General features: G+C 38.6%; 1 protein-coding gene and 1 non-coding gene across 2 annotated transcripts; both read right to left on the bottom strand.

Annotated features, from left to right (window-relative positions):
• Positions 1–10353: 10353 nt before the first annotated feature.
• LOC126033108 (U6 spliceosomal RNA) lies at positions 10354–10457 on the bottom strand. The gene has a single exon (XR_007504262.1). It is a non-coding gene; the product is annotated as a U6 spliceosomal RNA (small nuclear RNA).
• Positions 10458–22593: 12136 nt separating this feature from the next.
• TMCO5A (transmembrane and coiled-coil domains 5A) lies at positions 22594–50440 on the bottom strand. Its single transcript, XM_049790043.1, has 11 exons — positions 50391–50440; positions 48980–49129; positions 48404–48527; positions 46027–46077; positions 44906–44977; positions 41744–41800; positions 41025–41084; positions 40522–40586; positions 39202–39262; positions 30656–30696; positions 22594–22792 (listed from the first exon to the last, which is right to left on the bottom strand). The coding sequence occupies exons 1-11, from the start codon at positions 50420–50422 to the stop codon at positions 22594–22596; spliced, it is 912 nt and encodes a 303-aa protein (XP_049646000.1). The 5' UTR covers positions 50423–50440.
• Between the last annotated feature and the right edge of the window lie 21649 nt (positions 50441–72089).

Genomic DNA, 72089 nt, shown 5'->3' on the forward strand with positions numbered 1-72089 from the left:
GATCCCCTGGTGTCCAATATGGTCCCCCCAAGCCAGGAGCAATTTCTAAGTGCATAGCCAGGAGTAACCCCTGAGCATCAAACGGGTATGGCCCCCTCAAATAAAAGACCTGAAACCATAAGGTACAGAGAAGAAAATGTAGGCAGAACATTCTATGTCACTGAAGTTAAAGTTATCTTCAAGGAAGAAACACCACTGACCAAGCAGGTAGAAGGAAAGATAAACAAAGGTGCTACATTAAACTGAGAAGCTCTGTTAACTCAAAGAAAATAATACCCACGATACAAAGACTGTCCACAAAATGGGAGAAACTAGTCATCTATTACCCATTTAATAAAGTTATTACATCTAAGATATATAAGGCACTGGTGGAGTTTATCAAGAAAAAATCTTATCTCATCAAAAAATGGGAAGAAGAGATGAAAAGGAACTTTCTCAAAGAAAAATGCAGACAAATTGTGTAGAACAAATGTTAGTGAATTATGGCTCATGAAAAAGTCAGTCTTCTGCCTTTTTTAAACTTGATTTTGCAAGTTAAGCTAGTTATTATTCTTTTAAATAGTTGAAAAATTAATGTTTTTAATTTAAACCTCAAATTGATGACTTTTCAATTTCAATATTTTAAAGTTTAATTGAATACAGACACTCATGTATTATCAATGACTACTTTAGTTCAACACTGTAGAGTTAAGTATTTATGACAGAGAATGTATAACCCAAGACCAAGATGTTGATCTCTGCCTTAGATTCTCAACATATGATAAGATATTGCATAGGTCAATAGATATGTCAATATTAAGTAAATAGAGTATGGCAGAGAAGTCAGAGTTAGGAACAGTATATGTAAATTCTGTCCCTTGCACTAATACTAAGCTTTACTGAATTTTGACAAATGGAACTTATCTTTTTTTAAAATAGTATGTGGCCAATTTTGTTGATTTTTAACAAAGATGCCATTAAAATAAAATAAACCAGTGCTTCATTTCAGTTGGCAAAATTACAAGAAAAGGCCATATAACGTGTGATCATCCATAAATATCTGTTATTTTATTTACTATTAAATTATTCTTAGCCTCTGATATATGTATTTGAGAGAGACAGCTACCAATTTTCTTCCTTATCTTTCAATATTAGTGCCATTCCTAAAAAAATTAAGAATTGAGCTTCCATTATATCCAGGAACTTTACTTCTTTCAATATGCCCTAAGAGCTGAAAAACAAAATCGAGAGGAGACATTTGTACCCCATGTTCCTTGTAGCACTATTCACAGAGCCAAAAATCTGGAAACAAACGAAGAATCCACGAATACATGCCTGGACACACTATGGGACATATACACCCGAGAATATTACTCACTCATAACACAAGATAAAGCCATGCAATTTGATACAACATGGAGGGAACTGGACAGTATCGTGCTGGAGTGAACTTAGAGGGACAGAGAACAACACAGAATGATCTCTCTTATATGTGGGATATAAAGAAATACAGTGGTGGAATAATAAATACCCAAAAACATTGGGAGCAAAGAACATGATGAATGGGTTCATGAGAAAACACATCACGAGAGGTCTGGTGAGGGCAATGTCTAAGGTGGAGGGAGCATTCATCTGGGAGGGGAGGTGGTGCTGAAAGGTGGTCAAGTGTTATGTATGAAAGCTTATCAGCAAGTTTAAAGCCAAAAAAGAGTAACTCTCGCTTTTTTTTTTTTGGCTCTTTGCCCGGCTCGGCTCCCTGGCGCTTGGATCTTGGGGCCGCATGGAGCCCAAAGGAAAGATGGCTGAAAGGAGTTTAGATGCAGGGCCAAGAATAACTAGTGCTTAAATGGTTATGAGATAGGCCACACACACGTGGTGGCTAGGGCTTGAATAAAGATGATTCTTCCTGAAGCCTGCCTGTGAGTGAGTCTTGATTACGCCGATTACCTGGGCATGGAATTCGCCAGCTGGATGGGGATGAAGCCACGTGGCTGGGGCCTAAGCACAAAGGCCTCCATCCATCGCCATCCAGCCCCATCGTTATTTATTTTATGCAACATCTGGCGGGCCCGGAGAGATAGCACAGCGGTGTTTGCCTTGCAAGCAGCCAATCCAGGACCTAAGGTGGTTGGTTCGAATCCTGATGTCCCATATGGTCCCCCGTGCCTGCCAGGAGCTATTTCTGAGCAGACAGCCAGGAGTCACCCTTCAGCACTGCCGGGTGTGGACCAAAAACCAAAAAAAAAAAAAAAAAAAAAACTATTGAAAATGGACTGATTTTCTGAAAATGACCTTTGGCTTAAATTTGAATTTCGACTTTGGAAATTTCGAACTGAACTTTTAGTTTAAATCACTTGGAACTCTGAACGGCCATAAGCTGCTTCCAAAGTGCTCCCAGAGGGGAAAAAAGGCAGTGATGAAGCCCCTGCGGCGAAAAGCTCCAAGCGGCTTGGCTCGGCTGGGATCTCGGCTGGAATCTCGGCTGGAATCGGCTTGGCTGGGCTCAGTTTGGCCCGGAAAAGCGAAAAACCTGGAATCCACCCTCCAGCGAACCGGCAGCGGGCAGCGAAACCGGCAACCTCATGGTCTACAAAACCGTCTACGGGGCCTGAAACTATAAAAGAGAGCCACGTGGTGAGATCAGCGTGGAACAAACCAACATCTGAACTTTAAAAGTTTACAAAAGCCACGTGGTGAGATCAGCGTGGGACAAATTAATCTAAACTATGGTTTTAGGTGTAGAAAATTAGTGGGTAGTAATATTTTACTCATAGTTGGTGATGGGATAAGTTTTAATTAGTTAGTGGTTAAAAAATAAAAATATAAGGGAGGTAATACAGATTAGCCCATTTTAACATCTAATTTCTAACCACCTGCATCTTTGTCTTAGTCATTTTCTTTATGATTTAAATGTGTTTTGTTGTCTTTCAAAGTTAATATTTTCAATTGCAAAATGTTTTACTGTGTATTTTAATGTACTTAGCCTGTTTTTAAAATGTATGTTATGCATGTATGCTGCAGTACTTGTGTATAGAAAAGATATAGGAACAATGAAGTTCCCCCAATATAGTTTAAAAGTATAGGAACATGAAAGTTCCAAAATAATGCTTGGTAAAAAAGCATTAATAGAGTTTTAGGTTACAGGTGTAAAGTATATTTTGCAAAAATATGTTTTTGAAAAGGGCTGGTATATTAATTTTCACTCTATTACGTTGGTGCATAAAAATATTAAGAAAAGGAGGAAATGTGGGTGTACCCATTTGAGACCCTAGACCCTCCCATTTCTGGGAGGGGTCTTGGGAACCGGATAGTAGGTGTAACTTTACCTGCAAGCCCCTCCCATTCCTGGGAGGGGTTTGGAAAAAGGTAGATAAGGCTGGGACCAAGGGAATTCGGGCTTTTTGGCTCTTTGCCCGGCTCGGCTCCCTGGCTTTTGGATCTTGGGGCCGCATGGAGCCCCCCAAAGGAAAGATGGCTAACAGGAGATAAGATGCAGGGCTAGCAAAATATTGCTGTGCTTAAAAGGTTATGAATAGGCCACACACACGTGGTGGCTAGGGCTTGAATAAAAATGATTCTTCCTGAAAAAAAAAAAAAAAAAAAAGAGTAACTCTCATAGAAGCAAACCTGTGAGTGGGAGGCAAATAGGGAGGGGGACAGGGGAGTTGGAGGGAGGGATACTGATGAAGGGATTGGTGTTGAAACATTTTCTGCCTAAAATCCACTATTAATAACTTTGTAATTTCATGGTGACTATAATAATAATAATGATAATGATAATGATAATAATGTCCTCAGTTTCAAAATGGACAAATTGGACCAAAGACTTCTTAAATTGTCTTATCCATCTATATTTCCTTGGTTCTGTATTGTCTTGACTATTAAACATCCATGGACAAAGAGGTCAAATGTTCCAAGCTGTTTATAGTTCTGAGATCCAGTTTTCACAGTATGCAAAAAGTTACAAATTCTACTAGAAACCTCCAATTAAGCCTGAGTTAACTGCCACCACGTTCTTTACCTCTCATATCAAGCCAGACAACTAGAGACGACCTGTATAGCTTAGGGTTTGCCAGCCTTTTTCAGACTAGCCAGCCCTAAACTGTTTTTCCTTCCTTCTTTCCCGTTTCCACCAAAAACACAGTAGTGGCTCTGCACATGCAGTTCCCTCCTTCCTGTTTCTAGCTCCTGATGACCACGAGGGATTCCCCATGTGGCCCTACATTGGGTGCCTATTATTTCTATGGCTTCTCTAAGCCTTGGTAGACTGGTCTTTCAGTAGCCTTAACCACTTCTTGTCGTCATCACGTTTGTAAATTAAGAGTCAGGCACAAATCACTTAAGCCAAAGTAATTTATAGTTTGTGCAATTATGTTAGAATGTAATGTATGTCGACCTATGAGCCATTGGTTCCGAATCCACACTCCTTTGTTGGAGTTTACCCTTCCTTTGTGAGCTGGAGGAAAGTCTGCACAGAGGATGCATCCTAGCTGCTCAGGGAGCCTTTGGCTATTTCTAAAGTTCATATGATTTGTTCATAAGTCTTGTGGTTTGCCGCCTCATAAATCAAAAGCTGAAATTCAGGAAAACTTTCTCAACGCATCATATGGTTTTGTAGTTGTCTCTCTTCCTCATCCTGCTCTGTGCTTTCTGGAATTTCTTGCTTTTTCTTTCTACTGGAGTGTGAGCTGTTGTAGTATGAACTTTTCTCCAGGTGTTTTCCTTTCATTCTATCTATAAGGCTGTTCTTTATAGAAAACTGTTTAATTTTTGATACCCGCACATGAACACCATCATCTTCCTTTTGAGGAACATCTCTTTTGGTGATTATTAGATCTCAGGATGGAGTAGGCCTTAAAGGGTACATATGGGTATTTTAGACAGTATGATACAGTCAGTTGGTGGGGAATGAACTGTCAAATACTTTGTTCACTTAGCTGCTATTTCTCAGCTTCCAGCAATTGTATAAGAATTCTCTTAGTAGTGACAATCTGTTTTCATTTCCAAAGAAAGAGTAAACTCCTAAGTCTAGAATATAAAATGATATCCCCCAAATTCCAAATAATTGCAAGAAATGCAAACTACAAACAAGACAATGAAAAATAAAGTCATATGAATTGACCACAATGCAACTGTGAATGTGATTAAACCTATGAAAATATACCTCGCTATGTTTGATTTGTGATAGGTGGGAAAATTCTTTCAGACTTATTCTTGCTTGTACTCTTACCCACTGAGTTTGAAACACTTAAATGGAATATTTAGATTCTAGAAAAATTAAGTGGTAGCTGGTGGTAGCTTGGTTCTATGACAGGTAGAGAACATATTTTGGGGTTTAGCAGCCTAAAGCAGATTTCAAAGGCTTCTCATCAGTTGACCCAAAAGGCATTCAAATGGAACCCACTTTCTTTAATTCAGTGACCCACTGAAATTCCTGTTGCTCCCATCCCCTTGGGCTGCCAGTGGTACTCACAAAGAACTAACAAAGCACCGAGGGTGGCTAGTTGCCCAGCTCTCCCCAAGCCACCCCAGCTCCCTGTCAGGAATAATAAGACTCTGGACTAGCACTGGACAGACCCCCAGCCAGGATATGTCACGTTTTGCTCCAGGGCAGGGTAAGATCTGGAATATCTCATGTTAAGTGAAGTAAGTCATAAAAAGAATAAATATCAGATGATCTTACTTATTGAAGTACATAAAATAACATGACAAGGCAGTAAAGGTAGATAAATCCTGGGACCTACGTTATTGAACAGAGAGAAATGAATGAAAGAAAAGGCACAAAGGCATTAATAACAGGGGCCAGGGGAAGAGGTCTTAGACACATCAGTGAATAGAGGTAAGGTACATGTATATTTCTAAGCCACAGAGCCATCGGTACTGAATCATGGGAACCACACTACAATGATTAATCTTAAAAATATGCTTGTTGAGGAGGCAGCCCCTGGAGGGTGGGGGTATCTGGGGACATTAGCAGAGGGAAATTGATACTGGTGGTAGGATTGATGTTGGAAAATATATGCCTAAAAAACCTAGTATTGCAGAGTTGTAAATCATGGGCTTCTAAATAAAAACATTGACTTAGAAATAAAGATTGGGGGCCGGAGAGATAGCATGGAGGTAAGGCGTTTGCCTTTCATGCAGAAAGTCATCAGTTCGAATCCCGGTGTCCCATATGGTCCCCCGTGCCTGCCAGGAGCAATTTCTGAGCAAAGAGCCAGGAGTATCCCCTGAGCACTGCCGGGTGTGACCCAAAAACCACCAAAAAAAAAAAATAAATAAATAAAAAATAAAGATTCACTAAGTTGAAAAGAATGGTGATTTGTTTTCGTCAGTTACCCCTGGGAAGAAGTGCAGGGATGAAAAGTTAGGACCAACTCTTCTTCTTCTTTTTTTTTTATTCTTATAAGGCTGCTGGAGTTCTGTGAAGCTGTAATTTTTTTTTTTTTAATATTTTTTTTTGAGGCTAGCACCACCACGTGGAGAAAGCGGGCTCAGCATTTTCTTCCACTTGCATAACAGCTGTAGTCGTGATTTTTGGTGTGTTGCCTATTATATCTTCTCTGAGTCATCACAGAGCAATATATTGGTTAAAAAAATATGTTTTTTTGAAGAAATGTCATACACTTCTGGGTTCTCAAGAAGTGTGTGCTTCTACCACTTGACTGCACTGCTTGCAAAAAGATGCCAGTGGGAGACTGAGCCTCCTGGCAGCACCAGAAGAGTGCCAGTTAGAGAGATGCCTAGGCTGGGATTAGCCAAGTCCTTGAGGTGATTTTTACCGAGTTGGCTTGGTGAGAATGCCAAAACCTGACACTGAGAGTACTTCCTGACTTTTTAAGTTCAAGTGATATAGGTAAATCAAAGGAGAGTTCAAGAAATGGAGTCTAGGTAGAATGCAAAGGAATTGGATCAAACCACAAAGTTCACTTCCTGTGGAGTTGGAAGGGGAGTCTTTTTGCATTGATTGGGGAAAAGAAGCTGAGTGCAGAAAGCAATATTAACTGACGCCTTTAAATCCCCACAGCCTAGGGGAGATACTGGCAAAGATGGGCTTGTTTCTCTGTAGTGATTTTCTGTTGGAGGATTCAGAGTCCCCGAGATTATGGTAAGGACTGGCTTTCCTTCATTGACTCATTTCCAGATATATTGGCATTCTATCTGGAATTCTATTATGTGAATATAATAAAATTTATTGCTCATGAAGAACTAGCAACATTTAATACTCCACAGGCTGTAGTTCCTGTCTTTTTCCTTATGAAGTCTAACTCCAAAGGGAAAGCATTTTATCAGTACTTAAAACAGGAAACTTATTGTAGAAATTTTGGGGAATCAAAACCAAACCAGGATGTGCTAACATTTCCTTTTTGATAAGCTTCTAAAGCCAGGAAAATGTGCAAAGTAATCCTTGTCACTTACCATTCACAATAACCTACACCAATTGTGGATAGTGTGTGTTTGATATGGACTGATGTCAGTCTTGAGGGAGTTTCTAGATATTTATGGAGGAGTTTTGTTTTCCTGCAGAAGGCCATGGATCAAATTTAAGTGTATCAAGAAGCTGTGATTGCAGGAAGTGCTGATTTAGGACCCCAAAGATTTTTCAAGTAACTGGAATAAGAAGGTGAAATAAACAAAAGGCAGTTAACCAATGGCCGCCAATTCCTATATTAATATCTCCTTAGCATCATCCTTTCAAAACTGTCCCTCTATATTTAAACATAAATTCTTTAGATGAATCATGGTGAGAGACACAGTTACAAAGTTGTTCATAATTGAGTTTTGGTCATACAATGTCCAACACCCATCCCTTCACCAATGCATATCTTCTACAACAAATGTCCCTAGTTTCCCTCCCATCCTCCTTGCTGCCTCCCTACTGCCGCCCACCTGCTTCTACGTTAGGCATTTTTTCTTCTTTCTTCTTTCTTTCTTCTTCTTCTTCTTCTTCTTCTTCTTCTTCTTCTTCTTCTTCTTCTTCTTCTTCTTCTTCTTCTTCTTCTTCTTCTTTTTCTTCTTCTTTTTTTTTGTTTAAGTTTTATATTTTAGTTTTTTACTTTTTTTTTCATATTTTTTTTAATTTTAATTATGACAACAAAGATGTAAAGAAGAGGACAGGGTAAAGTTACAGTGGAAGCCCAATCACCCATAAACAGCATTCTCGGTAGTCCCATCGATGATGTCCCAGCCTTGAACTTTCAGCCAAAGAGCATTTAGAAAAACAAAACTGAACCCATGTACAGTACAATTACTTGTCCCTCAGATCCCCAGTTGTAGTACATACTATTTCTTAGCAGCACACAATATAATCTAAAGACATTATACTTATGTATCTCCTTAAACATTGAGGGCAAAGTACATTTCTCTAGTTCCATGTACATACTACCTAGTTTAAGTTAACCTCAAAAGTTTTAGTGGCTTGTTTTTCTTAAGGGTTGGAGTCAAGGGAACATAGTAAAAAATGGTATTCAAGTGGCATTTGTTTGCATAGGCCCACCAAAACATAAGGGACATGGAAAGACAAATTATGGTCTAAATACAAGGAGACCCTAACCCTGAAGTTTCCTGGCACAGGATTGACTCTAGGCTCCAGGCAAATTAGTTTGTTCAATTCAAGTCATCCTCTGTAGTGGCAATACACCTCCATTCCTCACATAGTCTCTGTTGTTGGTATCATGCTTCTGTATTAAAGATCCTGGAGTCTGCATGTCCCATATTGCAGTCAGGATGGTGCATAGCATCCTCTCGTTTCACCTCCCACTTAAGGGGCACTAGAGAGAACCATGTCCTGTAGAGCAGGTCATTGTTGCTATCAAGTCTTCTCGGTGGAAACGGAAGTCTCTTTATAAGAGGTCGATGTCAGACCCTTGGTAGTGTCTTTCCTGGTAGAGGACTGCTTCCCGCTGTTGTTCTAAAAGACCTTGGATGTTTCGTAGATAGCTTGCCTGGTTCCGGCGTGTATGGAGGATGCCCATTCTTCTGAAGCCTGTGCCAGTTCATTATATCAATGTTCAGGGTGTAAGGTACATTGTACTGAGATTTATTAGATAAGAACTTATCTGTATGTATTTTTTTTCCCATTTTAATGTGTCTATGCAAACAAGGATCAATGCCATGGGGCATTATTGGTGCATCTAAAGGCAATAGGGACAAGACCAGAAATTTCCATGACATAGTTCAATCATAGGCATCAAACTGAGGGACAGTTCCACCAACAATCCTTACTTAACAGCTTACAAAGAAAAGATAAGATGAAAAGTGAATAGAAACATCATGGTAGAAGAATATATACAGAGTTACATCAGTTAAAGAAAATACCCATAAAATATTCAAAAGATATGTGTTCAATTTGTGTCCTTCTAAATAGTTCTGGGATTTGTTAGATATACTGTATGTCTTAGATTAGAGATAAGAACTATGTGTTACTGAAGTTAAAGAAGGGTAAATCGGGGGTACTGAAGGTTGGAAGGAGCAAATGTTCGCGCGCGGTTTGCAAAATGTAGACTGGTATGAGATTACCAGTGACAAACTGATATAGCTGAGCCCCTCTCTGCCACCCACCAGATCCAGCTCCACCCCCTAAGCCCAACCCTAGGCCAGTGTCCCGGTCCGGCCTGGGGGTGGGGAAAAACCCAGAGTGCCCCGTCAGCTCCTCCCAGAAACCCACCTGGAGATCCGGAGGAATGGGGGAGAGGGAGGTCGTGTGACCCAATTGAAGACCCCCCTGATCCTGGGCTGGACTTAAAGGCTGCTGGCCCATGAGGGGTCTGCCAGCTGGCCGTCCATGCCGGCTAAAATCTTGCTCCGGGAAGCTTCTTCTTCTTCTTCTTCTTCTTCTTCTTCTTCTTCTTCTTCTTCTTCTTCTTCTTCTTCTTCTTCTTCTTCTTCTTCTTCTTCTTCTTCTTCTTCTTCTTCTTCTTCTTCTTCTTCTTCTTCTTCTTCTTCTTCTTCTTCTTCTTCTTCTTCTTCTTCTTCTTCTTCTTTTCTTCTTCTTCTTCTTTTCTTCTTCTTTCTTCTTCTTCTTCTTCTTCTTCTTCTTCTTCTTCTTCTTCTTCTTCTTCTTCTTCTCCTTCTTCTCCTCCTCCTCCTTATTCTCCTCCTCCTCCTCTTCTTCTTCTTCTTCTTCTTCTTTTTCTTCTCCTCCTCCTCTTCCTCCTTCTCCTCCTCCTTCTTATTCTCCTCCTCCTCTTCTTTTTCTTTCTTCTTCTTCTTCTTCTTCTTCTTCTTCTTCTTCTTCTTCTTCTTCTTCTTCTTCTCCTCCTCCTTCTCCTCCTCCTTCTCCTTCTCCTCCTCCTTATTTTCCTCCTCCTCTTCTTCTTCTTTTTCTTCCTCTCCTTCTTCCTCTTCTTCTTTTCTTCCTCTTCTTTTTTTTTTTTTAATATGGAATGCTTCACGATGCGTGTCATCCTTATGCAGGGGCCATGTTAATCTTCTCTGTATCGTTCCAATTTTAGTATATGTGCTGCCGAAGCGAGCTCTTCTTCCTCCTCCTCCTCCTCTTCTTCTTTTCTCCTCCTCCTCCTCCTTCTCCTCTTTCTCCTCCTTTTCCTTATTCTCCTCCTCCTACCACTTCCTCTTCTTCCTTTTTCTTTTCTTCTACTTCTTCCTTTTTCTGTCTTCTCTTCCCTTTTCTTCTCTTCCTTTTCGTCTTTGTTCATTTTTTCTCATTTCTTCTTCACTTTTCTTTCTTATCTTCTTCATTCTTCTTTCTCTTCTTTTCTTCCTTATCTTCTTCCTCTTTCCTCTTCTTCTACTCCTTCACCTCCACCTCCTCCTCTTCTTTTTTTTTTCCTTTTTCCCTTTTTGACACTGTTTTGCAATATTGTTACTGAAGGGGCATTATGCATATCACTTTACTTTCTTTCAGCATGCAGCTCTTGTCCAGAGTGATCATTTCAACCTATTATTTATTTTATTTTATTTTTTATTTTATGTTTATTGTGACCAATGTGAATGACAAGTCTTTCACAGTTATATTTAAGGTCCATAAATAGTGACAGTGAATTAGGGCCATTCCCACCACCTGTGCCCCTGTCCCCAGCATGCATCCCAGACATCCATCCTTAGCATCCAGGACTGCTAGTGTAGCCAGTTCCCTTGGTATAGAACTTGTTGTAGATCTTGATTCTGTTGTCATTGTCTTTGGGTTTGGTATTTAGGCCTGATCATTATTTATTTTACTCATTTATTTCACTCAATGTTCATGTGACTATTTGCTCCTGGTATCATCTACTTTTTTCTTTCCCTCACTTTTTTTCTTTCCCTTTATGAGGAAGAACATGATTATTCAAGTTCTATGGTTCTGTTTGGAGAAAAAGAAAAAGAAAACTGAGAGGAGTCCATCTAGAAGCTATCAATATCAATTTAAAAGAAGGGAAAAGAAGAAGATGATGAAGAAGAGAAGAAGCAGCAGCAATGATAAAATATACAATAGCCACAATAAACAACTACTACTACTACACAACAACAACAACAACAACAAAACAAAAAGGGAAGGAGGGCTGGTGTGGCAAGGTTTTGTCTTTTTCTTTTTTCTTTTCTTTCTTTTTTTTGCATAGGCACAGTAAAGTATTGGAGGAATTAGAAAGGAAATTCTCTTGGCTAAGAAATAGCAGGTTTCTCCACCCTTGAAACATACTGTTATGGTAACAGCTACAGGCTCCAGAAATGCTCATTATCGAACCCAAAGGTCTTTTTATGGTGCCAGGAATTGTTCTGCTCAGTTGTGGCTGACAAAATCAGTCCTCCTTAATTGGAGATTTTGGTATTTGCACAGATCATAGGACAAAGTCTAGGATAGAGTCTTTCTTTATGGTTCTAGAAGTTTTGCTCTGTCACGGTTGTTGTAGTTAGTTTTCTGTAATTAGTGATCTTGGTTTTTGCACAAAAACTTAAGAAACTTACCAATTTTGGGGTGAGGGTTGAGAAATAATAAGGTGGACTAAAAGGAACATAAGGACATAGCTGAAAGACAATGGGTAGTTTGGTGGTGATAAGGTATAAAAACTGCATATCAGAACTACAAATACTAGCATCATTAACATATTATAAATATAATAATGGCCCATGATTAATTATTATATAATATATCATATAAATATAATAATTAATTAATAATATTATAACTAATAATAGTACGGTAACATGTTACCGTAACATGTTACCTTAACTATAACACTAATCACAGAAATTAGTCTAAAGTCTGCTATTAAATTCACCCTTTTCCTATATAACCTAATAGATTATAAAATATAATGATTACTATCTTGGTTTTGGATATTTAATATATTAATATAAAGATATAGTTATGCAACTGACATAGTTATGTAACTGAATAAAATGAGGACGGAGCTGTGTAGGAGCCAATAGGTACTTTGTATATTTGTATATTGTATATTGTTGAAGTTAGTATAAATTCAAAATAGAGTAGCATGACTTCAGACTGTTGATGTAATCCCCATGGAAACCACAAAGAAAATAGATAAGGAATATATTCAAACTTAAATGAGAAGGGAGTTAAAAATTTCCAACATAAAAATGAACTAAACATAAAAAAATACAGTAATGCAGAACATGGGGGTCAAGGACAGATTTTAAATCAAGTTTGTGATAATGAAGAACATTATATATAGAATAAAAGGTTCAGCACAGGACTGGACTGCAAGTACAGGGATTGTGCCAATAGCATTGTGTGTAGTTTTCCCCAATTCTATCCTGGCCACTGCATATGGTCTTCTTAATATTGCCAAGAGTGACCTTGGGGCACAGAGGTAGGAATGTAGCCCTAAGTACCACAAGGAATCACCCTAACTACCACCTGAAAATTCAATATAGTAAGAAGATATCACAAATATAAACATATATGTAAGCATATATATATATACATATATATAACATTTTCCAACTTTTATCATACACTAGCTTCCTTCAGTTATGACCAATTTTATTTTAAATATCGTGAGTGTGTGTGATAAAAGGCCAGCATTATTCTGATGACAAAATCAGACAAGGACACTATAAGAAAGGAAAATTAAAGGCTAATATGCCTGGTGAACAAAAAAATTTTCTTAATAAAATACTAAAAAATTTACCATCACATTATAAGGGTCATACACGATGAGCAACTGGGAGGGTTTTTTTGGGTGAGGATATGAGGCTAATTCAGTATATGCAGATCAACCAATGTGACACACCACATTAACAAAACAAAAGCTAAAAAAAATCATCATTTCAATTGGTGCAGAACAGCATTCAACATCCTTCATGATAGCTCTGAAAAATTAAACGCAGGAAGAATGTTCATTCTTCTAACAAAATAAAGGCCAAAGATGACAAGTCTGGAGCTAATATTACTTAATGATGAAAAGCTGAAATGTCTTGTGAAACAAAGAACAAAACAGTTGTGTCCACTTTTGTCACTTGTTTTTCAATATTTACCAAGAGCAATTATGCCAGAAAAAGAAATAAAAGGAATACAAATATAAAGGAAGAAGTAAAATTATTTACAGATAACATGATTTCATATATAGAAGAACCCAAACTGCAAGGATGCTAAATAAATAAATACACAGAAAATACTAATATAAAATCAATTTGCCAAGATCAGTTGTCTTTATATAAACTAACAATGAATTACCTGAAAAAGAAATGAATGAAGCAATCCTTTTTGCAGTAACATAAAACAGAATACTTACAAATTAAACTACAAAGCTAAATATTTAGGAACTGAAAGCTATAAAGCATTGATGTAAGACACTAAAAGAAACATACATGTTTATATCCCATCTTATGAAGCAGTGGTCCTCAAACTTTTTAAACAGGGGGCCAGTTCACTGTCCCTCAGACCGTTGAAGGACCGGACTATAGTGAAAATAAAAACTATGAACAAATTCCTATGCACACTGCATATATCTTATTTTGAAGTGAAGAAACAAAACGGGAACAAATACAATATGTGGCCCGCGAGCCGTAGTTTGAAGACCCCTGTATGAAGGATGTTTAAAGAACTATACAGATAGTGTAATCTTGTTTAAAATTCCAAGATATTTTTATAGGAATAGAAAAATAATCTTAAGATCTAGAATAAAGTTCCATATGAGATTATTTATACCTAACTTATTACTGAGCCAGAACAACAAAATTGGAGATACTACACTTTTATTTTAAGCTATATTACAAAACTATGTTAAACAAAAACTGGATGGCATTGCATAACAGTGTGCCCACAGGTCAGTGAAATATAATCCAGTTCAGCATCACACGAACATACATACAGACATTTCTTTCTTTCTTTTTTTTTTGTTTTTTTTTTTTTTTTGGGCCACACCCGGCAGTGCTCAGGGGTCACTCCTGGCTGTCTGCTCAGCAATAGCTCCTGGCAGGCACGGGGGACCATATGGGACACCGGGATTCGAACCAACCATCTTTGGTCCTGGATCGGCTGCTCGCAAGGCAAACGCCACTGTGCTATCTCTCTGGGCCCAGACAATTCTTTTAATTTGGAGATGTCATACCCAGCTGAGCTTTGTGTTCAGAACTCCTGATGGAGTTTTGGGAACCACATATGGTGCTGGGAATTGAACCCAACTCAAACACATGCAAGGCAAGTGGTTCATTACATTGGTCCATCAACTAATTCTTTACAAAGGACAGGGATGCAAAACTAAAATTATTCTATTGAATAAATGGCATTGAAAAACTAGACAGTCACACACCCAAGAAAGATTGAAGTTGAAACCATATCTTTCACTATAACCAAAAATTAATCGTAATAGATTAAGGACTTAATTTTAAGGTCTGAAACCACTGAATTTCTGGAAAATAATAAAATAATATAAAAAATCTTTTTGACATTGACTTCACTCTGGGAAAAAATAAATTTCCTACCATATTTTACTTTCTACGTGCTATTTTGTCTTTCCTGAGAATTATGCGAATACTTTTTCTGGAGCTGGTTCCATTCTATAACTTTCAGCTCTTTATGTGTTATGTAGCATTGGCTCAAAATTGAGAAATAAGCTCCCCTCCCTCTCCCTATTTCCTTGTAAGAGGCAGCAAAAAGGCAACTCACTGAAACAAGTATCTACAACTGTGTATTGTAGGTTTTACTGCTGATTAAAGTGTGTGGGAGAATACATATCAAGATGCCATTTAGAAAATAGAATATTAGCATTCCCAGTACTCTAAAAATCTCCTCTGCCCATTTCCACCAAGTTGGACTTGAGTGTCTCAAGTTACTCAGCTTTCTTTCCTGCTTCTTTCCCCAGATGTGACAAAAGTTCTTTGTATATAAAGAACATTTCAGCTTTAGCACTTACCACTCCCCCACAATTCACACTTTGCATAACTCAAGGTTTATTAATGTGCTCTGCTAAATAAAGCTCCTGTATTCCAAATCCCATCCTTTATTCTCTCTTTTCTATATGACTAGGAAAAAGAACTATAGGATTTCATTGCCACAGAGGGACTGATTATGACCTTACTTATAATATGAGGGCACAGTTGCTTTGGTTTTAACTGATAATTGCAATAAAATCCCCTTTCAAGTATCGCAAAGGCCTCAGTAAAGGGTTGAGAAATGGAATCAGGGAAATGACTCAAGAAAAAAAAGAGAGAGACGTAGCATAGGACTTGCAAGAAGGAGTCTTGGCTTCAACGCTGGGACTGCACATTCCCTGAAACACTGCTGGGAGTGACCTTGGAGCATTCATTCAGGAGTAGCTCCTGAGCATCATTGGGTGAGCATCCCCCAAACCAAAACAAAATCCAGTTTATAGAGATATCATGAAAAACATTTGTTATCTGGTTAGTAATCTTTAAGAATTTTTATTTGAGGGAACATAATTTACAATGTATTAATGGTTGGGTTTCATGAATACATTCTAGAAGCACACTTACTGTTCCATCTCTTTGGCCCCAAATTGCTCAATTCTGTAGATCAGCTCTCATGCTCTATTACCATGTGCCATTTATTATTTCTTTACTTTGTTTCTTTATATCATATGAATGAGATCATTCTGTGTCTGTCCCTCTCCTGACTTCACTCAGTATGATAATATCCAGATCCATTCGTCATCAGCAAGTAATATGATCTCTTTAGGAGAAGTGACTTTTTGGACTTGAATGATCTATCTGTAAATTATCTTCTATTCTGGGAATCAATGATCATCCTGCTGTGTATTCTTCCAGAAATACAGCCACTGCCTAGATTTCTCTCTTCACAGGTGGAAGGTGGTGACTGTTCCATTTCTTTGGACTTGGTCCCAATTGCTCTCCCAGACCAGCTGGTCTGTTCAGCATCTGCTCTTAGATTTCAAAATTCAATTTTTCCATTTAAATTCAATTTCAATTTATTTCAGTTCAAAACATTGGAGCCAAAAACATTTCAATTCAAAACTTGTTTCATTTGGTCAGATTCAGTTTCCTTACTGTAAACTAGGAATATAATATTTACTTTGGAAGACTAGAAAGAATACCTTACAAAAACAATACAATAGTGCAAGTGACACACTATCATGTGCTTGGGCTTTAAGTGCTTGATAGATGGAGTTTGTCACTCACATCATGCCTGTCGTGAAGGCTCTGGGTTAATAATATGGCAAAACTAAGGAACGTCTTAGTTCATTGGTAAGATAAGTTCAGGTCTCTGTACTGTAACTCTTTTTTTGTTATTGTTTTTTTTGGGGGGGGGGGCTCTGCATTAAAAATCGCTCCTGGCAGGCTCAGGGGACCATGTGGTATGCTGGGGATTGAACCTGGATTTATTCCAGTTCATTTGTGTGCAAGGCAAACACCCAATCGCTGTGCTATCACTCCTGCTCCTGTGCTGTGATTCTTAAACTTTGGTGTTGCTGAGTGGAAAATAATACCTTAGATGTTACTTAGGTGATTCAGGACAGTTTTGTTTTAAACAGTGTGGCATATAAGGAAGGAATATTGATGAAAGAGAAGACGGAAAGAGGACTAATAAAAATCAGTGTGACTAAGGAGAGTGTTTCTGTTTCATGAGTAAAATTCATGTTTTTGCTCTGCTTGGAATAATTTAATGTTTATACATTTATAAAAATATAAATATAAAAAAATAAAAATAAACATGACACTGTCAAGGGAGATCTTTTAAAGTGTGGAGTTAGGATTCAGAGTAGACATTGGTATTGAGAGACTGGATAGAAATTGTGCTCAGTACCTGCATTCTGAAGAGTTTAGGCAGATCATGATGAAGGGAGTGACGTCACCTTTCCTTGAGATAGGAGATACTGCTTATAAAGTTCATTCCAGACTCTGACCTAAGAACCCATTATCTGGAACTGTCCATTTAGTCTGTGGCTATCAAGGAGATTCTGCCTGTGTCATATATAACAGTGCCCTCTACTGTTGTAACTGAGGGTATCGTGCGTGATCAAATGATGATACAACTTGCAAGTGCTTTCAATGAAAGCTACTTTGCTATCTGCAAAGATCAATGGTTTGACGCTAGCTGTGGGTGTTCTCAGTCTCAGAAGAAGCCAGACCAGTAAGATAACTACTACTCAATTCCTAACAAATATCAACATGGGATATCACCCCCTTTTCTATTTTATTGTAGAACACACCATGGACACGTGCTGTTTTTGACTCTGCATCTAATACTTACAGGGGCAGATAAATGATTTTTTTGGTGTGTATTATAATGGTAACATTACCACTAGGAATTTATTTTTAGAAAAATATAGTGTTCTTTTCTCCTCAAATTCTAAGCCTCATGAACCTATCTTGAGTAATAAACATTTTGAAATATTAATGAATAGAGATATGTCCAAAGCAGACCATTGATACCAAGTTAAATGTTTTTGATCAGAGCTATGAATGAAGCTTGAACATGGCTTTTCAGTTAAAATAAGTAAGTAAGTAAATAAATAAATAAATAAAAAAGCTTATGTAAGGCAAGTGGTGCATTTTGGGGCATCTGCTGGAGGTTAATCATGGGGACCTAGTTTTGAGGGTCTACTCTTCAGAAGCATGATCTCTAGAGGCATGTGTCCCCAGAGCAACTGAAGGCCTTTCAGGAAAGACAAGGATGAAGGGGCAGTCTGGAAGTAATCAAACTTCTAGAAACCCTAGCCTGGAGCAGAGGACTGGGAATGTGAATGGTGCATCTTTAACTCTGACACTGGCACCGTAATATTTGTTAGACTCAACATAACAGGGAAGAGGGATCCACCTCGCCCAGCACAATGCCTGGTATAAACAGTACTTTTGAGCAATCTAAGGGGTCTCAAACTCGCGGCCTGCAGGCCATTTGCAGCCCTCTGTACAATATTTTGTGGCCTGCGAACGGCCTTCAAATGTTGCAGTATTCACGATTATTTGCTTACCGAATAATCGCAATAAAAATCGCAGTAGTAAGAAAAAAATCGCATTAAACATTCTCATACCCTGAGTAGTTCCGTTAGGGGTATGCAAAGGTTTAATGCGATATTTTACGATTTTTTTTTTACTAATGCGATTTTTTATTGCGAATATTCGGTAAGCGAATAATCGCGAATACTTTGTGCCTAGCGCAGACGTCATTTCCGCTGCTCCTGCCCACTGTCCCTTGCATTATCGGAGGCCTAAGGGAGAGAAGGGAGATAAGTTTAATACAGAATTAGATTTTGTCATACCTTCATCATGACTTCATCAAAGCCTGCAGTGAAGAGAAAGATTGATGATGAGCAAAGACAATTTCAGGAAAAGTGGGAGACGCAGTATTTCTTTGTTGAGCACAGGGTCATCCCCACATGTCTTATTTGCTCAGAGAAAGTCGCAGTGCACAAGAAATACAACTTAAAACGCCATTATTCAACTAAACATGCTGAGAAATGTGCAAAATATCAAGAAAATGAGAGAGCCAAGTGGGTTGCCAGTCTTAAAGCATGTCTAATGAGGCAATAAGATTTCTTTAAGAAAGCAACCAAAGAGAATGTTGCATCAGTCGAAGCTACTTACATGGTTAGTGAGATGATTGCTAAGGCAGGGAAACCATTCACAGAAGGAGAGTTTGTTTAAAAAAACTGCATGTTACAGGCTGCAAGTATTATCTGTCTGGAAAAGAAAGGTCAGTTTAGCAAAATCAGCCTTTCTGCCAACACTGTGGCAGAGCACATTTCTGACATGTCAAATGACATTTATCATCAACTGTGTGAGAAAGCCAAATGTTTTGATGCATACTCAGTTGCTCTTGACGAGAGCACAGATATAACAAACACTGCACAGCTCACAATTTATGTCTGTGGTGTTGATTGCAATTTTGAATTGACAGAGGAGCTACTCACAATAATTCCAATGCATGGCCAGACCACCGCTAATGAGATATTTCAGCATCTCTGTGATGCCATTGAGAATGTAGGTTTGCCATTGAAAATGCAGGTTTGCCATGGAAGAGGTTTGTTAGAATAATAACCGATGAGTGCCATCGATGATAGAGAGGAAAAATGGACTGGTGGCACTTGTTCAAAAATAACTTGAAGAGGAGGGTGTAGAGAAGGCCATTGCTCATCACTGCATTATCCATCAGCAGGCCCTTTGCAGTAAATGCCTGCCGTGTGACAATGTGATGTCTGTTGTTGTGAAATGCATCAACCAAATCAGATCCAAGGGCTTAAAGCACAGGAGGTTCCGTGCTTTTTTAGAGGAAATGGAGTCAGAATATGGAGATGTGCTCTATTTTACCGAGGTACGTTGGCTCAGCAGGGGAAATGTCCTGAAAAAATTTTTTGAGTTGAGAGAAGTGGTGAAAGCCTTCATGGAGAAGGATGGGAATGCTGTTTCTGAGTTGAGTGATCACAAATGGCTCATGGACTTAGCTTTTCTTGTTGACATCACACATAAGCTGAATGTACTAAACAAGATGTTACGAGGCCCGGGGCAGCGTAGCTTATCAGTGCTGCCTATGATAACGTGAGAGCATTCTCCACAAAATTTGTGTTATGGAAATCCCAGCTTTCTCAGACAAACCTTTGCCATTTCCCCGCATGCAAGGAACTTGTGGATGCAGGCATACCATTCAGTGGTGAGAAATATGTTGATGCTATTTTTAAGCTAGAGAAGGAATTTGATCACAGATTTGCAAACTTCAAAAAGCACAGAGCCACTTTCCCAATTTTTGTGGACCCCTTTTCCTTTGATGTGCAAGATGCCCCTCCTGTGCTTCAAATGGAGCTCATTCACCTGCAATGCAACTCTGATCTCAAAGCCAAGTTCAGGGAGATTAGTGGAAAAGCAGATATGCATGGGATATTTTTGAGAGAATTGCCCCCCAGCTTCCCTGAGCTTTCTCAAATGTTCAAGCGCACCATGTGCCTTTTTGGGAGCACATATTTGTGTGAAAAGTTATTCTTCACATTGAACTTCAATAAGTCAAAGTACAGGTCTAGACTTAATGATGATCATCTTCAAGCCATACTGAGGGTCTCAACTGCTTCCTCTCTAAAGCCAAATATGGTTCAGATTTGTGAGAAGAAGCGCTGTCAAGTCTCTGGCAGCCAGGAATAGGCAAAAGATGCCATGTTCAGAAGAACTGCTCATGATCTTCACTCAATGTTCTATTCATGTTCAGAAGAAATAATGAAAACTGTTAATGACGTTTGAGGACTCTTTTTTTTGGTGAAATCCCTTATGCAGCCCTGCCTCACCCCGACTTTGCCTTCTGTGACCCCCAGGTAAATTGAGTTTGAGACCCCTGATCTAAGGTGATCATTATCCTGATTTGCTGAGTCCAGTACAGTTTCATTCTTAGAATTAGGGAATAATTCTTTTTCTTGGTGCAAGAGATTAAACTAAGGCCTTCAACTTTGGGATATATCTTTTCAGTGAGCTACATCCTTGGCCTCCTGGTATACTTAATTATTAAGTCTTTTTCTCTGATCAGATGTCTCAACTGCTTAAGGAAAGTAACAGACCACCCTCTGTAGGACTGATTTTTCAACAGTGACACCGTGTGGTGTCAAGCAGCAGTGACGGTGAACCAAGGAGTCTTAAAGCTTTTTCATACTGGTGTAAAGGCAGAATGTGAGCCCTCCTGGTTCTAAAATGCAGAACTTTCAAGGCTTCTGACAATTTTGGAAGGAGAGAGATTGGAAGGAATTTGAATATATTACATTAATAAGGCATGTGACTCTTCAGGAAGGAATCGGGAAAATAAGTGGTTCATGATTTAAAGGATACTCAAAAGTGAAGCATTTTATACTACTTGCATGCTATTTACTTTAGAAATCGTTGACTTTGTCCTAAGGAAAAGTTATTTGTTTCCCCATTTATAGTTGATTGTGATCTTCTGCACTCTTTGCAAAAGCTTTATTACATCACAGTCTACGATCTAGAAAAGTTCTCACTAGTACTAAGACATCTGTGAACTATAGTTTTGAGATTATTCATTTCACTCAGAGCTATAGCTGTGAGGTGGGAGCAGATGCTTTGCATATGAGGGGCTAAGTTTTGATCCCTGACATGGCTTAGCCCCCCAAACCCCACCTGGAGTGACCCTTCAATACCACAGGCTACATTCCCAATCAAAATCAAGCATAAATAGAATTTAGGGGCTAGGGAAAATAATTTTAAAGGCCGAGTGCATGCTTTGCATGCAGAATACATAAACTTATTCTCCACACCTCATGTCTCCCAGATCACTACTAGGAATAATCCCTGAACACATATCAAGGAGTAGTTCCTGAGTACCACTGAGTCTAGGCCCCTTCCCACAGAGTTTAGGTAATGATGTATGTGTAAGGCTAAACCTATTATTTAGGCAGTCATCTTTTGCTTATCCACTCAGTAAATGAACCACTTTTTCTGGAGACATATATTTCATAGTGTGGGTGAAACTGATTTCCTTATTTATGTCTTTTGCTCTTACTTTCCCTACTCATTACAATGACTGGAAAAGTGGCTTGTGAATTCATGTTTGGTTTATCAGGACCCACCCCTTTGTCCATATCATATTACAAAGTAGTTCTGGAGCCCCAAGAAGCCAGTTTTACTCTAATTCACTGTCATTACTGGAAAATATTTTGTTCTGCTGTGAGTCTTAGGCATTGGCAGCACTGGAAAAACAGAGTACCTATTCAGAAAGAGGAGAGGGGAATAAAGATGAGGACACTGCTTCTCAAGCTTCCATATTCAGCCATGTCTGAAGCTCCAGAGTTTTATGGCCCTAAGATTCAGTACATTTTGGGGTTATCTTTTGCTATAAATTTATAAATGAATTCAAGCAACAGTTTCTTGTAACCACACAGTTCTAATATAAGCAGTAGCATTGAAGGGGTACAGTCTTAGATTTTAAAGAAGTACTAGAAGAATTAAGCAGCCTTCACTTAGCTTGGCATCTGCAGCATTAATCCAGAAATGGTCTCTGTGATTTTTTTTTTTCAGAATTACTGTGTTCTATTTAGCTTATCCACAGAGCTTCTAAAATCTATTGACAGAGCTCTTTACTGGGTAAGGTCAATTTTGGAAAGAGAACATGGGGAAATTAAATATTCAAGAGGGCTATCCTCAATGGAAAAAACTGATGAAGAGCGTGTCTTCATTAGCTTCACTGTCTCCGATCTGTAGATATCATATATCTCTGGCTTTCTGTTGTTTATAGATATTTCTTGGCTAGTGAGGTAACATGTCTTCTGTATCAAGCGTCAGAGATGGAAATAGGAAGCATCTTAGCTTCCACAACATTTCTCTGTTCAGTATTTTGGGTAGTACGTTGACAAGGAAATCTGGGTTTACAAAACATATGTGGAAAAGCAAGTAGCCAAGCAATCTGATGAAAAAGAGGGCAGTGAAAAGAAAACCTTGAATAGTTCTGAAAAAAGAGAAAGCCAAGGATTTGTTAACCAGACATTTGGAAATTTGGGTCAAAATAGCAAGTTATAACTAAATGCATGTCTAACTACACCTTGTGATGTAAATCTCAAACAATTATGATCTCCCTTTCCTGCAGCCTTCTTTATGAAGGCAACCTAGACACTCTTCAATTTACCCTTTTCCTTCCTCCTTGTGTTCCCCTTTTAGCATCAATTGTCATTGGAGGGTCTAGTTGTTTATTTTATTTTTGAATTTTTCTTCCCAAATTGAGTTGTACCAATTGATACATTGTTCATGTTTCTGTAGGTCCATCTCCTTTGTAGCACTTGATCACGAGATTTTTTTTTTTTTTTTAGAAAAAGATTAGGTTTATAGTATTGATGTAAAAAGTTATTGTACCTCTCCACCACCAAAGTAACCATGATCCTCCACTAATGCCCTGTGTCACCTCTGATCTGGTTTATATTTCTTCCAGTGATCCCCACTGTAGGTTGATTGACAGTTTTGGTCAATTAAGCCACAACAGTTTTGGTCAATCTAACCACAACACCAAAGTTCCCAAGAGCCTCCATCAATGCCTTTGTATTACTTCTGGCTCACTTCAAAACTTACTTTCCTCATCCTGTTATTCTTAGGCTTATAATCTAGTGCTCAATTATCATTTGCTATTATCTATGTCCTTGGTCTGTTTCTCGATAACCTATTGTTATATATACCAGTGCTTTATTTGTTCATCCATTACTGGGCATTTGGTCATTTCCAGATTCTGGCTATAGCATCATATTTTTAAAACTTTACTAGTCAAATAAAAGTGAACTATTATCTTTCGATGGTCTTGGTTTACACTTCCCCCTTAGGGACAGGTTCTGAGTATGTGTTCATAGATTATTATTAGCCTTATGATTTTTCTCTTGTCCATTTATTAGTGTTTTGATTTTCATCAAAGAGACTTTCATCAGAGATCACTCCTGGATAGAGGGTACCAGGGATGAAACCCAAGTGGAACCCAGGTGGCTCTGGCTCCCTCATAATAGTGCTTAAACCAGATGTCCCAGCTAAGTAAGGGCTATACAATCCGGAGGCATTTTTCACACATCTTTGCTAAAAGTCCCTTGCCATTATTTTTATTTTGAATATCTTCCTATTGGTTTTATCACTGATCTAAGGTATTAAAGAATAAAAGTTAATCTTATAATGTCTAGTTTATCTACCATTTATTTAGTTAGAATTAATGCTTTTTGTGTCTTAAAATTAATTCTTTATACCCAAATACCTAAAATATATCCTATCTTCTACTCTGAGTTTATAATAGTTTATAGATATCCTAAAATTCTATACTCTTCCTCCCCTATTGAAACAGGTACCGAGTTTGTTGACTTGTTGATATAGCATAGAACATCATAGAAGTGACAGTGACTTCATGGACTACACTCTAAAGACAGTGCAGCACCCCTCTTTTTTCTTAGGAGGTATTATATTTAGAGGACATCTAAATAATCCTATGGAGAAGACTACATATGGAGGAGTTGAGTTCTGCTAATAACCAACAAAAGTTTGTCAAAAATGTGATTCTGCTGTCTTGCAAAAAGGCACTCAAGCCTCAGTCACATCTTTTAAAAGACTGTGGAGTTGGCCAATATTACAACTATAACTTGATACTAGTGCTTTTTTTTTTTTTTTTTTTTTTTGGTTTTTGGTTTTTGGGCCACACCCGGTGACGCTCAGGGGTTACTCCTGGCTATGCGCTCAGAAGTTGCTCCTGGCTTGGGGGACCATATGGGACGCCGGGGGATCGAACCGCGGTCCGTCCTAGGCTAGCGCAGGCAAGGCAGGCACCTTACCTCTAGCGCCACCGCCCGGCCCCGATACTAGTGCTTTTTTGTGTCTGTTCTACATCTGACAGTTTTCAGGGCTTACTTCTGGCTCAAAGTTCAGAGATCACTCCTATCCAGGGATGAAACCCAAGTGGAACTCAGGTGGCTTTGGCCCCCTCATAATAGTGCTTTAACCAGAAGTCCCATCTAAGTAAATGCTATACAAATTTACGACATGAAAATATGAGATGATAAATGTTTGTTACTTGAAACTAATTTATCTTGCCACTTAACTAGAGCCATATTCTATTTATTTTAAGAATTTACTTCACCCCAGCACCCTTCTACCTCCTTCCTCCGGAACTCCAGGGCTTCCCCTGGGCCACATGCCTGGGGAAGCCAGCCAGGTGGGTCCCTTGGAGGAGCTTATTGGTTACCCTAGGCTTTCTCCATTTCCATCCCGGCTCCAGAGGGAGGGTCTGGGGTGGGGTGGGGGTTTCGACCTTCCAACCTTTCAGCTCCTGAAGGATCTCTTTCCTTCCTGGGAGCTGGGAGGTTCTGCCAGCATGGGTTTTGACAGCCCTCCGCCATGCCAAAGGCCTCTTTAACCAGGCCTCCGAAGGGTTGCGGGACATGGGTCACCCCAGCACCCCTCTACCTCCTTCCCCGGGAACTCTAGGGCTTCCCTGGGCCACATGCCTGGGCAAGGTGGGTCCCTTGGAGGAGCTTATTGGTTTCCCTAGGCTTTCCCCATTTCCCTTGTGGCTCCAGAGGGAGGGTCCGGGGTGGGAGTACAATAGGTTCTGGCTTCAGGAATTACCAGAGTAGTTTCCTTACTAAACCTGTCCATTGTCTAGCACCCCCGCGTGGAACATATTGACAAATATTTGGCTATCATTGTGTTTCATAATCTGAAAACTTTCCAGGAGCTCATTTTATTCCTTTACTCCCTCACTCCCACCTCCTGTTACCCCACATTTAACCACTTTTCTGTACTAATGATTTTTGTTTTGGTCAAGGATTATATATCTTTTACAGTAATTTTTTGGGTGGAGTCTGAAGCTTCAGCAGGCAACACGTGGACAGCATGGCTCCACACTGTAGGCTTTTTTTTGCCAAGCTAAGATAGCCTCGGCTGTCCCCTACAGCCTTATCTTTCCTTCCTCCCAGTCTCCAGGGTTATTTCTGGACACCTGCTCAGGGTCCCAGCAAGTGGGTCTGGTGAGGAGCAATTTAAAAGAGACCCCAGGCTTCCTAGTTCCTGCAAGGGGCTGGGAGGGGACTGGTGAACTTCCAACTTCCAGCAATTAGGAAGCAAAGTTTCAGCAGGCAACACGGGGAGGACATGACTCCATGTGCTCTTTGCTTGTCCAAATCACAGACCAAAGTGTTGTCTCAGAAACAACACCCTCCCTTTTGACTATTTCTAAAACATAAAAGGAACATGTGTATCTCCTTTGTATATCTCAGATGCATTCCCTTAACATCTATAACTCTTTTCGAACATCCTCATATAATGACAATTTTGCCCACTGGTTTTGTTATTTGATTGTTTGATTTTCCCCCTTTGAGATCTGTTTTATAAACATACTGGTAGAAGAGTATCTCTGTATAGATTTCATGTTTGAACCAAGTTATGGGGAATGTTGGACTTTATTTGTCGGCCACCAGATGCAGATGTGGCATTTCTTCTCTTTTGCATAGGCACATTAAAATGGGAAAATAATACATATGCAAACAAGTTCTTATCTAATAGAGATGGGAACACAAATTTGGTAATGCAATTCGGCCTTATACCCTGATCATTGGCATAATGATTTGGCTTAGGCCTCAGAAGAATGGGCATCGCCCACACACACACCTAAACAATGGATACCATCTATGGAAACAACCACAATTGTCTATAACATTACCAGGATTCAAGCCTCTACCAGGGAAGACCTAGCACTGCTTTGGCATTGACTTACTCCAAAGAGTGCTCTCAACACCCAGACAACTTAGCAACAGCCTGCTTGCAGGGCAGATTGATCCACATTTAATGATATGCTGAACTAGAGGATTCTCCACATCAGCCTGACATCGAGGGAAAAAATGCACAGAATCCAGAATTCTTAAATATATGAATCTGATACCAACAATAGCTAAAGTATGAAAAAGTTTCACCGGGACCATGGAGAATGACTCGGGTTGGACAGACTGGTATGCCTGGAACCCAGAGTCAGTCTTATGCCAATAAACTTCTGGGGTGAGGCCTTTTTGTAATCAGGTCAAGGATTTTTTTCCATTTTCCTCAGTTTTTGGACCTATGCAAACAACGGCGATTGCCACTATTATACCTTTACTATATTTTTTTACCCTTATCCTTTAAGAAAAAAATTACAATTTACTGAACTTAAAAACAAATAACTGTAGTAGATTGTCTGTCTCAAGGCAGGGGATGGGAAGAGGGGAGGGGGGAATGTTACACTGGTGAAGGGGGGGTGTTTTATTTGTGACTGTAACCCAACTATGATCATGTTACTAAAATAAAAAATATATTTAAAAAAAAGAATTTGTTTCAGGGGCTGGAGAGATAGCACAGCGGTAGGGCATTTTCCTGGCACACCACTGATTTAGGACGGATGGTGGTTCAAATCCCAGCATTCCATGTGGTTCCCCATCCCTGCCAGGAGTGATTTCTGAATGCAGAGTTCATAGTAACCCCTGAGCGCCACTGGGTGTGACCCAAAAACCAAAATAAAAAGAAAACAAACAAAAAAAAAGAATTTATTTCTGGGGTTGGAGGTATAGAAAAAAGGGTTGAGTGCTTGCATTATATGTAGCTGACTGGGGTTTGATTCTTGCATATGGGTAAATCTTATATGGTCCCTCTAGCACTGCCATGGTAATCCCTGAGTGCAGAGACAGGAGGAACACCCGAACATTGCCAGGCATGACCTCCCAAAAAAAAAAAAAAGATTTATTTCCTCAATACAAATGACCTTATTACATTTTGCTTCTAATTTCTGCACTATCTAGTAGGGTCAAACTTTTTTCTTCCTACATTTGTATGTTAATTTACACTTTGTTTTAACTGAAACATAGATTATCCCTGGTTTCTTTGCATCTGTGTACACTTGCTTTTACCCAAAACAAAGGCAGTGCCCAACTTCCTCTTTCTTTTTACCAAGCCCTTTGACTTATAAAAGTCCACCTGGTTGAATTTGAATGAGTTAAAAAAGATCCCTTTCTTGGACCCAGAGAGATCATGAGGCAAGAAGCCACCTGACTTTGTGATTTTCTCCTTACTGGCATGGTTTATTAATTCATGTACAAACCTGCTTCAGATCAGCTCATCTGGGATTGGAAATATGGCATGTGGATTCATTTCACACATAATCACTTTCTCCATCACTATTTATCAAACACTTCCTTTTCCCTTTGTTCTATGGTCACAGTCACATTGTTTATGTTTCTGGTTCTTTGTTCTAATTTGTCAATTGATTTTACTTTTTCTGTGCTAATACCACACTATCACCATTGATGTAGTTTCATAATATGAAGTCCAGGTATCTAAAAGTTTTTTTTTTATCTAAAGGTTTGTTTTCCCCAATTTTTTTTAAAATTGGCTTATTTCAGGTATATTACAGAATCATATAAAATTTTTTTGAGTTGGGGAGATAGCATGGAGGTAAGGTGTTTGCCTTGCATGCAGAAGAACAGTGGTTCAAATCTCACATCCCATATGGTCCCCCAGGCCTGTCAGGAGCAACTTCTGAGCATAGAGCCAGGAGGAACCCCTGAGCGCTGCGGGGTGTGACCCAAAAACTTGGATTGAAACTAATTTTCGTCATTAATCATTTGGAAACTGTTGATTTATAATATTAAGACATCCTACCTATGATCAACTATTTCTCTTCTTTCGTTCATTGTATTAAGAAATATAAATATTTCCCAATGCTGGTCTGTAAATCTCCCTTTGGTCTTCTTGATTTTTTATCTCAAAACAGATTCACCATCAGTCTACTCTCATGAATCAAATATAGCCTTTTCTGCACTAATTTACTTGAGTTTTGCTCTGTAGTTTATTTGGGAAAAATGGGTAGGGGTATACCTGGCAGTGTTCAGGGCTTGCTTCTGGCTTTGTGCTCAGTGATTCCTCCAACCAGGATTCAGAGAGACCATCTGGTGCCAGGAATCCAACCTGAGTTAGTCACATGCCAGGAAAGTGCCAGACCCACTGTACTATCTTTCCAAAATCCTAAAGTTGATATTGGTAACAGAAATCAAGATCCATTCTAATTCATCATCTTGTTTATATTAGAATAATAAGTCCTTTAATTTTTTAATTTAAAAATGTTTTCCCATCATTAGGTGGTATCCGATTTTTCTGAGAAGGTGTTGATTTATTTTTTGGGCCACGCCCTGTGATGCTTAGGGGTTAACTCCTGGCTATGTGCTCAGAAATCACTACTGGCTTGGGGGACCATATGGGATGCTGGAGAATCAACCGTGGTTCGTCCTGGGCAACCGTGTGCAAGGCAAATGCCTTACCACTGTGCCATTGCTCCAGCCCCTGAGAGCTTTTGAGATGACCTTTTCCGAGACCATCTTAGGAATTACCTATCTTATCTCTTGAGTCATTGCCAAGCATATCCATATTTCATGGGAAGTGGGACAGAAATAGAGGGAAAGCATTGTAATTTGATGTGATGAGGTAGCCTTGCCTGATCTCTTTGTCGGGTTTCCTATAGTATAGCAACTCATTTCAAGGCAGTAATATTTTTCTAAGGTGTACAGTCAGCAATTCTGTACTGGACTCTGGTGTTAAAGAAAAGGTGTAGGGGCCAGAGCGGTAGCACAAGCAGTAAGGTGTCTGCCTTGCCCTGTTAGCCTAGGACTGACAGCGGTTTGATCCCCCAGCGTCCCATATGGTCCCCCAAGCCAGGAGTGATTTCTGAGCGCATAGCCAGGAGTAACCCCTGAGCATCACTGGGTATGGCCCCAAAACAAAAACAAAACAACAAAACTAAACAAAAGGTGTAAAGGCAGCCTGGGAGTTCTTGGGAAATTATGTTGGTTGTTTCATGAACACTGTATTTAGGGATATTAAAATATGTATATCAAAATATGTAGTAATTTACATATATGGTAGGAAGTGGCAACTTTTTAGCAGAGTTCACCTTTAAGTATCAATAATTTTGTTAACCATTTTGTTGAAATTCTAAATCAGATTTTAGACCACTTTTAATATATTTTTCTATGCCTTATTGAACAGGTTATGATAAACATAATTTTACCTTTTCTTAAAAATTTGTTTACTTTGCAGTCTCATGAGTCCCACAGGACTTCACATTCAGTTGCGTTAGTGTTGAATTACTCAGTTTAACAATTTTTGGAGAATTTTTTTCACTGTTAGAGGCTATATTTTATTTTTTATCACCGTTTTCTTTCTCTTTTTAAAATCTACTGCTAAGCACTAAAATACGTGCATCTAAAATTCTTTCCCATTTTATTGAATTTAAAGTTTTGATACCAAACAGATAATGTGTTGATGTTTAACAAGGGTTGATGTAGGATCATCACATAATAGTGTATATAAACCAAATTATCTTGCTATGATCAACAAAAGATCTCACCCATTTCTAAGCTTTGATGTTATTATAAAAATATCAGCATGTGATTAAATCATTATAAGGCTTAAGTATGAGATCTGCCATATCTCTTTTAGGTGATAAGATTTTGTTTATAATTACTGCTAGATCACAGGCTGCTATCACTGGAAAATTGAGGGTCAGGGTTATGGTTTTGAGCATGTGCCTTGTATATGTGAGAGTCCAGACTTGATCCCAGATGGTACATGGTTCCTACTACTGAGAGTCGTCTCTACAACAATGACAAATGTGGAAATTTGAAATTAACATGTGAAGGAGATCACAACCTTACATTGATGTGTGTAGTTATTGACGTTAGTAATCAATTTGACTCTGTGAGTATATATACAAGGTTCTTTGTCTAGATTTTGTCATCTGTTAGGAGAGCTAAGTAGGACTCTGTGTTTTACTTACCTTATACATAGCAATGCTGTCTTTTTTAGAAGAGACTTATTCTATAAGAAGAAAGAATAAATAATTTACTGGAGCTATAATCATTGTCAAGCATAAGATAATAGTTAAATTTCCAAAATCCATTTCCAAAGACATTATATATACAGATTTATACAGATTTTTATATTTTAGGTACATATGAATGAACTGATAAAAAGCTAAAAGGAATTGCATTGTCAAGATCATATGGCTACTCAGAGGCAGGGCTCTCAACTGTATCCTGGCATTTTACTTTGCCAGTGACCCTTAGAAAAACAAGGTGATAAAATCATACCAATATATAAAATATAAAATTTTATATATTTATTTAAACACCATGATTACAAACATGTTTGTAGTTGGGTTTTAGTCATAAAAATAGTACACCCCCATTCACCAGCCCAACCTTCCCACCACCAATGCTCTGCTTTCCCTCTTCCCGCAACCCTTGCCTTCAACATAGGCATTCTATTTCCATCACTTGCTACCATTGTCATGATAGTTGTCAGAGTAGTTCTTTCTCTAACTGCACTCACCAATCTTTGTGGTAAACTTCATATCATGGGCTGGTCCTTTCAAATTTCATCTCTATTGTCTCTGGGTATTATTACCATACAATCTTTTATTTTTATTAAATCCCACAGATGAGTGAGAATAGTCACTGTATTTAGGGATATCAAAATATGTATATATCGGCATAAAAACCGGCTATCCATTGCAAAAGCTGGCTCCCTGTGTGTGACACCAGGCGGGGAAAATCCGCGAAAGTACACCGGCCCAGTGGGGCTCAGCTGTGAAAGACTGTGAGTGTGACCTGTCTATGTCTGTCTACTGTCCTCTTGCGTGAAACTCTTGCGAGTGGGGCAAAAAGAGCCTCCAGAAACCTCGCTCGCCCAGACGCCATTTTCATGGAGGGACTTCAGAGCATAAAAACCGGCTATCCTTTGCAAAAGCTGGCTCCCTGTGTGTGACACCAGGCGGGGAAAATCCGCGAAAGTACACCGGCCCAGTGGGGCTCAGCTGTGAAAGACTGTGAGTGTGACCTGTCTATGTCTGTCTACTGTCCTCTTGCGTGAAACTCTTGCGAGTGGGGCAAAAAGAGGCTCAGAGGAGCACGGCCGCTCCGCTTCGCTACGCGGCCGTGCACTCTTTCTAAGGAAAGAACTCCATTGCAACAAGAAGGAAAAATCACACTAAGAACGGCGCTATATCACAGAAGCAAACATTTCTCTCTGGACTGTCTTCTCTGTTACATGCTCGGGCCTAAGATTTGACCCAGTGTGAGGCTTCATCCACGGAGGTCTCCCCTCCCTTAGAGGCAAGTCAGCCCATCCAGAAAGGGAGGAGCCAGAGGAGTGTGCTGCCTACATCATATAGACAATGAATACCACTACAACACGTAGAAAAACCCACAATACAAATGTGACAATGGGGAAACAGCGCAGGCCAGCATCAGACATAGAGAATGAAGATGACAATTCTGAGGACCAGATAATGACTGAACAACTAATCAACCTCTCAGATAAGGACTTTAGACTAGCAATATGGAAGGTGCTCAACAGACTCCAAGAAACCATGGATCGAGTTGAACAGAACACTAATAAGAACCAAGAAAATATGAAGGCAGAAATGACAAAACTCCAAACTGAAATAACATGTCAACTAACAGGCCTGAAAAACTCAGTAAACGAAGTGAATGACAAAATGGATAAGCTCTGGGACAGGGTATCAGAAGCTGAGAATAGACTTGGTGCTGTGGAAGATGAGATACATAACAATTCCATACAGCAGGAGAGATTGGACAAAAAACTTAAAGCAAATGAGCAGACAATGGAAAAATTAGTCAAAGAATGGGAACAGACGAAAATAGAAGTCTATGATAAGATCAACAGAAACAACTTAAGAATCATTGGAGTCCCAGAGACCCAGGAAGAAAATTTCCAGGAAGAATCAATGGTCAAGAACATCATTAAAGAGAAACTTCCAGAGCTAAAGAATATATGTGATCAAATCCTGCATGCCCGAAGAGTACCAACCAAAAGAGACCCCAGAAAAACCACCCCAAGACACATCCTAGTCACAATGACAAATCCCACAGATAGAGACAGAATTCTGAAAACAGCAAGATCAAAAGGGGAAATCATGTTCAAGCAAGCTTCCCTGAGATTTACAGCAGACCTGTCACCAGAAACGCTCAATGCCAGAAAGCAGTGGTGGGATATTGTGACAAGACTGAATGAAATGAATGCTTCACCCAGAATACTATACCCAGCAAAACTCACTTTCCGGTTTGATGGAAGAATACATGGTTTCACAGACAAAAAACAGCTCAGAAACTTCACAGACACAAAACCAGTCTTAAGAGAAAAACTGAAAGACCTAATCTAAGACAAGACTACCCAAAAGACACACCAAATTTTGAAATAAAGATGGCGTTAAATCCCAGGACAATTCTTTCTCTCAACGTCAATGGACTAAATGCACCAGTTAAGAGACACAGAGTGGCTAAATGGATCAAAAAACTCAATCCAACCTTCTGCTGCCTACAAGAAACGCACCTGAATAGTCAGAACAAACATAGACTCAAAATAAAAGGCTGGAGAAAAGTTATCCAAGCAAACAACACCCATAAAAAAGCTGGAGTGGCCATACTAATATCAGATAATGCAAACTTTATACTCAGGAAGGTTGTAAGGGACAAAGATGGACATTTTATATTAATCAAGGGGTACGTAGAGCAGGAAGAATTCACTCTCCTAAACATATATGCACCGAATGAGGGGCCAGCAAAATATTTAATACAACTGCTGACAAATCTGAAAAATAATATCAACAACAACACAATAATTGTGGGGGACCTAAACACGGCTTTGTCAACACTGGACAGGTCAACCAGACTGAAACCCAACAAGAATATACTAGACCTGAGGAGAGAAATGGAAGAAAGAGGCCTAGTGGATATATATAGGACACTCCATCCCCAGAAACCTGGATACACATTCTTCTCCAATGTACATGGGACATTCTCCAGGATAGACTACATGCTGGCACATAAAACATACCTCCATAAGATCAAGAGGATAGAAATTTTGCAGACTACCTTCGCTGACCACAAGGCTCTGAAATTATTTGTGAACTCCAAAGGGACTCAGAAGAAACACTTTAACACCTGGAAGTTAAACAGCCTCATGCTCAATAACCAGTGGGTCCGAGATGAAATCAAGGAGGAAATAAAAAGGTTCCTGGAAACAAATGACAATAAAGACACAAACTCTCAGAACTTATGGGACACAGCAAAAGCAGTACTGAGAGGAAAATTTATAGCTTTGCAAGCACACATCAGGAAGGAAGAAGGAGCTTACCTGAGTAGCTTAATGACACAGCTAATAGAACTAGAAAATGCTCAACAAAAGGACCCAAGAATAGGAAGACAGAAGGAAATAACAAAGCTGAGAGCAGAAATCAACGAAGTGGAAACTCAAAAAACAATCCGAAAGATCAACGAAAGCAGAAGTTGGTTCTTTGAAAAAATAAACAAGATTGATAGACCACTGGCAAACCTAACAAAGAAAGAGAGAGAGAGAAACTTGATAACTCGTATCAGGAATGAAAAAGGAGAGATCACTACTGATATGACAGAGATTCAAAGGGTAATCAGAAACTACTTTGAAAAACTCTACGCCACTAAAAATGAGAACCTGGAAGAAATGGTTAAATTCTTGGACTCTTATAATCTTCCACGGTTGAAGGAAGAGGATGTAGCATATCTAAACACCCCCATCACCATTGATGAAATTAAAACAGTAATCAAATGTCTGCCGAAAAACAAAAGCCCAGGTCCAGATGGATTCACTAATGAATTCTATCAAACTTTCCAAGAGGACCTACTGCCAATCTTGGCAAGACTCTTTCATGAAATTGAACAAACAGAAACACTTCCAAATAGCTTTTATGAAGCCAACATCACCTTGATACCTAAACCAGACAGAGACGCTACCAAAAAAGAAAATTACAGACCAATATCACTGATGAATGCAGATGCAAAGATCCTCAACAAAATCCTGGCAAATAGGATTCAATGCCTCATTAAGAAGATCATCCACTACGATCAAGTAGGTTTCATCCCAGGAATGCAAGGCTGGTTTAACATCCGTAAATCTATCAACATAATACACAACATCAATAACAAGAAAAATAAAAACCACATGATCATATCAATAGATGCAGAGAAAGCATTTGATAAGGTCCAACACCCATTCTTGATCAAAACTCTCAGCAAGATGGGAATGGAGGGAACCTTTCTCAATATAGTGAAGGCCATCTACCACAAGCCAGTGGCAAATATTATCCTCAATGGAGAAAAACTGAAAGCCTTCCCTCTAAATTCTGGCACAAGACAAGGCTGTCCTCTCTCACCACTCCTATTCAACATAGCACTGGAAGTACTTGCTATAGCGATTAGGCAAGAAAAGGATATCAAGGGAATCCAGATAGGAAAGGAAGAAGTCAAGCTCTCACTGTTTGCAGATGACATGATACTCTACTTAGAAAACCCTAAAGACTCTATCAAAAAGCTTCTAGAAACAATAGACTCATATAGCAAGGTGGCAGGCTACAAAATTAACACACAAAAATCAATGGCCTTTCTATACACCAACAGTAATAAAGAAGAAATGGACATTAAGAAAACAACCCCATTCACAATAGTACCACACAAACTCAAATATCTTGGAATCAACTTGACTAAATATGTGAAGGACCTATACAAAGAAAACTATAAAACTCTGCTCCAAGAAATAAGAGAGGACACACGGAAATGGAAACACATACCCTGCTCATGGATTGGCAGGATTAACATCATCAAAATGTCAATACTCCCCAAGGCATTATACAGATTTAATGCCATCCCTCTAAAGATACCCATGACATTCTTCAAAGAAGTGGATCAGACACTTTTGAAATTCATTTGGAACAATAAACACCCTCGAATAGCTAAAGCAATCATTGGGAAAAAGAATATGGGAGGAATTACTTTTCCCAACTTTAAACTGTACTACAAAGCAACAGTTATCAAAACAGCATGGTATTGGAATAAGGATAGGTCCTCAGATCAGTGGAATAGGCTTGAATACTCAGAAAATGTTCCCCAGAGATACAACCATCTAATTTTTGATAAAGGAGCAGGAAATCCTAAATGGAGCAGGGAAAGCCTCTTCAACAAGTGGTGTTGGCACAATTGGATAGCCACTTGCAAAAAATTAAACTTAGACCCCCAGCTAACATCATGTACAAAGGTAAAATCCAAATGGATTAAAGACCTCGATATCAGCCCCAAAACCATAAGATATATAGAACAGCACATAGGCAAAACACTCCAGGACATTACAGGCATCTTCAAGGAGGAAACTGCACTCTCCAAGCAAGTGAAAGCAGAGATTAACAGATGGGAATATATTAAGCTGAGAAGCTTCTGCACCTCAAAGGAAATAGTGCCCAGGATACAAGAGCCACCCACTGAGTGGGAGAAACTATTCACCCAATACCCATCAGATAAGGGGCTAATCTCCAAAATATACAAGGCACTGACAGAACTTTACAAGAAAAAAACATCTAACCCCATCAAAAAATGGGGAGAAGAAATGAACAGACACTTTGACAAAGAAGAAATACGCATGGCCAAAAGACACATGAAAAAATGTTCCACATCACTAATCATCAGGGAGATGCAAATCAAAACAACGATGAGATACCACCTCACACCCCAGAGAATGGCACACATCACAAAGAATGAGAATAAACAGTGTTGGCGGGGATGTGGAGAGAAAGGAACTCTTATCCACTGCTGGTGGGAATGCTGTCTAGTTCAACCTTTATGGAAAGCGATATGGAGATTCCTCCAAAAACTGGAAATCGAGCTCCCATACGATCCAGCTATACCACTCCTAGGAATATACCCTAGGAACACAAAAATACAATACAAAAACCCCTTCCTTACACCTATATTCATTGCAGCTCTATTTACCATAGCAAGACTCTGGAAACAACCAAGATGCCCTTCAACAGATGAATGGCTAAAGAAACTGTGGTACATATACACAATGGAATATTATGCAGCTGTCAGGAGAGATGAAGTCATGAAATTTTCCTATACATGGATGTACATGGAATCTATTATGCTGAGTGAAATAAGTCAGAGAGAGAGAGAAAAACGCAGAATGGTCTCACTCATCTATGGGTTTTAAGAAAAATGAAAGACACCCTTGTAATAATAATTTTCAGACACAAAAGAGAAAAGAGCTGGAAGTTCCAGCTCACCTCAGGAAGCTCACCACAAAGAGTGATGAGTTTAGTTAGAGAAATAACTACATTTTGAACTGTCCTAATATTGAGAATGTATGAGGGAAATGTAGAGCCTGTTTAGGGTACAGGCGGGGGTTGGGTGGGGAGGAGGGTGATTTGGGACTTGGGTGATGGGAATGTTGCACTGGTGATGGGTGGTGTTCCTTTTATGACTGAAACCCAAACACAATCATGTATGTAATCAAGGTGTTTAAATAAAAAAAAAATTTAAAAAAAAAAAAAAAAAAAGGGAAACCCACCGATCACGTTCCAAAAAAAAAAAAAATATGTATATATCAAAATATGTAAAAAACTCACATATATGGTAATCACTCATCTGTGGGATTTAAGAAAGATATACACTTTAAAGTTTATAAAAATGCAAAGATGAGGTTATGCCCTGTATTTCTGTGATATACCTCTTTAAAAATAGTTTCTCAATTATTTCATTTTTCTTTTGATATCACTGTGATATAAAAATAGGAACTGTGATCACATTAGAGAACTATGGAAATGAAGCTCACAGAAACTGAACATTTTTTTGATTACAAAGTCTATTTATAGCTCAAGTTAGATTCAGTAGCATGACAGCTGGTCCATTGTCCAGGCAGCCAGCATAAAGATTACTAATCAGTGGTCCTCAAACTATGACCCGTGGGCCACATACTGTATTTGTTCCCGCTTTGTTTCTTCACTTCAAAATAATATATATGCAGTGTGTATATGGATTTGTTCATAGTTTTTGTTTTTTACTATAGTCTGGCCCTCCAATGGTCTGAAGAACAGTGAACTGCCCCCCTGTTTAAAAAGTTTGAGGACCACTGTTTGAATATTAAAGGATATTAAATCATCATGAAGTTCAGATAATATGAGGTAATTTTGGGTTTTTGATGTTTTTGTTTGTTTATTTTTGTCTTGGGGCTAAACCCAGTGCTGCTCAGAGCTTACTCCTTGGCTTTGCGCTCAGGGAGCACTTTTGATGGTATCAGGCAGACCATATGAAGTGCTAGGTATCAAACACATATACAAGTACACTAGGCTTATTACTTTGGCCCCAATCTTGTGTTTCTTTTGAGAGTTTGTCTAAAGCAGTGAGTTACTGGGAGTAGTCTTTGTGTGTGTGTGTGTGGGGGGAGATAACACACTTAGAATTGCTCAGGGTTTACTTCTAGCTCTGTGCTCAGAGAACACTTTTAGCTGTGCCTGATTCACCCATCAGTGCCAGGGTTTGACTCCAACTTGACTATATGCAAACAGGTGACATATGCTGCACTACTTCTTCTACCTTTAGATAAAGTCCTTATCAGGCTTGGCTCAAGAGAAGAAGCAGGCAGTTGATTTCAGTTTTCTTTGTCCAGTGTAAAAGGGGCTGGAATAACTTTCTTAGGACAGTAGGAATCACTGAATGGTAGATGTGGTATAAATTTCTTAACATCTGGTTGACCACAAAGACAATGGTTTGCCGTTGATAATTGCTTTTAAGGAAGAAATGAATTATTTCCTCTGAGATTATGTAGACCATTTGTCTTAACAATTAAAATTCCTGGTGAATGTCAACCCTAATTCTAAAGACAACATAAATTTCAAAATTATAATCTGATGAAATTTATCTCTTAGCTCATGTATTTACTCCCATATAGTGCCAATGACATCAAGAGACCTGGTGACTTACTTCCGATTCAGTTTCCTCTAGATCTTTGCATATATGCTGGTGTTGTTATGATGTTAAATATGAACCAAACTGCAATGTATCATAAGGAGGCAATGGCATTCAATGTTTTAACTTATGAACTAATTCTGACTAGATGGTGGTTGATAAATTGCTATTTTGTGCTCCGTCTCACGTTGAGGTCACCAGAATTGAATACTATCCTGTGACTGCAGGAGGTGGAGGAGAAATGATGTGTGTTACAGGCAAGGTTATGGCACACGGTTATACCCCAGTAATGTTTCTTTTTGCTGCCACTTTAGTCTTTTGTCTAGATCTCTGAAAATATCTGCATGATTTTAAGAAAGGGAAGACAACTGCTCTTTAGCATCCTCTGTTAAGTGTAGGGTGATTTGGAATTATATCTAGTATTCTTCTTGGAAAATACAATGGAAGATGGATACTTGGTAGTTTATAGATTTTGAAATGCCTTTGGAAAACAAGGAAACTGAAAGAAACTGAAGATAAGTGTAGGGCTTACCTTATTAATTTCACTTTTATTTTGTATGTTTCTTGAAGTTTCTATACTTAAGACTTTTGATCTAGGAAGAGAATAGGCAAGATAGGGATTGAATAAATTTTACTGTAAACTTTACTCATAATACATGATGGTTTTATGTATTCTAAAAAAATGTCCTGTCCCCTATCTTAACTAGCTACTGATTACATGTGGCTATTTTTATGAAAGTGAAAAGCTCCCTTCACACTAGCTATATAAAGCTAACTGCTACCGAAAACAGCATAGAAACATTGACTTGCAGCCCCTTTTTAGAATCTTATTAGTCAAGTAACCTTTATTGCTCAGAAAAGATCTTGGGATACTAATAAATGAATTGCCTTAAGGGAAGTCTCAGAATTCTCACCTTTATAGGTGAGGACTTGCAAGTTCTGGTACCTTTGTCCAGGCCACACAGAGTTCTAGTTAGAGGCTTTATGCAGCGTCTCTTTCCTTGATCCCAAGTTTCTAAAAATATTTAATGAATAGAAATACTTTTTGGCTGGATTGTGATTTGATTTAAAATTAGCAGGGTAAAAAAAGGTGTTAATGAGGTTGTTTTTCTTTTTTTTCCATTTATTCTTGACAAACTCAGGGAGCACTTGAGGGGACTTTTCCATAGTTTCTCATTTCTACTTTTTTTGTAATTTAATACAGCAGATAGTTCTGAGTTTCATAATCTGTTTGTTTTAGTGTATATCTAGAAATTGGTTTCATGTGATTATTTGTATATTTGGGAAAAGCATGGTAGTTTTAGGTATATTTTTTAATTAACTATAAAGAATACTTAACTTTATAAGTATTCAATGCAAATACTTGTAAAAAATACTTGCCTGGTAACTAATCCCTTCTACCTTTTTTTAAAGACATATTCTTCCCCTTAATATCAATTCAAATAGTTGATGTGATAAAATTATGAAAGGGGCTATATGTTTTTGAAGACTTACAAAGTGGATGGAGAAACACCTGAAACTTTTGTGGGGGTCATACCTGGTGATGCTGAGCATTAGTTACTTCAGGCCCAGGGTCACCCTTGAGTGACCATGCAGTGCTAGAATCAAACTCAGACATCCCATATGTAAGACATGCACTCAGCCATGTGTGAGCTGTCTCTTTTATACACTATTTGGATTTTAAAATTGGTGTATTAAGATGGGGGGTCAACCAAGGTCAACCAAGTCATTAGCCAAGGAAAGGTGTGATGGGAGCCAATCAATTCCAGATTGGAATTGGTCAGAAAAAAACCTTTGCTCTGACCAGGTTGAGATGGCGTTACCACTCAAACCAGTATGCTTCTTCGCTCACACTTCTCTCTCAAGGAACCGAGTTTCTAGTTCTTCTTCTATTTTCTTCAAAGTTTCCTGGTATTTCTTCAAAGAAAGATAAAAATAAGCCTTTACTGATTAGAAACTTCTTGCTTTCGAATCACAACAAGCTCTCATTACACTGCAATATACCACTTTTGTATGGCTGCCATCTTTCCATTCCTTGCTCAGTGCCCTGCCGTGTTTAATCTCTCACATTACTAGGCATCATCATTGGGTGGGTCCCCTGGGGCACTTGGGAATATACATAGGAAAAGCACTCATTACAAATTTCAGAGAATAGAATTTGGGTCTAAAGGGCACTCGGAGAGGAGAGTGATATTAGATTTAGAGTGGTAAGACCTAACGCCCATTTGTAGTGCCCTTCTGCAGAGTTAAAATTGTTCCAGACAGAAGTCTTTAAAAGCTGGTTCTACTTTCTCTTACACCTTAACACATGCTTTTTTTTTTTTTTTATTATTCCTGCACTGTGAAAAGCTGTACCTTGATGCAGAGGGACTGATCTTCACAAAGCTGAGCCACAAATGCATAATCTTCCATTACCTGTAAAGTCAAGATTCAGTTTAAAATTTTCTTGGAAAGTTGCTATAAGAGCAAACAAACAATTGTTTCCTCTTTTTTTTTTTTTTTTTTTTTTTGTTTTTGGGCCACACCCGGTAACGCTCAGGGGTTACTCCTGGCTATGTGCTCAGAAGTTGCTCCTGGCTTGGGGGACCATATGGGACGCCGGGGGATCGAACCGCGGTCCGTCCAAGGCTAGCAAGGCTAGCGCAGGCAAGGCAGGCACCTTACCTTTAGCGCCACCGCCCGGCCCAATTGTTTCCTCTTATTTCTAGGACCCTAAATGCAGATTTCTCTAAATTACTCTAAGTATGTGTTTGCTGTGCTCATGAACTCATCTCCTTTTATTAAGGTAAAGAAGCCATATTTAATGGCCCAAATGGGGATTGTTTGAGGGCAGTTGAGAGAATAGGAACTAATTTGTGGCATATACAAATTATAGAACATATCCTGTTAAAAATGCTAAAGAAGGCAACCCAGAGTATTCTACTCATCTTCATTTCCTTTATTCCCTCTAAAGCCTCATAATGATCCTGTCTAAAATATCTTTCTTACTCAGTGACTTGAAAAATGTATTAAATCATCTGACTGAGGCTAATTATTTTCCTTTGCAGAAGTAATGTTGAAGTTACTGTTGTTACCTTGCTTAACTCCCTCTCTCGTTCTGCACAGGCAATTTCCAATTGTTGTAACCTTGCCTATACAAGGGAAGAAGACGCCCAACAGTTCATTAAGTCAAAAAAAAAATAGACAATTTCAACCTGATTTTAGCTCAGACATGTTTGAAGATAACCTCCTAGTTGCAATGTAATCTGTAGAATACCAGGGCCTTGTGGGGGTTAGAACCGCTCCCAGCTATGCTCAGACCATAGTGCAGTGCTGCTCAGACCTGATGCTTCCACAAATTTATGAGTTGCTAGGGATAGAACCAAAGGCCTTTCACAAGCTTTATCATTTGAACTACCCCCCCCAATCCTCAGGTAGCTTTTTGATAAAACAAACTATGCACAGTCCTTTACAGCTGTTTGATTAAACTGTTGCTTATTTATTTATTTTTATATTGTGGCCACTACCAGATATGTAATTAGGGATTGCTTTCCTGCTATGGTCAGGGGACCACACAGTGCCAAAGATTGAACTGGGGTCAGCTGCCTGCAAGGTAAGTGCCTTACAATCCTGGATGGCCACATTGTTCTTTTTACACAAAGGTATTTATTAATTTATTAATTTCCCCTGAATTTTGGTCCTTAACTTCTGTGCTACTTAGCTATTTTTTTTTAGAAAAAGAATTTTGTGAACTTTATTCCTTTTCCTTTCATAATTTTTTTTACTACATTCTGCCTCCTGGTACTCCTTTCCCTCTCTTTCCTTCCTTAAATACCTGATGGAAGCCTATTCTATATTGACCACTATGTGAAGTGATGGGGAGAGGTGTGGCAGGAGTGTTGAATGTTCAGTGGTTAACAGGTTTGATTATAATCTCCCTACCTTTAGAATTGACATTGTGGTTGGAAGATGTAACCAATAAATCAACCAGAGGGTGATAAGTGCAGTGAAGGAAATGAAAACTGTAATGTGACGAGAATCAGACCTATCTATGGTGGTTGGCAGAGGTCTCTGTGACGAGATAGTATTTGAGCTGAAATCTTAATGATACCTATTAACTAAGATAACATAAGAAAATAAAGAAATTTGTTCTAGGAAGAGTTTTCATAAGGCCCCATGCTGTGGAGGAGCACAGACTTGGTACATATGACTGGAATGTAAGGGGAGACGAATGAGAAGTAAAAGTAGACTGGAAAGATAAAAATTAGCAGAGCTGATGATTCTTAGTGTTTTTGTAAAGATATTGGTTATTTTAATTGCAGTGAGAAGTGAAAGGAGTTTTAATAGCAAGACCACAATTTTACCTTACATTTTAAGAATCAATTTTTATGTGCGAAAAAGTAGATTGTTTAAATATTGAAAAAAATAAGCCTCGTTAGGAAGTTGGAGGCTTTAAAAGGGTAGGGTAATGGTATCAGAAGAAAGGAAGAATGGTAATATTTGGAATGTTCTTGGAAGTAAGGCATGCATGACTACATTTTTCCTTCCTCCTATTTATTCTATTGTTTCCATTTTCATATAAATTAAAAAGTCCATTAACATATGGACTTTTCTAATGATTCTTCCTTTCCAATAAATTGCATGTGGAACCATACTGTTCCATACAATTGTGTTATAAGCCAAACTATACCAATTGTGTTATAAGTTAGTTTCAAGACATTGGTCTAAATCATAAAAAGTTAGTTGAAGCGAGAACCCTATCAAAATGATGCATGTAAAAACAGTAGAGGTAATAAAAAAAAAAGATGCTGCCTATTTTGTAGAATTAGGGAAGTTCCCTCCAAAAGATATATAAGTAATAAGTGGATAAACAGATGATTCAAAGATAGTAAAACTCACTAGTATCTGTATGGTTGTTCTTAGATAATTAATGGTTATATTTCTGTGTGATCAATTAACTGAATTCTGATCTGGACTGTAATCAGGATACATCTGTGACAAGGTATATAAATTATTTAGCACAAATTGTAATGCCACATCTATGAATTCATACACATGTTTCAGCCAGATTTTATAATAATCACTTTAAAATTGTGGTTTGAAGGTTTTGGTCGGCCTCCCCAAAAGAATATTTTGTATATATAATTTTATTCAATTATCAAATTGAGACTAGAAAAGATTGGCTAAATTGTCCAATTTTGTATGCAAGACCATGGACAGGTGCCATGATTTAAACTGGGACTTAAATACCTAATTGTATATGCACTTCTACATTTGTATTCTGCTCTTTCTTATGGAGGAACAAAAACATTATGATTTATAGAGAAATTCTTTTCTAAGGTCAGAGAACAACACTAAAGGCAGATCAACAGAGTGGGATAGGCTTACGTCTGCCTATAAAGAATTTATCCCAATTTTGATAGCTATTTCCTTTGGAAAATTTGTTTCCTGGTTACACAGCACATATTTTAATATTGCTTTTTTGGGCACTCGCATTCACTGCTTTTGGGAATGTAGATATTTCCAACCTTTAGGAAAACAAAATGGACACACTGTAAAAAACTAGAAACTGAGCTCCCATATGTCCCAGAAACACTGCTCTTGAAAATACACCCTAGTGGTCCAAAGATATAATGCACAAAAGGCATCTGCACTCCTATGTTAATGGCAGCACTATACACAATAGCCAAATCTGGAAACAATCCAAGTGCTTGAGAATAGATTAGTGGATAAAGAAACTGTGGTATATTTATACAGTGGACTAGTATGAGGCAGTTAGAAAGAAATAAAATAATAAAATAATCTTATACATGGATAGGTATGAAGAATATTATGAGTAAAATGAATTGAGGGAGGTGGCTAGACATAGAATGATCACACTCATTTGTGGGATAGTAAAAGAATAAAATTATAATACACAATGACAATAGAGAGGAAGTCCAGGAGGATTGGTCCAGGGTAAGAAGCTTGCTATAAGAGTCGGGGAGAGTAGTTAGGGCAGAAAGAGACCACTATGACAATGGTAGTTGGAAATGATTACTATGAACAAGAACTGGGTGCTGAAAGATGGTAAAGTGATGTACATAATACCCGTTTGTAACAATATTACTGGGGACACTTGTGTCAGGAAACATGTGCTGGTGAAGGGATGAGTGTTGGACACTGTACGACTGAAACTCAGTCATAAACAACTATGTAACTGTGTATCTCATGGTGATTCAATTAAAATCTATTAAACATATTGCCTTTTAGTTTACCTGTGTCTCTCCTGCTGTACTTTTTTTGTTGCCTTGTTCATACTTGGTTCCCTTTTGTGATTTTCTTGTAAGCTACAGTTACAAATAAAAAATAGTATTCAAATAAAAATCTCTCAAATTAAAGTATGGAAGACAAAGAGATTCTCTGGTATGTGAGGACCTTGTAACTTCCCATGGATAAAAAAATACCATGAGAGACTTAGAGATGTACAATGGGTAGGGTGCTTGCCTTGCACATGACCAACTGAGTTCAATCCCCAGTATTCCTTATTATCTCCCAAGAATCGCCAGAAACATTTACTGAGCACAGAGCCAGGAGAAACTCCTGAACATCATCTAGTATAACAAATAGCATAACTAAACAAAATAAGAAATAAAAAAAAAGTTACCATGAGATGTTTTCGTGTTAGATACTTTGTGACCCTGTAAATATCTTTATTCTCCCTCCAACTTTTCTCACTATTCTGGCAACAAAACCAGAATCTGCTCAATGTAGGAGCACTTTTGTGAGCTTATAATTTGTGCTTGGTTATTTATGACTCAGAAAGAATAATAATAGGAAATGCACTGTATTCTGAGTAGGAATTGAGATAGCGAAATATGTCACCAAGGGAAAGTAAACACTTGGCAATTAGGAGTTTTGAATGTGGTTAAGAGTTACACTGACTTTCACCACAAAGGCTCAGTCAATCATTTCAATGGACTATCTACTGGAATGTATTTTCTTGTGATAGAATGAAGAAGCCATGTGACCACCAAATGCTCCACCCACTTCTTGCTTTGACACTTGTAGAGAAAATTCTTGATTTTCAGCTCATAGAAGAGGGAGTCAGGGGCCGGAGAGATAGCATGAGGTAAGGCATGCCCTGCATGCTGACGATCGGTGGTTCGAATCCCGGCATCCCATATGGTCCCCTGAGCCTGCCAGGAACTATTCTGAGCTTAGAGCCAGGCGTAACCCCTGAGCACTGCCGGGTGTGATCAAAAAAAAAAAAAAAAAAGGAGAGGGAGTTAGAGGAATATTGACACCCTCTCCATCCCAGGTCTGCAATCACTTTTCTTCTCTTGATGACAGATTGTGAATGAAGATGGGAATTTAGGAATGCAAAGAGCTCACCTACCTTTCTTTGAAGTTCTTCTATACTGTGGGCCAGTGTCTGATTCTTCCTTTCCTATTAAGAAAAACACATCATCAAATGGCAATACTCCCCAAAGCATCATACAGATTCCTCGAAAGATACCCATGACATTCTTCAAGGAAGTAGATCAGGCACTTTTGAAATTTATTTGGAACAATAAACACCCTAGAATAGCTAAAGCAATCATTGGGAAAAAGAATATGGGAGGAATTACTTTCCCCAACTTTAAACTTTACTACAAAGTGATAGTTATCAAAACAGCATGGTATTGGAATAAAGACAGGACCTCAGTTCAGTGAATTGGCTTGAATACTCAAAGAATGTTCTCCAGACATACAATAACCTAATTTTTGATAAAGAAGCAAGAAATCCTAAATGGAGCAAAGAAAGCCTCTTCAACAAGTGGTGTTTTCACAACTGGCTAGCCACTTGCAAAAAATTGAATCTAGACCCCCAGCTAACATCATGTACAAAGGTAAAATCCAAATGGATTAAAGACCTCAATATCAGACCTGAAACCATAAGATATATAGAACAACACGTAGGCAAAACACTCCAGGACATTGAGACTACAGGCATCTTCAAGGAGGAAACTGCACTCTCCAAGAAAGTGAAAGCAGAGATTAACAGATGGGAATATATTAAGCTGAGAAGCTTCTGCACTTCAAAGGAAATAGCGCCCAGGATACAAGAGCCACTCACTGATCGGAAGAAACTATTCACCAAATACCCATCAGATAAGGGGCTAATCTCTAAAATATACAAGGCACTGACAGAAATTTACAAGAAAAAAATACCTAATCCCATCAAAAAATGGGGAGAAGAAATAGACACTTTGACAAAGAAGAAATACAAATGGCCAAAAGACACATGAAAAAATGCTCCACATCACTAATCATCAGGGAGATGCAAATCAAAACAACTATGAGGTACCACCTCACACCCCAGAGATTGGCACACATCACAAAGAATGAGAACAAGCAGTGTTGGTGGGGATGTGGAGAGAAAGGAACTCTTATTCACTGCTGGTGGGAATGCCATCTAGTTCATCCTTTATGGAAAGCAATATGGAGATTCCTCCAAAAACTGGAAATCGAGCTCCCATATGACCCAGCTATACCACTCCTAGGAATATACCCTAGGAACACAAAACTACAATACAAAAATCCCTTCCTTACACCTATATTCATTGTACCACAATTTACCATAGCAAGATTCTGGAAACAGCCAAGATACCCTTCAACATATGAATGGCTAAAGAAACTGTGGTACATATACACAATGGAATATTATGCAGCTGTCAGGAGAGATGAAGTCATAAAATTTTCCTATACATGGATGTACATGGAATCTATTATGCTGAGTGAAATAAGTCAGAAAGACGCAGAATGGTCTCACTCATTTATGGGTTTTAAGAAAAATGAAAGACATTCTTGCAATAATAATTTTCAGACACAAAAGAGAGGAGGGTTGGAAGTTACAGCCCACCTCATAAAGCTCACCACAAACAGGGACTGTTTAGTTAGAGAAATAACTACATTGTGAACTATTCTAACAATGAGAATGTATGAGGGAACTAGAAAGCCTGTCTAGAGTTCAGGTGGGGGTAAGGTGGAGGGGAGGGAGATTTGGGACATTGGTGATGGTAATGTTGCACTGATGATGGGTGGTGTTCTTTACATAGCTGAAACCTAAACACAATCATGTATGTAATCAAGTTGTTTAAATAAAATATATATTAATGTATATTAATGTATCATCGGCACACCACTTTTTTTAATCAATTGGTAGTTATCCATTTTAACCCAGTGATATTTTTTCTATTGTAACTATACATAATAATGTTAGCTAAAGCGGTTTTATTTTAGTCTATGCACCTTACTAACCAAGAATAGAGACATCAGCTCTCTCCTTTCCATGCATGAACATATTCTTTCCTGAATTTTGAGTTGACAATTCTTTGTCTAGTAAAAGGAGAAATTAGCTTATCTGTCAGATGGTGAAGATAAAGACTAACAGGATGAAGACTAACTTATCCAATGACTCTTTCAAGAGTCACACGGTTTTTTGTTTGTTTGTTTTACATAGTTCTTAGTTTCTTTTTTTATATTTTATTTAAACACCTTGATTTGTTTTACATAGTTCTTAGTTTCTTTTTTTTATATTTTATTTAAACACCTTGATTACATACATGATTGTGTTTGGGTTTCAGTCATGTAAAGAACACCACCCATCACTAGTGCAACATTCCCATCACCAATGTCCCAAATCTCCCTCCTCCCACCCGACCCCCGCCTGTACTCTAGACAGGCTTTTCATTTCCCTCATACATTCTCATTATTAGTTCTTAGTTTCTTACAAGTCTAGCTGTTTCTTCTTCCAGTGCCTGCAAGGCTCTTTCCCTTTCCATGGTGGTTGAATTCTCCTTTTCCCATTCTTTATCCTCTGCAGAGTTGCTGCATTGAGTGATTTCATTTTCCAGCCTAGATGACACAAGCATACACTGTGAGGAGTTGGTAATTTTCAAATTTATAAAACACCAATATCATTTTATGGCACTTCCATTAACACTCAACATAAATCTCAAGCTGGAAGCCTTTTTCCCTGATTCTTTAAAATCCTATACAGGCAGGAAAAGTAAGATTTATCCCAAGTCAATCTCCCCACCAGCACGTAGTCTTTTGGTAATTTGTTTGAATCTTGTTCTATATTATTAAGGGGTTTTAAATTAAAAATTATATCATTATATAAAATAGTATATAAACTGTATTATTAAATTATATTATTAAGGGGTTTTAAATGTTAAAGAATAGGCATAACATTTTAGCAATATGGTAAAGATATCTAGAGCCAATATGCAAATTCAATTTTGTCTCACCTGCTCCTTCTACACTTTTCATATTAGAAATTTTTCTTATGAAATCTCAGCCTTTACCTCTGAATCTCATCTTCTTTCTCCTGGAGTTCAAGCAGAAGTTCTTGATTTGCTTCATCTATTCTTTGCAAATCCCTTTCCAGGTCCATATTCAGAATATTAATGTTCTTCTTTGACTGGGCCAGTCTTGATATTTCAACATTTTCTGACCTATAGATGCATCCCCACAAATGAACAGTTTTCCAGTTATATACAAGCAGTAATATTTGGGATGGATGGGGCTATTTTGAAGGAATGTAATTCATTAGCCTGACTTTTGGGGGCAACTTAACTTTCATTTTTTACTTATAGAAAATTTTATTTGAACATTTTTCTTTGTTTTGGGACACGCCCGTTAACGCTCAGGGGTTACTCCTGGCTATGCACTCAGAAATCACTCCTGGCTTGGGATGCCGGGGATTGAATGTAGGTTCGTCCTGGGCAGCTGTGTGCAAGGCTGTGCTATCACTCCGGCTCCTAGTTCAACATTTTCTTTCACATCTCTTCACAAGTTGGTTGTCACACTTTTCTTACCACCGAAGTACTATCCCTTCATCACCCTCTACTGGCTACTTTTTACTCCTAACAATTCTTTGCAGTGTGTTTTAGTAATTGGTCAGCAAGGAGGCTTTCTCAGACTTTCTTGCCCAAAATACTAGAGTCAGCATAGAACCCTGTTCAGGTTCTTGGAGAGAATGGTTTTCCTGGCATTCACTGATAAATTATTCATAAAAATACCTCACAACACATTCTCTTTTGAGGTTCCCTCCTTCGATTCTAAGACTCTTAGTGGTAGTCAATGAGGCAGTGCAGGTCTGAGGGGTTCACACTGACCATTTTTGAGTACTTTTAAATAGTCATATGGTATATCTGGTACGAGGTTAAGCCTAGGTTTCTCGAGACGCCAAGGCAGGTTTTCCCCAGCATGTTAAGGTCTTCAATCTTTTCCTTCCTCCTCCAACCTCAACATTTTCTTCCCTGTTGCCTAATACAAAATAAAGAATCTCCACAGCAATCACTCTATTGAACACACAGATAGGCAGTGTGTGTATCTAGGCATTCATGATCAGGATTACAAGCATTCTTTGAGATACATTTGAATGAAATAATGGCTAACTTTAGTTTAGAACATGAAAAGTTCTCAATATTCTTTTCAATATAAATGAATCCTCTGACTTGTCTTTGAAATGGGGCTTTTATTTTGTAGGAATGAGCGAGCTGTTTTGGAAAAGAATGTCCTAGTCTAGGAGGATTGGCTTGACAGGGAATTTATAATAGTTATTGCCTCGTAGGGTATAAGATACATGAGGCAAAGGGCAGTCAGAGATAGAAGAGTGAAGGGAGAATGATTGATGATGAGGGGAGATGGCAATAGCAGGCCGCTTCATACCGCTGTCCCTAGATGTGGTTTTTCATGGTCTTGATTACTTACTCATCTGGTTGGTCTTCCTTGTAGTCTTCCATTGTAGGTTCCCTAAAAGATCATAAAAGAAGTATCTAATAAAATGGGAAAATAGGTCCATTCATGATATATATAAACTACCTAGCCAAGAGTCCCAAAACGTAAGAATGATGCTTTCTTTCTCCAACCCCCATATTTGGCCACAACAAAACCCAATCTTCTTATTTTGATTATGGTCTGAGTACAGAGATAATAAACAATATGTATATATATTCAGATATATATCCATATGTTGATATATTCACCAATACAAAACAAAAAATTTTCAATGAAAGAAAGTTAATAGAAGTTATTAATTGATGGCAAGTCCCTTTCCATTCTAGACTTAGCTGCTTTCTTTTAGGCACCCTGGGTATATATAAAGGTGCCTAATGATCCTGAAGCCTAATCTCTTAATGCTAGCCAGCTCTCAGCTAAAATCTCCATATATGAAAATCTTTAGTATTCAATTAGTGGTCAGCAAAACTAAGCATAAAGAAATGATTTGATTTGTTCTATCCCTATTGCCTTTTTTTCCCTCCTTTCTTACATAAATTCTACTTCCCTTTTGATATGTAAGGTCTTTCTGATTCTGCCCTAGTCACTTGGCATCTGAAGACTGCAGTCTTGCCCAATGGAACAATCCATGGAATCTCAAAGCCTTCTTATTGGTCATGAGTTGTTGACATAATATGGGTGAGGCAGCATGTCACAAAGAGGGGTGATGGCAACAGTTTATCAATTTATACAGAGTTCTAATCTCAGTTGGGTACATATTTCATAGCCAAGAGTGGGATTTGCGGGCAAATGAACGAAGACTCAATTGTTCCTTGGCATATCAAGATACTTCACTGCCCAATTAGTCTTAATTTGGGAACTTTACATCCCATAGTCAGTTATCTGATCCCATCCTAGCAGGCTAAACTCATTTATTTGACAAACATTGAAAGAATATTTGTGTAAATCAGGTACTATTTTAAGAACTAGTTAGAAATGCTGAACAAAGCAGCCAAAAGCACTGGTCCTTACAGAGTTTATATTCTAGAATAATGATCTACAGGAGACAAGTAACACAAGCAACTTAACAAGTAAATTAATTTTGTTTGGTATGGTATAAGAAGAGAGTGCTTGTTTTTTTTTTCAAACTTTTTTCTCTTTATTTGAATATCTTGATTACATAAATGATTGTGATAAGGTTTCAGTCATATAAAGATCACCCCTCTTCACCAGTGCAACATTCCCGCCACCAAAGTCCCAAATCTCCCTCCATCCCACCCCACCCCCACCTGTACTCCAGACAGGCTTTCCAGTTCCCTCATTCATTCACTTGATTATGGTAGTTCTCAGTGTAGTTATTTCTATAACTGTGCTCACTACTCTTGTGGTGAGCTTCATGGAGTGAGCTGGTGTTCCAGCTCTCCTCTAATTGTCTCAGGATTGTTACAAAAATGACTTTTATTTTTCTTAAAACCCATAGATGAGTGAGACTATTCTGCGTCTCTCTCTCTCTCCCTCTGACTTATTTCACTGAGCATGATAGATTCCATGTACATCCATGTATAGGAAAATTTCATGACTTCATCTCTCCTGACGGCTGCATAATATTCCATTGTGTATATGTACCACAGTTTCTTTAGCCATTCGTCTGTTGAGGGGCATCTTGGTTGTTTCCAGAGCCTGGCTATTGTGAATAGTGCTGCAATAAATATAGGTGTGAGGAAGGGGTTTTTGTATTGTATTCTTGTGCTCCTAGGGTATATCCCTAGGAGTGGAATAGCTGGGTCGAATGGGAGCTCAATTTCCAGTTTTTGAAGAAACCTCCATATCGCTTTCCATAGAGGCTGTACTAGACGGCATTCCCACCAGCAGTGGATAAGAGTTCCTTTCTCTCCACATCCCCGCCAGCACTGATTGTTCTCATTCTTTGTGATGTGCGCCAATCTCTGTGGTGTGAGGTGGTATCTCATCGTTGTTTTGATTTGCATCTCTCTGATGATTAGTGACGAGGAGCATTTTTTCATGTGTCTTTTGGCCATTTGTATTTCTTTTTTATCAAAGTGTCTGTTCATTTCTTCTCCCCATTTTTTGATGGGATTAGATGTTTTTTTTTTGTAAAGTTCTGTCAGTGCCCTGTATATTTTGGATATTAGCCCCTTATCTGAAGGATGTTGGGTGAATAGTTTCTCCCACTCAGTGGGTGGCTCTTGTATCCTGGGCACTATTTCTTTTGAGGTGCAGAAGCTTCTCAGTTTAATGTATTCCCATCTGTTAATCTCTGCTTCCACTTGTTTGGAAAGTGCAGTTTCCTCCTTGAAGATACCTTTAGTCTCAATGTCATGGAGTGTTTTACCGACGTGTTGTTCTATATACCTTATGGTATCTGGTCTGATATCAAGGTCTTTAATCCATTTGGATTTTACCTTCGTACATGATGTTAACTGGGGGTCTATGTTCGCTTTTTTGCAAGTCACTAACCAGTTCTGCCAGCACCACTTGTTGAAGAGATTTTCTCTGCTCCACTTAGGATTTCTTGCTCCTTTGTCAAAAATTAGGTAATTGTATGCCTGGGGAATGTTCTCTGAGAACTCAAGCCTATTCCACTGATCTGAGGGTCTGTCTTTATTCCAATACCATGCTGTTTTAATAACTATTGCTTTGTAGTACAGTTTAAACTTGGGGAAAGTAATGCCTCCCATTTTCCTTTTCCCTAGGAGTGCTTTAGCTATTCGAGGATGTTTATTGTTCCAGATGAACTTCATAAGTGTTTGATCCACTTCTTTGAAGAATGTCATGGGTATTTTTAAGGGGATCGCATTAAATCTGTATAACGCTTTGGGGAGTATTGCCATTTTAATGATGTTAATCCTGCCAAGCCATGAGCAGGGTAAGTGTTTCCATTTCCGTGTGTCCTCTCTTATTTCTTGGAGCAGGGCTTTATATTTTTCTTTGTATAGGTCCTTCACATCTTTGGTCAAGTTGACTCCAAGATATTTGAGTTTGTGTGGCACTATTGTGAATGGGATTGCTTTCCTGACTTCCATCTCTTCCCTATTATTATTGGTGTATAAAAAGGCCGTTGATTTCTGTAGGTTGATTTTGTAGCCTGCCACCTTGCTATATGAATCTATTGTTTCTAGAAGCTTTTTGGTAGAGTCTTTAGGGTTTTCTAAGTAGAGTATCATGTCATCTGCAAACAATGAGAGCTTGACTTCTTCCTTTCCTATCTGAATTCCCTTGATATCTTTTTCTTGCCTGATCGCTATAGCAAGAACTTCCAGTACTATGTTGAAGAGGAGTGGTGAGAACGGACAGCCTTGTCTTGTACCCGAATTTAGAGGAAAGGCTTTTAGTTTTTCTCCATTGAGGATAATATTTGCCATTGGCTTGTGGTAGATGGCTTCAACTAGATTGAGAAAGGTTCCTTCCATTCCCATCTTGCTGAGAGTTTTGATCAAGAATGGGTGTTGGACCTTATCAAATGCTTTCTCTGCATCTATTGATATGATCATATGATTTTTATTTTTCTTGTTGTTGATGTTGTATATGATGTTAATAGATTTACGGATGTTAAACCATCCTTGCATTCCTGGGATGAAGCCTACTTGGTCGTAGTGTATGATCTTCTTGATGATGCATTGGATCCTATTTGCCAGGATTTTGTTGAAGATCTTTGCATCAGCATTCGTCAGGGATATTGGTCTGTAATTTTCTTTTTTGGCAGCGTCTCTGTCTGGTTTTGGTATCAAGGTAATGTTGGCTTCATAAAAGCTGTTTGGGAGAGTTCCTTTTTTTTTTTCAATTTCATGGAAGAGTCTGGCTAGGATTGGTAGTAGCTCCTCTTGAAAGATTTGAAAAAATTCATTAGGAAAACCATCTGGGCCTGGGCTTTTCTTTTTTGGTAGATGTTTGATTACAGTTTCAATTTCCTCAGTAGTGATGGGGGTGTTTAGATATGCTACATCCTCCTTACTTAAATGTGGAAGGTTATAAGTGTCCAAGAATTTTTCCATTTCTTCTAGGTTCTCATGTTTTGTAGCATAAAGTTTCTCAAAGTAGCCTCTGATTATCCTTTGGATCTCTGTAATTTCTGTTGTGATCTCCCCCTTTTCATTTCTAATACGGGTTATCATATTTCTCTCTCTCTCTTTCTTTGTGAGTTTTGCCAATGGTCTATCAATCTTGTTTATTTTTTCAAAGAACCAGCTTCTGCTTTCGTTGATCTTTCGGATTGCTTTTTGGTTTTCCACTTCATTGAGTTCCGCTTTTAGCTTTATTATTTCCTTCTGTCTCCCTATTTTTGGTTCATTCTGTTGGTCATTTTCTAATTGTTTAAGCTGCGCCATTAAGTTATTCAGGTATGCTCCTTCTTCCTTCCTGATGTGTGCTTGTAGAGCTATAAATTTTCCTCTCAGGACTGCTTTTGCTGTGTCCCATAGATTCTGGCAGTTTGTGTCTTCATTATCATTTGTTTCCAGGAAAGTTTTGATTTCCTTTTTGATTTCATCTCGGACCCACTGGTTGTTCAGTAGCAGGGTGTTTAATTTCCAATTGTTAAAGTTTTTCTTCTGTGTGGCTTTGTAGTTCACATCTAATTTCAGAGCCTTGTGGTCAGCAAAGGTAGCCTGCAAGATTTCTATCCTCTTGATTTTATGGAGGTATGTTTTATGTGTCAGCATGTAGTCTATTCTGGAGAATGACCCATGTACATTGGAAAAGAATGTGTATCCAGGTTTTTTGGGATGGAGTGTCCTGTATATATCTACTAGTCCTCTTTCTTCCATAACTCTTTTCAGGGATAGTATGTTTTTATTGGGTTTCAGTCTGGTTGACCTATCAAGTGTTGATAGGGCTGTGTTGAAGTCTCCCACAATGATTGTGTTATTATTGATTTCTTCTTTCAGATTTGTCAGTAACTGTATTAGATAATTTGCTGGTCTCTCATTGGGTGCATATATGTTTAATAGTCTGATTTCTTCCTGTTGCACATATCCCTTGATTAGTACATAGTATCCATCTTTGTCCCTTACCACTTTTCTGAGTATAAAGTTGGTGTCATCAGATATTAATATGGCCACCCCAGCTTTTTTCAGGGTGTTGTTTGCTTGGATAATTTTCTTCCAACCTTTGATTTTGAGTCTATGTTTGTTCTGACTATTCAGATGTGTTTCTTGTAGGCAGCAGAAGGTTGGATTCATCTTTTTGACCCATTTTGCCACTCTGTGTCTTTTAATTGGTGAATTTAGTCCATTGACATTGAGGGAGATGATTGTCATAGGATTTAATGTCATCTTTGTAGATAAGTTTGCTGTGTTTGTTGGTCTCTCTTGTCTTAGAGTAGACCTGTCAGTTTTTCCTTTAAGGCTGGTTTATCATCTGTGAAGTTTCTGAGCTGTTGTTTATCCGTGAAGCTGTGTATTCTTCCTCCAAACCTGAATGTGAGTCGGGCTGGGTGCAGTATTCTTGGGGAGGCATTCATTTCATTCAATCTTGTCACAATATCCAACCACTGTCTTCTGGCCTTGAGAGTTTCTTGTGACATGTCTGCTGTAAGTCTTAGGGATGCTCCTTTGAATGTAATTTCCCTTTTTGATCTTGCTGCTTTCAGTATTCTATCCTTATCTATGGGATTTGTCATTGTAACGAGGATATGTCTTGGGGTGTTTTTCTTTGGGTCTCTTTTAGCTGGTATTCTTCGGGCATGCAGTATTTGATTGCATGTAGTCTTTAACTCTGGGAGTATCTCTTTGATGATGTCTTTGACAGTTGATTCTTCTTGGAGATCTCCTTCCTGGGTTTCTGGGACTCCAATGATTCTTATGTTGTTTCTGTTGAATTTATCAAAGACTTCTATTTTCATCTGTTCGCATGCCTTGAGTACATTTTCCATTGCCTGTTCGTTTGTCTTAAGGTTCTTTTCCAATTTCTTCTGTGGTGTTGAGCTTTTCTGCATCTCATCTTCCAGTACTCCGATTCTCTCTTCAGCTGCTGATATCCTGTTGGCGAGGCTATCCATTGTGGTTTTCAGTTGAGCAACCGTATTTTTCAGATCTGTTATTTCAGTTTGGAGTTTTCTGATTTCTGTTTTTGTGTTCTCTTCAGATCGATCTATGCTCTTTTTGAGTTCTGCAAACATATTCCATATTTCTATTCTAAACTCCTTATCTGAAAGGTTAATCAGGTGGTTGTAATTTATTAGATCAACTGAGCTTTCATCTTCATTCTCTATGGATGGTGTTTGCCTGCGAGTTTTCCCCATTGTCACGCTTGAAGTGTGTTTTTTCCTGCGTGTTGTGGTGGGGTTCACTGATTAGGAAGAGTTCGCGGCTGCAAAGGGAAGCGAAGCTGCTAAGCGCTTCTGCTGCCTCTAGTTGAAAGTCCTCAGAGTGAACAAAGGCAGGGCAGGGCAGAGCGATCCCGCAGCCCCAGAATGCAGCTGCTCACCAGCTTCAAAATGCAGTTTTTTAGGGGTGCACTCCCTAGGCCCCTGAGGATACCTTCGGAAGTTCAGAAGCACAGTTTCAGGCAGACAGAGATAGGAGTTTTCCCCAAAGTCCTCAGAGTGAACAAAGGCAGGGCAGGGCAGAGCGATCCCGCGGCCCCAGAATGCAGGCACTCACCAGCTTCAAAATGCAGTTTTTTTGGGGGTGCGCTCCCTAGGCCCCTGAGGAAACCTTTGGAAGTTCAGAAGCACAGTTTCAGGCAGACAGAGATAGAAGTTTCCTGAAGTCCTCAGAGTGAACAAAGGCAGGGCAGGGCAGAGCGATCCCGCGGCCCCAGAATGCAGCACTCACCAGCTTCAAAATGAAGAGAGTGCTTGTTAAGAAGGCACATAAGAATGTGAATTGGTAAGAGAACATGTAGTGTTTGGGAAATTGTATGGTTTTAAGTTGGGTGCCAGGATTGTGGTGCAGCTGAGTTAAGAGGCCTGATGATTTGAACACTGCGGATAATTCGGAAATGGATACTAAATTCTCCACTCCATGGTAAAGAAAGCACACTGAAGGAGACCATCTAAAAGATATTACTCAAACAATATTTTTTATACACAGATACACATCTATATTTGAGCCACTCCCTGTGGTGGTGCTCAGGGAGAATAGATGCAGTACTGGGGACTGCTCTTGGTGAGCTATGTACAAGTGCCTTAACTTGTACTATTCTCTACAGCTTCTCTTTAAGACATTATTTACAATACTGCTATAAGTAGTGTTTTAAGCACATAGTGCTGCATCTACCAGATGCACCATCAGAGCTCGTATCAGACATCAGTGTCCTTCCCCCAATTTCCCTTGATTGCCTCCTCCCACCGCTCCTCACCAGCAAATTCAGTCTGTAGCCTGACTCTCAGGGCCTGTTGTGCTTGACTGTTTTCTAACGCCCTTATAGGTTTCTTTATACTCCACATATGAGAGACTTCATTCTGTATTGACCCTCTCTTTCTGACTGACTTCACTTAATATGTTAGTTTGCCACACACATGGCCCCAAATTGCCGGCTTTCATTTTCAAAACTTCTTTTTTAAAATAGGGAAAATAGCTCACCATATTATCAATTGGGCTGACCAAATCTTTTCTGGCAGTTTAAGAGGGGTTGATAAAATGAGTTGTAGAAAACAAATAGGATGTTTTGGCAGACCCAAATATGTATATTTTGGTCAGGTCTATAACTTTTTATGTGCAAGTCACCGCAACCTGGGAAGTCCTGCATTTTGACTTTTTAAGGATCATATTGAGTTGATTTGTGGGCCAGAGTGACTTCGTAACATACTGTAGTTTCTAACAAACTATTTGTAAAATTAATGGCCTCTGATGACCCCCATTACCATCTCCTTTCTTCCTGAAAGAAGGCATTTCATTGCTTTATGAAGCTGTACGCAGGAGAGTAATTAAGTAAGAATTCAGGCCAACGGCCTCTCCCAGGAATTAATGGGAGGGAGAGTTCATTAACCCCGGCTGGTGAGAGCTTCGCCAGGAAATGCCTGGACCAAGGTTATCTTTGCTATTAATGGGTCGGGTAGGACTGACTGTAATGGGGATACAAATAAAGACCCATCTCCTTCCCAGGGAGTTTTTCTCCTTGACAGGCTACCAAAGGCAAACCAGTAGGAAAACAACAGAACCTCAAGCTCGGGAACTTTGAGTGGGTCGAGGACAACAGATGACTGTTTGTTATCAGGTAAAAACAGGGCCTTGGGGGGCACATCAAGACCGGACAGAAGCCTTCCTCAGGAGGTGGCTTTATTAAAACCCTGTGCAGCTTTAGAGCCGCTATTTTCACCTTTTGACTCGCCCTGCACTGACCCACGAGAAGAGTCACTGAGAGGCATCTCTGAGAGCTGCCAGCAGTGGCGCGGCCTCAACATGGAAGATGCCAGCTCTTTCCCCTCAGGATACTTGCTGGGTCTTCTCCCTTTGCATAGAGTACCTGGACAGTGTTTGAGCTCCTCAGAGAGCACCGCAGACCAGCCGGTGCTTTGCCGCTGCCTCACAGGAACAAGAGCCAGTCCTCTGTCATCTTTGTTGCCCTTATTGCATTTTGAGAGTCTCCTGGGGTTCCTTTATTTTTTCCCCTTTTATTTAAACACCATGATCACAAAGTTGTTCATGATTGGGTTTCAGTCTTACAATGTATTCTGCCTTTGAATGTTCTACCCTTGAACATTTCCCTCCACCAATGTCCCCTGTTTCCCTCCCTTCCCCCTGCCTGCCTTTCCTGGCACACATTTAACTCCTCTCTCCCTCCCTCCCTCCCTTCTCCCTTCTCCTCTCTCTCTCTCTCTCTCTCTCTCTCTCTCTCTCTCTCTCTCTCTCTCTCTCTCACACACACACACACACACTCCTTTATTTCCTGTTAAAAACTTGGTTTGCACTATTGTTAATGATATGTACCGGACATATCACTTTCTGGGATATTTTCATACATGCTCCTTTCTGAAGCTTAGAGCTTGGGAAAGCCTGATGAACATTTTAGACAATTGTTCTTTGACTACAGAATCAGTCCACTCTTTTCCACATGTAATTACTTAACTTTTGTGATATTCTGTGTAATATTAAAGCTCCAACTCTTGTTTTGCCTTTCCTTTTAGAATGGCATATTTCTCAAAAGCAGAAACTTGAACTAAACTGACCATGAGGAGGGAAAAGTGGAGAAGGGGAATGGATAGTTTGATTTTTGTCTGTTTACTTAATTATCTTTAAGTTTATTAGGTTTTAATAAAATTTAACATTAAAATTAAAATGTAATATATTTAAAAATACATGCTTTGGCCATTTTTGTATGCTTATGATGAGCATATCAATCACAAATTTATTTTTGTTTTGTTTTTGGGTGACATCTGTACTCGGGTTTCTCCTGGTTCTTCACTCAGAAATTACTCCTGGCAGGCTTGGAGGACCATATGGGATGCCATGCATAAAACCCAGGTTGGTTGCGTGTAAGGCAAACATCCTACCCACTGTTCAATCATTTCAACCTCTCAATCACAAACATTTATAGGTGAAGAAAATTAATAAAGACAAGCTATTAAATGACTCATGGAAAGGAGTAGAGGGGTGGTGGAGGTGATAGCCCAGTGACTCAATACATGCCTTATAAGCATGTGACAGTGAGTTTGATTTCTGGTGACACCCCATATGCTAAGTGTGCTCCTGCCAGTTCTATCATCTGAGAACCCTGGTGCCACAACACATCTCCAGTCACACAGAAGCCCAATGTGGTTGTACCACAGCTAAAAGGGCACAAATCCTGGTGTACACACAATGAAAAGTAGATAGACAAGCACTGTAGCCTTTAATGTGAACTTCAAGAGACCCTCCTGAACACTCCAAACAAAATGTGTGAGAACACAAGTGTGATACCAATGATTATATGTGCATACACAACTAGAGGCATGCAACCCTTGGTTATATCCATAAGAAAGAATGAGTGTACTGTAATCACTGCTCATTGCAACAGCAACATTATTAGAATGAAGGGATGGTGGAATAAAGAAAATGCAAGGAAGCATATCCTCCAGGCCTGAGAGTCATAACACTTACATTTTCTGGACTATTCCCTGTAGGGTTGGGAGAGATTGATTGGGTCAGGGAATTTTTTCAGTGATAACATGGGGTTGGTGCTATGGAGCAGTTTTTCAGCTTTCAACACTCCCTCTATTAATAACAATTTTTGTACTTGATGAGGTTATTTCTTTCAAAGTAACCAACACTTAGTCCACCTTTAATCACCTTTCACTTTATTTTAAATGTACTTTTTTGTGGTGGTGGGGTTTGGGTCACACCCAGCAGCGCTCAGGGGTTACTCCTGGCTCTCCACTCAGAAATCGCTCCTGGCAGGCTCGGGGGACCATATGGGATGCCGGGATTCGAACCACTGACCTTCAACATGCAAGGCAAATGCCCTGCCTCCATGCTATCTCTCTGGCCCCTAAATGTACTTCTTTAATGTTATTAAAATTACAGGAAGTAGTCATTAAATGGAGGAACTCCTAACATATAATGAGTCTTGTTTACGGAACTTTGTACTTTTTTACACTAAATTTGGTGCAGTTTTTATAGTTTCTTCTCAGTTCTAACTTTGTAATGTTCCTGCTCTTTGTCAGAAACATGATCCTTTCTGTTTGAATATTAGAACTATTTTATAATTACATATAATTATCTCATATGTTGATATATATTTTGTATAATAGAAGTAATATATTGAAAAATTTAAACTGTAAGTGACTTATGATAACCTTATCTTTAGTTCTAAATTTCATCACTCTTAGATTATTTAGTAAATATTTTTGTGAGAAAAATAGGTTTTGCTCTAGAAAATCATTGGCTGTTCCCCAAAGTCTATTTCCTAGGATTCTACAATATGATAAAAAAAAAAAGTTAGAGTATAGACAAGTAGCAAGTGTGTGTTTGTGAACTATTGTATGACTTAGAAGCTTCAAAGGGGAGCTGCCTTTTGAGTGGAGTTCTTTTTTTTTGTCTTTTTTTCCCCTTTATTTAAACATCTTGATTACATATATGATTGTGATTAGGTTTCAGTCATGTAAAGAACACCACCTTCACCAGTGCAACATTCCCACCACCAATGTTCCAAATCTCCCTCCATCCCACCCCACCCCCACCTGTACTCCAGAGAGGCTTTCCAGTTCCCTCATTCATTCACATGATTATAGTAGTTGTCTGTGTAGTTATTTCTATAGCTGCACTCACCACTCTTTGTGGTGAGCTTCATGAAGTGAGCTGGAAGTTCCAGCCCTCCCCTCGTTGTCTATGAGGATTGTTGCAAAAATGACTTTTATTTTTCTTATAATCCATACATGAGTGAGACTATTCTATGTCTCTCTCTCTCCCTCTGACTTATTTCACTCAGCATGATAGACTCCATGTACATCCATGTATAGAAAAATTTCATGACTTCATCTCTCCTGACAGCTGCATAATATTCCATTGTGTATTGTTGTGTGATTGTTGTAATAATGTTTTTGCCTGTCATCCCACCTGGATCTTCCAGGTGGGGGTGATTAAGGAAACAAATAAATAGCTTGTTAGGGAGGCATAGGGAGATCTTTTGCCAGAACTGACTGCTTGTTCCGTTTACTTTTTGGAGCTGGCTGCAACTGACAAAAGACTTTCTTTGCTGAACCTTTGTTCCCCTAATCTTTTGCATTCGTTGATTATTCACGTCGGATATTATTATCAAAGTATCCCCCAAAAGGGGGGACAGAAGAATGGGATTCACTTTATCATTCTGGGAGTCATTCCTAGACTTGGAGACCATCAACAAGGGGTTTGACCTCCCCCCACAGTGTATATGTACCACAGTTTCTTTAGCCATTCGTCTGTTGAAGGGCAATTTGGTTGTTTCCAGAGCCTGGCTATTGTGAATAGTGCTGAAATAAATATAGGTGTGAGGAAGGGGGCTTTGTATTGTATTTTTGTGTTCTTAGGGTATATCCCTAAGAGTGGAATAGCTGAGTCAAATAGGAGCTCAATTTCCAGATTTTGGAGGAATCTCCATATAGCTTTTCATAGAGGTTGGACTAGATGGCATTCCCACCAGCAGTGGATAAGAGTTCCTTTCTCTCCACATCCCCACCAGCACTGATTGTTCTCATTCTTTGTGATGTGCACCAATCTCTGTGGTGTGAGATGGTATCTCATTGCTGTTTTGATTTGCATCTCCCTGATGGTTAGTGATGAGGAGCATTTTTTTCATGTGCCTTTTGGCCATTTGTATTTATTTTTTTTATCAATGTATCTGTTCATTTCTTCTCCCCATTTTTTGATAGGATTAGATTTTTTTCTTGTAAGGTTCTGTCAGTGCCCTGTATATTTTGTATATTAGCCCCTTATCTGATGGGTGTTGGGTGAATAGTTTCTCCTACTCAGTGGGTGGCTCTTGTATTCTGGGCACTATTTCTTTTGAGGTGCAGAAGCTTCTCAGCTTCATGTATTCCCATCTGTTGATCTCTGCTTCCACTTGTTTGGAAAGTGCAGTTTCCTCCTTGAAGATGCCTTTAGTCTCAATGTCATGGAGTGTTTTACCGACATGTTGTTCTGTATACTTTATGGTATCAGGTCTGATATCAAGGTCTTTAATCCATTTAGATTTTACCTTCATACATGATGTTAACTGGGGGTGTATGTTTGCTTTTTTCAAGTGGCTAACCAATTCTGCCAGAACCACTTGTTGAAGAGGTTTTCCCTGCTCCACTTAGGATTTCTTGCTCCTTTGTCAAAAATTAGGTAATTGTATGTCTGGGGGACATTGTCTGAGAACTCAAGCCTGTTCCACTGATCTGAGGGTCTTTCTTTATTCCAATACCAAGCTGTTTTGATAACTATTGCTTTGTAATACAGTTTAAAGTTGGGGAAAGTAATGCCTCCCATTTTCTTTTTCCCTAGGAGTGCTTTAGCTATTCGAGGGTGTTTATTGTTCCAGATGAACTTCATAAGTGTTTGATCCACTTCTTTGAAGAATGTCATGGGTATTTTTAAGGGATTGCATTAAATCTGTATAAAGCTTTGGGGAGTATTGCCATTTTAATGATGTTAATCCTGCCAATTCATGAGCAGAGTATGTGTTTCCATTTCCGTGTGTCCTCTCTTATTTCTTGGAGCAGGGCTTTATAGTTTTCTTTGTATAGGTCCTTCACGTCTTTGGTCAAGTTGACTCCAAGATATTTGAGTTTGTGTGGCACTAATTCACAGATAATAGGAGAAGAAATTCCTCGAGGGAAGAGCAGCAAGTTCAAAGGCACAATGTGCTCAGTAAGTGGTAAAAGTTCACTGCATTTCTGTCTACAACAGCATGTGCCAATCTGTATGTCTTGAACAACTGGTGGTGTAATAACAGGGTTATTGGTGGGACTTAATATTAATTACCTTTATCTTAAAAATAATTTTAACAGTGTTAAAAATTTAGTAAAACTGCAAGTAAAATTAAAGCTGTTTTTAATGACACTGCTTTGAAAGAGAATAAATTTGAATTAAACCAATAGTTGGTTAAAGCAGAGTATTAAGTGTCGTTTTATGGGGGGGATAAATAATTGCAACATACACAATGGGCTTGGCTTTCTAAGGATGCTTGGGTATCAGTATCTTAAGAGCATATGTGGAGGGGTCAGAGAGATAGCACAGTGGTAGGGCATTTGCCTTGCATGTGACCTACCTGGGAGGGGGGGCCTGGTTCGATTCCCAGGACCCATATGTTCCCCAGCCGCCTGCCAAGGGTAATTTCTGAGTGCAGTTAATTCTGAGTTCAAGCTTAACCCCTGAATACTGCTGGTTGTGGCCCAACAACCAAGCAATCAATCAAGTAATCAATCAATAAAGTTTTTTAAAAAGAGTATATGTGGAGTGGGAAGTCAGGAATAGCTGGATCACTTAAGAAATGTCATAGACTTGAGCTCACGACTTTGGGTTTCATCACAAAGCACCTCAAAAGGTGTTGGAGACCTGTAAATAGAAGTGTGTAACATTGTATTTAAGAAATGTTACTCCTCATTTAAGGAATTTTAAGATTTCAAAGATTTAAGAAAGATAACTGGGGCCATGAAAGGTGGAGAGATGGAGTAAGAAGACCCCAGTGCTGTGGATAAATTCTGCACTATTTTACATTGCAGCACAGTTGTATTATGCTTGCTTTTGGAATGGATATTCAACTTTTATCACTTTTTTTTAAAACTATTGTGAATAATATACAGACCTTCCTTCTGTTTATAAATTATTCTCTATTTGGCTTGCAAAGATAACACTGAATCTTCTAAATATTCAAGATGTGTTAACTTTGCCACGAGGAAGTTTTTATCCCAAAGTTCACATCAAACTTTATTGCAAGTTTGCCTTCAAGAACTCAAATCCATGTATTGTACTTGTTGTCCTTTTAATTTTGGGGTAGACTAATTGTTCAACCAGTGGGAATTTTGTAGACTATGACATTTTTAGCTGCCTTTAGCCACAAAACAATGTCATGATTGACTCATCACAGAATCGAGTGCCCTGTCATAATGAAAACTGAAGTTGGTGCTGATTTGAGATTTCTGCCTTCTGGCAACAAGGCCTTCTGTATATGGAAAGGCTGTAAACTAGGGTGGGTTCACTAACTTACTTCTTTCCATGTAGACCTACTTATTTTTTCACACCAAAGTGTCTACTTCTTCAGACACTTTTTAGGAGCAGAGGAAACCCCTTTCATGTCATCCTTTTTGTAACCTGGTTTTATTTATTAATTTTTTTAATTTTAAATAAAACACATCACATATTTGACATAGTTGACATAGAAGACCATAAAATATTAGTTTCCAGATAAGTTAGATAAAGGTTATTTTAAAAGTAAAAAAAAATGAAAAGGAAGAGAAGAAAATAAAATGTACAGTGGCAAGCAGATTTGTGACAATTATTGTGTCTCCAGTGAATCCTTTAAGATGATGGCAAAAGGTTTAGTAAATTCTTTTTTTTAATTTTTATTTTTATCATAATGGCTTACATATCTTTCACAGTAGTATTTTAGGTACATATCAACATTGAATTGGGTATACCCATCACCAAATTTGTCCTCCCCCATCGCAGTTCCCCTTCTGCAACCCATATACCCCACCATCACCCCCCGGACTGCTAGAGTAGATGGTTCCCTCTTTGTCCTGATCACTATTAGTGATCATATATCTGTTTGGTCCTGGTACCCTCCTTTGTCTCCCACTCTATTTAAGAAGTGGATCTAGGTAAATCGAGTTATGTGGCTTTGTTTGAAGGAAAGAAAAGCAATAGATTGGGGAACAAAATAAGAGAAAACAAAAAGAAGTAAAATATGCTGAAAATAGGTGGAGTCCTTCCAGAGAATTTCAACCTCTGTTTGAGAGAGGATGTGAAAAAGGCAATTGAAACACCACCACAATACAGAAAGAAATATCAAATTAAATATTCAGTGAGCACCACAGCAATAAAGACAAGCACCACACAACAGTCTCGGTTCTGAAATCAACTCATGCTGGAGTCCAAAAAGAAAGAGAAAGATAAGATAAAATAAAGTAATATTGGAGACATCAACTTCAATCTCTACACTAGTATAAAGACATCAAAAAATCGATCAATCGATAAATAAATATGTGGAAAAATGATTGTTTTGTAATTTTTTTCCCTTTTCCCCTTGCATAGGCACAGTAACTATTGGGAATATTATAGAGGGAATTCCCTTGGCCTAGGAAATATAGGGTTTCTCCCTGAATTCTTATTGTTAGCTATTCATTCTGTTATTTTATTTGTTTCTGAACATTAAGTGACCTCAGCTACACATTGGCATCTAAATTGGTATGTTTCTCTAGGAATATTAGTATCAATAAAACGAAGCCCAGGGATTCAAAACACTATTATAGAGACTGTGACTTCTGTGATGTGTGTTCTCAGCTGCCAGGCTTCCCAGAAGAAGGAGGATGCAGGGGAGTGCACCCAGAAGAAGGAGGATGCCTGTTCTTACTCCAAAAATCCCCTGGTGATCTCAGCCCACATACTGCCATATTTGAAATTTGTTCAGATTGGTATCTCCAAAGAGAATTGTAAAGGAGTGGTGAGGCAGGGCCATTGGCAAAGTGGTGATTCTGGGCGATGGATGCACCATGTATGTCTTTCGCAGGACGAGGGTCTGGCCCATCCACTTCTCCAAGATTGCCAGCTTTCAGCTGCATGACTGGTGTACACATGCTTTTCAGGGCTTGGTTTACATCTCTTTCAAGAGAAGAGTGAGTCTATATAATTGGCCTGGTGCAAATATCGTGGCTCAATTTTTTTTTAAAACCTGTGTCTTTCTCTTGAGGGGCGGTATCTTCAGAATATTTCTGGATGTTGACCAACCACTCTGATGACCAAATTGAAAACTTTAATACTACATGGGAAGTTGTATGTCTAATTTACTTTCTCATTTGTTGGCAGAATGACTTCACTCACTACGACTATATATATTCATTCTGTCAGCCTCTCTCTGCTATTCTCTTGCCTATCATGGTAGCCAGAATTAAGACAAAATTTACAGAAATCAATGAAAAATAAAAGGCAGGGACCCTCATTCAAAATTTGTTATGAATTTCAAGTCAGTGACAGCATAACCTTAACCCAAGCATACTTTACTTCTTAATCCTTATAGATTGTATGAGTTTTGTGTTCATGAAGCTGTCCCTCTAGGTGGCTCTCACTAATCAGATATAGGACAGTATTTTGCTGGCACACAAACTAATACCTAAGTAGGTTCTAGAACACAGACAATTTCTCACACACTTGGTCTGCTGTCAAAATAAGATGTCAAAATTGAAAAGTGGGAATAATATTTTCAAGATGAGAAACAGACAGTGCTCCATAGTATTTGGTATGTCTTAGGAAACATACAGACATTATTCTAGTGTGATTGCTAAAGCCCTTCAGTCTCCCATACAATTTGTTTTTTGCTGCTGTGGTACATTTAAGAATCCTTTCACTCACATATTACAAATTATTGTGTAGTGCAGGAAGATAGAAGTCTGAAACTAGGGGTAAATAAAACTGCATTCCTTCTGGATGTCCTACAAAAGAATCCATTTCCTCAGTTTTTTCAAATTCTAGAAGTCATCTATTTTCCTCGATTTGTCACTCCTTTATGTTCAGAATCAGGATTATAGAATATTCAGATTTCTCCCAGACTCTTCTTGCTTCTGACATCACCTTTCTTTTCCACGCTGATTCTCTCCCTCCCTTTTTGAGGGACTCTGTGAGTACATATGAATCTTCTCTGTAACCCGGGATAATCTGTCCATTGAAAACTCTTGGGATTTAGTCATGCTTAGGAATTATGATTTGGTTTGCTCTAATCATTTTTTCTTTTGTGGTGGAGAGTTTGTAACCAAACCCAGTGATGCTCAAAGGCTATTTCTAATTCTGTGCACCAGAGTGACCCTGGTAGGAATGTATTTGGTGACCCTTGGGTGAGAAGGCAAGAGTCTGAATTAACCCCTGACAATCTCAGGATCTTGCTCCACTAGTCCGAGGATGGGTAGAAACATCTATCCTCAGGAAGACAAGAAAAACTGTGTTTTCCTGTTTTACCTTTCCCTTCAGAGGCACTATGCATGGTCTCCTGAGCACTGTCAGGGGTGATTCTTGAGCTCAGAGCCAGGAGTAAGCCCCAAACATTGCCTGCTGAGACCCAATGACCCCAAAAATAAAACAAAACAAAACAAAACAAAACAAAGTTTTCTAGATATTCTATTTACTTAATGAGACAACCTGTCTTTTAGATATTTTATTTACATACTGAGACAACAACTTGTCTCAAGATCTGATTCAACTTTATCTTTTGACTGTGCATTTCTGATGTCACATACAAAATATTTCAGTAGCAATTAGCCTGACAACTTTGGTGCTTGTTTGGAGCAATAGTTGGGAAGGAAAATAGCAACTTGTTTTGTGGTTTAGAATGTCAAGAATTTATTTTATTGGGAGGAGAGTTAATGTGTGAAAATTCTGGGAAGTTACTGCTTCCTCATCTTCCTCTTCCTTCTTCTTGATTTGAATTCTGATATCTTGCAGGATTTATATTTATATGATTGAGAGTCAAACTAGCATTTCAAAGAAAACACTTTAATATTTCATCTGAAATGGAAATACTGGAAGGTTGGCTCTGTTGAACACGTTTCATTTTCTGCCCTCTGTCTGTTCTGTTTATCTCTTGCCAGGCCCTTGCTGATGGAAATGGGGGAGTAAGGATGAGGGGACTATAACGCAGAGAGAATCCAGGAAGCACACCTGATTCCCAGTGTCCTCTAATGCTGTGCTCCTGGCTGGCAGATAATCTCATGTCATGTTCCTATGTCCCTTTTTATATTCTTCAGTTTCAGAGAGGAAATTGGTTGCAGCTGAGCTGGAAATACAGTTCAAGCTAATGTTGCTGTTAGTGCTTTCACCAGAACGTCCATGCATGGACACCTGACCTTAAATTCTCCCCCTCCAACTGGGTGTCCTCTGGGGCTTCCTGCCTGTCCAGATACTCATGTATCTGTGGCTTGATTTCAATCAGAACAAATTCCTATTACTATTTATTGGGTTTCTTGTTCCTTTCCTTTATTTACACTCGCTTTCCAATTCTCAGTGATTCCTGGGAAATCATATTCTCTTCTCAATGAAGTCAGAATTTTAAATGCTGAATTTTAATAGTAAATACTACCCTTTCAGAAATAAAATGTTACCTTGACTTGGAAGCCCCTCTTTACTTCACATCATTAATCATCAGGAAGATGCGAATCAAAACAACAATGAGGCACCAACCATCTCACACCACAGAGACTGGCTTACATCAGAAAGAACAAGAACGATCAGTGCTGGTGAGGATGTGGGGAGAAAGGAACTCTCATTCACTGCTGGTGAGAATGCCTCTAGTCCAGCCTTTATGGAAAACAATATGGAAATTTCTCAAAAAAACTGGAAATTGAGCTTCTATTTGATCCAACTATACCACTTCTAGGGATATACCCTAGGAACACAAAAACACAATACAAAAATGTCTTCCTCACACCTATATTCATTGCAGTGCTGTTTACAATAGCCAGACTCTGGAAACAACCAAGATGACAGACAACAAATGAGTGGCTACGGAAACTGTGGTACATATGCACATGAAATATTATGCAGCCATGAGGAGAGATGAAATTTTCCTATACATGGATGTACATGGAATCTATTGTACTGAGTAAAGTAAGTCAAAGGGAGAGAGATAGACTAGTTTCACTCATCTATGGGCTTTAAGAAAACAAAAGACATTATTATAATAATGCCCAGAGACAACAGAGATGAGGGCTGGAAGGACTGGTCCTCAATGTGAAGCTCACCACAGAGTGGTGAGTTTAGTTAAGAGATGAGTACACTATCATGACAGTGTTGATGAGTGAGAGAAATAGAAAGCCTGTCTGAATACAGGCAGGGGTTGGGGAAGGAGGGAGATGGGAGCATTGGTGGTGGGAATGTTGTACTGCAGAAAGGGGGTGTTCATTTTATGATGAAACCTAACTATAATCATGTATGAAATCATGGTACTTAAATAAAGAAAACAATAGAGTGCAAAAAAAGCCCCTCTTCATATAGAATATCCTGTTGCTGATAGGATGCTCAATATAGTAGCATATAAACTGGGTATTTTCTTATGAAAGTAAAAAATTAGAGTTTAGAATTTGGTTATATTTTTAAAATTCTCCACCACTATTTATTGATTTGATTAGGTCATTATAATATTTAGTAGACTCCTTTCTGAGAAAATGTAATCAAAAATAAAATTGAGTGTTTATCCCAGTTTGAATTTTGAATGGCATTTTTTTTGAGAGGCCAAGCTCAAGATAATTTCAGAATTTTAAACAGGTTTTATAACCTCTACTGGCAAGAAATCTGTATTTGCAGAATCCATAAAGCTTTTAAGGTATAGTTGATATTGAAACAATAATGACCTTGGAGCAGGAAATTTCCTGGAGATTAATGATCAGCTGGGAGGGGTTGATGGCCTGAGGTGGAGTGGAGGGCCATTAACCTTAGACTGCCACTAAAGCCCAGGAAATGTCTTATGTCTAGGTCGTTATTGTTATTATAAATTGACGATGAAAAAAAGAAACAGGCATACAGATGATCTGGAGGGCAACTCTGCTTCCAATGATGTGAAGAGAGAATGTTCTGGGAGAATTTATTCCCCACATCCATTCTTCAACCAGTCTCTGTCATAGCGCCCTCCTGATGGGTCTTTGTGCTGCAGATCCCTGAATTTTGATTCTGCACTGGAGAAGGCAGTTGCCTCCATGTCACTACTTTTGCTTTCAGTGACTGGTTTTCACAAACAATAATGGTGAATGACTCTGTCTTTGCTGTTAATCGCATCTTTCTTGCCATCTATTTGTTTCCCTTGGGATCAGCTATTTTCTTCTCTATTTAGTTGCAGAGAAGTTCCCACAGCTAAATTTTAAACCCTTGAGTATTTTTTGTGCTTATTTCCCAGGTCACTTGGGGGTGAAAGTGCAAGTTATTTGCCTTGCAATTGGGCTGTCTGTAGTCAAACTAGATATGACATTCCAGTCAAATTCCATGTTCAGTTTTTAACAACTACTATGATTCAGAGATACTGGGAAAACCTAACTAATAAGTAATCCTTAGTTTTAAATACAATAGTTTCAGCTTTTCATCAGCATTGTAGCAGCAAATTGACCTTCTCAAGATTTTGCTAAATTTTCAAAATAGAAAATGTTGAGTTCCAAAAAAATCACTTTAGGGTTTTAGTATAAATAGTTGTATATGAAATATTTAGCTGGAATTTTCTTGCCAAATTAATTTTATTTATAGTTGTAGAAAAATTTATGACATTAAAAAAGCCAGAATAATCTGCCTTAAGTATCATGTAAATATGTGAAGAAGTTACTTGGCTAATATTTTATTTGTTCAGTTGGTCTCAACCATTTAATGAATCAGCTTATCAGTACAAAAGCCAAGAACAATTTAAAGCACTTGTCTTGAGAATGTTATTCAGAGGCATCACATGTATAGAATAGCACATTAATGTTCTGTGCTAGACTCATCTTATTGTTAGGATTTTACAAATACTCATTCCATCATCATAGGTGGACCCTAAAATATCCATTACCAATGCCTTGTCAGTGAAATACAAACGCCATTTTAACTATTGCCACTTAATTTGGATTTATCATTTCTCCTAGACCTCATTATATTTATTATAATCAAAAGATAAATAATTAAAAAGGAGTATTGTACATATTATTTTTCAAAGTTCTGTCAGTCTAATTTATTAAATCTGATTTTTAGAAAGGACTTTCAGAGTAATTCACATTATCTTTGATGTCCCTAGAAGTCTGTCTACTCTACCATTCACTTTCCTTTTATATTTATTGGATATTTTTTCTTTTCTTTTCTTCTCTTTTTCTTTTTTTTTTTAAATTTATTTTCGGTTTTTGGGTCACAACCAGCAGAACTCAGGGGTTACTCCTGGCTCTACACTCAGAAATCGCTCCTGGCAGGCTTGGGGGGCCATATGGGATGCCGGGATTCGAACCACTGTTCTTCTGCATGTAAGGCAAAAGCACTACCTCCATGCTATCTCTCTGGCTCCCATTGTAAATATTTCTAATTTGCTTTGATTAAGAAAAACAACTCATTTTACTTTTTAACTTTTTTGGGGGGGCCAAAC

Source organism: Suncus etruscus, chromosome 16 (assembly GCF_024139225.1).
Source record: "Suncus etruscus isolate mSunEtr1 chromosome 16, mSunEtr1.pri.cur, whole genome shotgun sequence".
Taxonomy (NCBI): domain Eukaryota; kingdom Metazoa; phylum Chordata; class Mammalia; order Eulipotyphla; family Soricidae; genus Suncus; species Suncus etruscus.

Bases quoted from the DNA above. Each gene is read 5' to 3' on its own strand.
- TMCO5A (XM_049790043.1), bottom strand. From the start codon at position 50,422: ATGGAAGACTACAAGGAAGACCAACCAGATGA. The intron at 48,528-48,979 runs GTAAAGGCTGAG...TGTGTCATCTAG, and splicing joins AAAGAAGATGAGATTCAGAG to GCTGGAAAATGAAATCACTC. The intron at 41,085-41,743 runs GTAACAACAGTA...TTGACTTTACAG, and splicing joins GAGAGAGGGAGTTAAGCAAG to GTAATGGAAGATTATGCATT.